At 37.4% G+C, this 72,089-nt stretch overlaps 3 protein-coding genes across 4 annotated transcripts in view; 1 reads left to right on the top strand and 2 right to left on the bottom strand.

The window, feature by feature from the left end:
* Positions 1–5,714, top strand: part of DRAM1 (DNA damage regulated autophagy modulator 1) — a 10,885-nt gene extending 5,171 nt beyond the window's left edge. The window contains exons 4-7 of the mRNA XM_054387077.1: positions 1,082–1,259; positions 2,280–2,338; positions 3,645–3,737; positions 5,667–5,714. Of these exons, the coding sequence (XP_054243052.1) occupies positions 1,082–1,259; positions 2,280–2,338; positions 3,645–3,737; positions 5,667–5,714 (378 nt within the window). The remainder of the gene's footprint in view (positions 1–1,081; positions 1,260–2,279; positions 2,339–3,644; positions 3,738–5,666) is intronic.
* A 25,571-nt stretch (positions 5,715–31,285) lies between these two features.
* On the bottom strand, positions 31,286–44,975 carry WASHC3 (WASH complex subunit 3). Of its 2 annotated transcripts, none has more exons than XM_054386663.1 (7): positions 44,925–44,975; positions 43,193–43,291; positions 40,904–40,969; positions 40,122–40,232; positions 38,995–39,105; positions 35,332–35,396; positions 31,286–32,126 (listed from the first exon to the last, which is right to left on the bottom strand). In XM_054386663.1, the coding sequence occupies exons 1-7, from the start codon at positions 44,973–44,975 to the stop codon at positions 32,042–32,044; spliced, it is 588 nt and encodes a 195-aa protein (XP_054242638.1). In that variant the 3' UTR covers positions 31,286–32,041. The 2 variants fall into 2 exon arrangements, with proteins under 2 accessions (XP_054242638.1, XP_054242639.1); XM_054386664.1 differs by having other exon boundaries at positions 40,125–40,232.
* Positions 44,976–50,194: 5,219 nt separating this feature from the next.
* On the bottom strand, positions 50,195–71,330 carry NUP37 (nucleoporin 37). The gene is made up of 10 exons (XM_054386816.1): positions 71,302–71,330; positions 69,815–70,034; positions 67,533–67,657; positions 66,471–66,543; positions 61,886–61,980; positions 54,015–54,105; positions 52,184–52,365; positions 51,630–51,680; positions 51,146–51,239; positions 50,195–50,334 (listed from the first exon to the last, which is right to left on the bottom strand). The coding sequence occupies exons 2-10, from the start codon at positions 69,968–69,970 to the stop codon at positions 50,221–50,223; spliced, it is 981 nt and encodes a 326-aa protein (XP_054242791.1). The 5' UTR covers positions 69,971–70,034; positions 71,302–71,330; the 3' UTR covers positions 50,195–50,220.
* Positions 71,331–72,089: the final 759 nt, after the last annotated feature.

Below are 72,089 nucleotides of genomic sequence, written 5' to 3'. Positions count from 1 at the left end.
CCTGCCTTTTTTCAGTAGCTTTGGAAAGACAGATTTGCTTTCTCCCTATGTATTAATTTTTCACTTGTACAGTTTTGTCAGTAAGGGTTGGGGTTTTTTGCAAGTGTGCTTGTTTTGTAACACATCTGTGCTAGAAAGTAATACAGATGTTTTTGCTGTAAAATTTTTACTCTGAAAATTTTACCGTAAAAAAGCTTTGCTGTTTGCAGTTTCATTTGCTTACGGTCAGGTAGGGCAGAATAAGTGAGACTAGGAAAAGCACTTGTACTTTGACCTGAATGATGGCATGCACACTAGCATCATCTAGAATCTTGATCTGTTTTGTTACTGGATATTCTACTTGTTTGTGTTTTAAAGGAGAGATTCTTCCATAGGTAGGGTATCACAAAAGTACAGGCCACACATAGTGACACCAGATTTTTATACACAATTCCATCTGTTGTGGAACTTGAATAAAAATGGCTTATGTGGGGAAGAGGAAGAGAGATGAATAACTGAAGGGACTAACAATGTAAGACCTTCATATCAAGTGTTTATTTTGGGTAACACTTTTTCCCTTTTCTCTAATATATAACTAATTTTCTGCTGACTTAGTTCCTGGCCACTGGAGGGTGGGAGGTGAAGCTATTCGTAACAGCTGCCCTGAAATTTACCATTAGTTAGAGTATGGACCCACAAATGCAGATTAGACTTTCAGTGCAAAGGGATGAAAATGTTTGGCAGGGTAAAGGCAGAAAGGAGGTATAGGAACCTCTGAAGAAAAACACAAGCCAGTTTCTGTTAGTGGAGATGTTAATTGGTAATAGACCAACTGTTGAACAGCATTAAAGTTGATCTGCGCTTCTATGTGAACATGGGACAGGCCTTTGACCTGGTGGCTTTAGACATGGTTAGTTTGCTTCTTGTTCTCCATTTTCTTTCATCTTCCCTATGTATGTAGACTGTTGGGAGAAGGGACTGTTTCCCACTGTTTTTACATGCCCAGGATAATGTGGGCACCATCTTCTCAGGGCTCACTGATTCCTACCACTGTACAAACGGTAGCAACTAACCATTGACACTGTGCTGATTCTTTTTCCAGGAACTGTCTGTTCCCAGTGTCCATGACATAGGAGCTTTGGTGGCATTTGGCTCGGGTGTTGTATACATTACACTTCAGTCTGTTATCTCTTACAAGTCCTGTCCCAAATGGAACACCTACTTAGTGTGTCACATAAGGATGGCCATATCTGTAATATCATGCATTGCTTTCATTCCCAGTATCCTTTGTGGTGTATCCTACAGTTTTGCCTTTATGCATTCATGACTTTTCCTTTGAAGTTAAAGTATTGCTGATGAAGGATGAAAATGGGGTTACAATCTTTGCTTAGGGCTCTCTAATATTTCTGCTATAATAATGTATATAGTGTGTCGGGACACCGTAAAGATAAGGTTCAGGGTCTTCTAAGAAGCTGTATCTCTTCTTTCAGTGGTATATTTAAATACAATGCCCAGTGTTCTTTATAGGATCATATGATAAAAAAGCTAGACCAACTTTACAACCTGCTTCCTTTGCAGGAGCGTACAGAGAAAGGTCTGCAAAAGGAGGGCACCACTTCTCAGTGAACCTAACACATGGACATATAAAATACAGTTGACATACACAAGATTTCCTTCATGCCAAAGCAGATGGTTTTGACCATGTTGGTCAGTGCTTGGCTTCCTTTGATGCCTTCTCTTGAGACACACTCAAGACACTAGCTTTTCCCACAGCCTGCTGAAATCGGAGTCATTCCATTGATTTGGGTGGTCTTTAGGTGATCTGCCAGTGTTGAAAAGTGGTTGTAGCACATAATTACATCAGCCAGCCAGCTGCAGCCTGCTTTTGATTTCAGCAGCTGTGAAAGGGCTTTTAAAGAGAGCTCCAGTTCTGAGGGAAGGTTATAAGGTATATCAATGCACCTATTATGGACCAGTGGAAACCAACATGGTTCCCCTTGCAGGACTCTGCTCCCCAGGTTCTTAATCATGAATGTGATCTAGGTCTGGGAGTGTCTCCTCTGTACTTTGGAAGAACTTGCAGAAACCTCTCTTCTTCCAGAAGTGTGTTTTGATTGCTGTTGTTAGTTAGTTTTCAATTATGTATTTCATTCACTTGTTTTTTAATACTTCGGTTCTGTATTCTGATTGTTCAGGTTCTCCTGTGTAACAAAAAGGGAAGATGGGGTCGTTCTTTTGTAAGCAGACATTATCACTATTACTAAACTTTTATAGTTTCCTTTACACTGTGTTTTTTCCAGTGATTGTGTTTGCATCACAAATTTCCATGACAAAAATTGATTGGACTCCAGGAGAAAAGGTAAAATATCATTAAGTAGCAGACTTGCCCTGTATCATATTATTTGGGCTATGCTGTTATGTGTATCTAAAAGTGTGCAGCATTACAAATGCTTTAGAGACTTTAAGTAGTACATTTTCTGTAATAGATTTGTGAAATCTCACCAATTTGTGTAATGCTGGCTTCCAGTTATTTCTTCATTAGGAAACTGCCTTGTCACTTGCGTGAGAAAGCTTGTCAGAAGTGGGTCAATCTTCAGAGTGTTAGACTTTCATTTTAACCAAGCATTCGAAACTTACCCAGGGGAAAAAAAAAAGATATTCTGAAAGTGAGTTGTTCTACTTCCTTTTATAGTCAACATTTCTTGAAAATGAGCTTCATGCATGAAACAGAAGTGGAACAATTTGATACTGAAATGTTTGAGCTTTTTTACAGCACAGGTTTTCTCAGACTTTTCACCATTCTTTGTTAGTCTTTGCTGTTGTGCTAAACATTGGCAGTCTGACTTGAAGTGTACTAAAGTCAGTATCAGGTATTTGAATTGATTTCAGTGTTCTCAGAATGAGAACTGTGAGAGGTAAGTTTTGATTTTGGACACGCTTTGCCACATGGAGCTATTAAAAAACCAGGTTAAGTAATGAAGGGAGTGTATCCTTCTCAAAGAACTTAATAAAGGCAAATTTGGCAAATTACTTCAGTCCAAGAGTGGCAAGGCAGCTGAGATAAATCTTCACGAGTAGATAATCCTAGTAATATTTACCCCTCAAGATGCAAGGAAGAGAAAATGTTTTTTTCTGAAGCAGATGGCATGTTTGTTGATGGCATGTTAAGAAACACTTCACATCTGTTTGTGTCATATTACATAGGTTTTCTATGACAGTCTACTTAAAAGCAAAGGTCTCATCAGGAACTCTTGTACAAGAGTAGCCCTCCGTTTTAAAACATTGTGAGAGTTTACTGTCAGGGCTAGTGCTACTGAACTCAATGTCTCTGAGTAAAGTTTTTTAGTATGGGCATTTGAGTATCCTTCACACTAAGAATGAAATTTTTTTTCAGGTGCAAATTATATTCAAGCTATGTTTTGATCTTGTGCTAAATGTAGCTTCCGTGTACTATTTTTTATGTTATTGCTTAATGGAACATATGCCACCTTGATAAATGTTAAGCATCTGAAAAGAAGAAATTTGAATTGGCTTTTGTACAATAGGGCATTGGGATGATTAGTCATAAGACTTAGAATAATTGTTGAATTTACAGAAATAAATGTCCACAGTTACTTTGTTTAGCTGTTTTATCTCAAAATTTATTTTATGTCTCGTACCATCAGGATTATACTTACCATTTTATGAGTGCAATTTGTGAATGGACAGTAGCCTTTGGTTTTATCTTCTTCTTTTTAACCTTCATCAGAGATTTTCAGGTTGGTATCTGCATATTTTATCAGTGACTAAGAAGTGCTATGAATTGTATAGCAAATAATGCAGTAGAAAATTATCGTTCTTTATCTCAGCTAGATATACCAAAGCTATACAGAAACAAAATATTTGCCCCCTGTTTTCTAAAACATAAAAATCAGGTTTATAGATTGGTTTAATAAGTGTGTGGTGTTGAAAATTATTCAGTAAATGTATACATTCTACTTATTTACCTTTTTTTTATTTTTTTGGTAGAAAGAGGCCCCCTTAAAGGTGACATAATGCTAAAATAAATGATGCAAGTAAAAGTGCATTTATTTCTACCTGAGGGATTTTGTATCCATTGCATTAAAACCAAATATGTTCCCTTGCTTTTAAAGATTACACATATTGATACATATTGTATGATTTGTACAAGAAGGCATGTCTTGAACTTATTTCCCAGTCTTTGCTGCAGTGTTTCAGGGGACTTTCGTTTTGTACAGTGATATAAAATGCTGAAAAAAATGAATGTGTGAGGCTTAACTTTGACAAAAGACCTGCAGAACAATCAATCAAAAAAAAATTGCTCGTGGTCAGTGCCTTCTGGAGATTTGAGGACAAAAACCTCCTGGATATTACTGTAGGTGCTAGGATGATCACAGCCTCCTCACTCTTCTTAGTCTTCAGGATACTTGTTTTCCCTATAAAGTAGTTGCATCTTTGCAAGACTGGAGCAGAGATACTAAGGCAGAAAAGACTGAGTAAAGCTCCTTCATAGTGTAATTAGAAAGATGAACCAAATCAGTTGTAATCACTGTAGATGTCATACACCATATGTAGGTATTTCATACATACCATTGCCTCATGGAAGTCCCAGACTAGATTCAAGCACTTGCATAACTGTAGAACTAGCAGTTGAGATCACATATGTGAGCCAGTTGGTGCTGTGATAAATTTCTGGAAATCATAGTCAGAATTGGTGGTGGTGGGAAGAGAGGAAAAACAGTGAGAATCTTCCAGGTCCTCTGGTATAAAACCCAAAGTTAATTCACTTCTTCACTTACCTGCTTGGTCAGCATAGAAATGGTTAATATTTACATATAATGTGTACACAATCTTCATAACCATATACAAAAATCAACTTTCAACTAAAGACTCAGAATTAACATACATTCTGCTTAAATGATAGCAAACATTTCTACCCAATAGTACTGAATAGACCACAACTGTAGAGCTTTCCCTTATTCCAGTCAAACAATACCCTAGGTTCTGCAGAAAAAGATACTTTTTTAAAAGGCATATAATTGCCTTCTAAACATGGGAAAATACTTAAGTACCATTCAGGAATGTGTGCATCATTAAATTTACCATTTGGGTAGGGAGGAACTTATTGCCAGTTCATCACTCTTTGATGTATGTGTGTGTATATACATACATATATATGTATATATGTATGTATGTATATATATATGATGGTATCTGCTTTATCTGAAGTCAAATTCTTCCATTGGAGATACAATTTCCAGACAATGCTGTAGTCCCTGGAGTAACTAAATTAATTGTTAAGTTTGCTTCAGACACAGATACCAGTGTGTTCAACACTGAAAGTGTGACACTGTGCAAATATTGTGAATATAATAAATAAGAGAAAGTGATGGAATTAAATAGCAATGCAGTAACTTTAAATTACAGGCATGAAATCATTTTTCATGTTTGACAAAGACAAAACATTTTTCTAGATCCTGTCCTCTTTTTGTCCTAATGAGTGCTCACAGAAAGCCAAATCATCAAATCAAAAAAACAGCTGCCAAACTTCATAAGCCTTCCTTTTTGTTTTCTTTGTTTTTTTTTTTTTCCACAGTATGTATTTAACTTAAATACTGTTTTTATCTCTTGTACATTGTATCACAATTAATTTATCTTAAGCTGATCTTGTTTTATTTTTCTTTTAGAGGCTTTCTTTAAGGATATCAACAGAGATACATGAAGACTCCTGGTAGTGGAATAGACTGTATTTTATATATATGAATATTCTAGGTTTTTACTTACAGAAAATGTTGCAGAGCAACAGGGACTTACAAAGTTGTCTGAAGAGCCCATGCCATTAGCTCCACAACATCTATAACAACATCCATTAAAAAAAATTTAAAACTTGCAGCAATGTTCCTGCTACCTTTTTGCAATATTTTGTAATTTTTGTACTGTTTGATATATTAAAAATACTGTAACAGAAGCAGCCTGTAGAAGCACTTGAAAGTTATTCAAAGACTTTTGATCTCCTCAGCTTCTCCCTTTTGGATGCATCCGTACTTCTTCATCTGTTATAGTCTGACTAGTGGCATTAATTTTAAACTTGAGCAAGTACATTTTACAAATAGTTGGGAAAGACAATGGAAAACACTAAGGCTGAATTTCTTCTCTGTTAAGTTGCAAGAATTGTGGAAGAAGGTGAGAGCAGAAGCACACATCTGTATTTCAAGTCTAGAAATTTTCATTTGGCCACACTATGTTGCCTGTTTCTGATGGTATACAAATCCTAGTAGAAGTTTAAACTATATTGCTTGAAAAATCTCTGCAATGCATGTTGTAAATGTCTACATCTTTTTTCCTTTTATGCACTGCTGCTCATAGGAAGCTTGAAACTGAAGTGTGAGTAGAAAGTTTACATTTTTGTACCATCTACTAAAGAGAAAACTTACTGCAATTTGGTTATACAAAGTTTTCCAGCCTGTGCTATAACCAACAGTGATGGAATGAAGAGTGTCTCCAAAAAGCCATTGGAATTGAATGGAAAACAAGAAGAGGCACTGGTGGTTCTCAGGTGTTTTGATATACGTGTGTGAGCATTATATATCTGTAAAACTGAAGGTAAAAATGATCCTGGAGAGCTTCTTTAGTGAAGATACAGCATATTTGCTGCTATAAGCTTACTGCTGTAATGAAAGACTTGGAACAGAACTGAAAAATGAGATGCTACAAGTATATGGAGGGGAATGGGTCTTTTGTGGATTAATTCACTACCTCCATTTTGTGTATTAACTACTTGGCTATCAATCAAGTTGTCTAAAAATTACATTTGCCATGGTCTGTCACAGTCTATGCTGAGCTATTGATGATTCTCAGTTGCTGATTTTGCATGAGAGGTAACAAATGTGCGATGTCTTAAGATTAGTCATCTGTTGGTATTTCCTTTCATGTGTATTTTAAACTGTATTAAATGCAGCTGTTTCACACCTTAAAGTCTACATTTTCTGTGTTTTTCACTCACAGATTCAGTGAAACTTGAAGTTCTGCCCTCACTGATATTAGTGTTTTTATACTGAATGCAAGTACACTTAAAAATGAAAAAAAAAAATATTTGCATTGTTCTGGTTTAGGAAGGAAATCACCATAGTAAGTTTCCCAAGGTTCAAGGCAAGAGAATACTAAGAAAATGTCACTATCCCAATACAAGGCTCCCGAAACAAATTCATATTTATTTAATCTCTCAGTGCTCACTCTCTCCACAGAGAAGAATCATATCTAGCCTGCCAACCTTCACTGTGCTCACAGTCTCTTAAAGAGAAAGAAAACTTTTGGGTTTTTTCCAGAGTAAGTGGCTGAATCAAGATAATCATATTGGCTGAAACCAAGTACTGAAGAACTACTGAATTAAATCCTTCCCATTTTTCTGAGCTTTATCATGATACATTTTCATATGTTACGTTCATGACCAAAAGAATGCATCGCCTTTCATTTAATTTGCTAGGCCAAAAACATTGACGTGCATCAACAGTTTATTGCCTTTTCATTTGTCCAGTGAAGAACTATTGAAAAATAAATAAATTTATTATTCTCTGACTCTAGGCAGCTTTTCAGTCAAGATCCTAATTATTTTTTCATTTGAAATACGAGCTGACAAGCAATTGAAAAAAACCACATTTATCCTAGCAAGATGTATCATTTTAGCTGTGAATGCTGGTAAGTAATCTATTGATTTTTTTACAACCAAGTGGTCTCTGCAGGTTGGTACAGGTAATGTCACAGTATACTCCTGTTGCTTTGCAACAGGCTTTTTTTTTATTCTATATTCTCACATGTCTTAGCAACAAAAAGTAGCTATTTTTCTTGGGAGTTATGCTAGACATATTCAGCATCTCTTTGTGTGATGTTTTCTGTGAGTGGTTGAGAAACTTTTGCATAAAGTACAATAAACCACATCACAGTTCTTGTTATTTTTAGTGATCATGCTAAATAATTTTTCTACCCTTTCCAAAGGTGTAAACCCTCATTTTCCTAGTCTGTGCAGCTTGATCTACTGACCAGATAGTACCATTGTGGTCTTTATCACAGTTCCAAATCACATAAGGATAAATCTCAATCCAACTACCTAACCCCCACTTTTTCTCAGGATTTAACACTGCTTTTTTTCCAATCTGTGCTCAGCCAGTGATCACCATCTATTGCCCCTTTTTTTTCTTCTCATAAGGCAGTCTTAACTTTTATTTCTGATCAGCTTTGTTTCTTTACTTCCTTATATACGTTTGATAGCAGTAAAACAATTCTGATGGCAAAAAGTTGTATGATTTGGCAGTAATACTGGCTGCAAAAGTTTCAAGCAAACTAGAGGGATTATGTATGTATTATCAGTACCTTTTGGACATTTCAGTATGAAGTTTGTAAAGTTGTTCAGGAGCTTGGTATTTTAAACTGCTCTGTGAATACAAAGTCTTGACACCATATTTTCTCAAGCCTTCATGTTTTGGAGAGTCTGCTTGAAGACAGCGTTCGGTGTGGGTGAGCTGATCCTAGTGGTTTACAATGGGCACTACAAATATTCTCTGAAAAAAAAGATGGAAGAGCTGTTCTCCAAGAAATGGTGAAAGGCAGTAGGGTGCTTGAATATTAAGAAGGGGTAATGCTCATTTCCTTGGAAGTTGAGCTAATATCCCTCTATCTGGGAGAAATCTGACATAGTAAGGAAGTTTTTGTGGGTTTTAATGCCTAAGATTTCTATAGCTTTGACAAAAACTGTCACTGTTTGGTCTGTCTTTTGCTGCCCTTGTGTGTGTGTGCCCATGCAGTCCATTATATGCATACACAAACTGTATGATGAAGACTGGCAGTGCTTAGAGTCCTGCATGTTTCAGTAATACATATAAATAATAATATTTGTCGTATTATATAAAACCCAAGTGATTTAACAAGGTTTGGCTATGTTTTTTAATTGGTACTGTAACAGAGAAAGAGTATTTCTCGCATTTTAAGGAGAAAATAGGCTGCTTCTACATTTGGTGTCTTTTTCCCTGTACACAATAGATGGCACTAGTAGACCACACGATCTGGGGTTGTTTTCCACCTTCAGGAAGAAATTACTGCTGCTAGCAAGTACAGTAGCCATAAGTGTTTTTAATAGTCATCTGGAGACCCAGTTAAATGATTTTTTAATTATTCCTTTGTGGGAAAAAGTCAGATCTAAGTTTGCTTGCCATCCCTTCCTGCCTTGCTCTAAGCAGATATGTTTTGCTACTGCAACATGGAGTTTCATAGGAACTTCAGTGTTCACATTAATTTGCCTAAATTAAAGGAGCCACGTGCTGTAGTTAGCTCTGGCACAAGCTGCAATTCAGCTGTCATTATTAAGCCACTTGGGAAGTTTTTCCTACCCTGTTACCAAGAAGGTGCATTTTATTCAGTAGCCTAAAAAGAAACCTGTCAGTTTGCAATGAAGCATCAGCAGACAATACAGAGCTTATATGCACAGCAATATAAAAAGATCAACATTTTAACATTTCAAAATTGAAGCCAAAATCTGAACCCAGGAAAGAATGACATGTCAGGTTGTTTAAAAAATTACACAGGCATCTATATCTGTTTAAATCCCACATTTGTTACATATAATCGTAGAAAGGTTTGGGTTGGAAGTGAATTTAAAGATCATCTAGCTGGAGTCCAGCCTGGCCTTGAATACCTCCAGGGAGGGAGCATCCACAACTTCCTCAGCCAATCCATTCCAATGTCTCACCACCCTCACTATAAAGAATCTCTTCTTGATATCCAGTCTAAATCTACCCTTTTGCAGCTTAAAGCCATTCCCTCTTGTCCTATCACTACAAGCCCCGTACTGGAAGGCTGCAGAGGTCCCTGGAGCTGCCTTTTCTCCAGGCTGAACAGACCCAATTCTCACAACCTGTACCCACAGAGGAGGGGCTCCAAGCCCTCTGATCATGGCCCTCCTCTGGACCTGCTCCAACAGTTTGATGCCCTTCTTGTGCTGGGGGCACCAAAACCTGATGCAGTACTCCAGGTGGGGTCTCATGAGAGCTGAGCAGAGGGGAAGAATCATCTCCTTTGTCCTGTTGGTCACACTTTTGATGCAGCCTAACTAAATGTGTGGATACCAATTTTTTGCATGTCTTCTGTGAACTGTAGCAGTAACCCAGGCCTCTGAACGTCGATTATTTTACCTGGAGTCATACAAGTTCAGTATTCTTAAATAAGCCACACTGAGCATTTTCTTCTAAAAACTCTCATCAAATGCTGCATGGATTTTTTCAAAAATAAGTATAGAAAATGCTTTTACAAAGCAAAAATACTTTGGTTTTGCTAGACTATTGCTTTAAGTAGAACCTTCTTACTCCACAACATGACTTGTCTCCCAATACACACTCACAAAATTCATTGCAAGTGGAAAGTGCAACTCAAAGAAGGTTTATCTGATGTACATCTCAACTTGAATCATGAGATCTATAGGAAATATCTTTGTAGCCCTACTTTTATTAGAGATATTATCAGCTCATGATCTTCCTGCAGAGAGGTATCTTTCCCTCCTCTAGCACTGCACCAAATAAACACATTAAATTGTTTTCATGAACCTTTTTTTATTGTGTTTTGAATTATTCAAGAGTATTTTGACATGTCAATGGGAAGAAGGAGAGTAGTGGCAGCACAGATTAACCTCTTCTTGGTAGGGTGGTCACAGCAGGTGTCACTCAAGTTAGTGTCACACGCAGAGGCAGGTCAGTGTGAGAAGATCATCTGTGAACAACAGAGGTTTTGTCCTGTGTTGTTCTTCATGGCAAAGGCAGAAACTATGCAAAATATAAATAGCTTAAAGTGATTTTTTAAAGTCCTTGTGGAAAACTAGGGAAATTATAACTAGGAAAATGGTTAAAATGGTAATATGCTATAACGTGCCTTAGCTTTTATCTTTGCGCATAAAGTCTCTGTTTTTCTTTGTTCATTTTATCTAGAATTTGAAACTATTTGGGTTTTTCGAGGGGTTATTTTTGTCTGTCTGTGAGTGACTGGGTGATGCAATTCTTGAACAATACTACAATTCAGAGGATTTTTTTTTTGTTCAGATTAACCAGCCCCTTAAACATCCTCTGTATAGATCAAAAACGTGAACTATACTCCAACCAAATGATCTGAAAGAAGGGTTTATTCAGCTAGGCCTTTTGGTATACCAGCATTTCTAGGATGGCTCTGTTTTTCCTAGCCATCTGTGCTAGATTTAATTTGTATAGGTGACCTAGCAAAGTGAAAAGCTATTCTTTTAGAGTTCCCATCAATACCAGTTTATATAATTGCTAGCCTCTTCTCCAGGATAGGTTTTTCTAGTAAAATAATGTGTGGACTTTTTTCCTTTAAGAAGTTATAAATAGAATCTTGCACAGATTCATGGTTTCTCTAGGTTTACACATAAAATCTTGTCTTTACTGCTTAGAATTGATTTTAGACATAGCTCTTGATCTGAAGGCAAAAGCGTAGTGTTCAAAAAATCCTCTCAATGAAATGTCACTCTGTTCTTACAGATAGTTGTTTAATCTTTTAAGATACAAATTCAACAGGAGATAAGAACCTTCACTTGAAGGAAAAGTGATCTTCTTACCTTTAATCAACTGAAAACAGATGACAAGCCTTTTACTGGCTTTACTTGTTAGTGTTTCTTGCTCTCTTCACCAAGTGTGTCTGTTGTTCATAAGGCCTGGGGATGTTTCCTGGTTAGCTTCTGGAGTCAGTAGAATAACTTCAGGGATGAATCTGGAAAATAATTTATTTCTCTGCAAGTAGTTTGAAGGAGACATCAAGCCCTAAGATTCTCTACTTGTTCTGCTCTTGCTCCTTAAACTCAACTCAGTTTCTTATTTAAGAAACAGAAATAGAATGTTCAAATCAAAGTATTTAGACCTGAGGTATCAGAACCTATACCACAGATTGCAAAAGGATGTAGTTTTGATTAAGCATCTAATAATATTTAATTCAAAATTCAGTGCAAAGGCTATTGTGTGTAAAGATGTGCAAGATCTGAGAAGTCCCTAAGTAGCTGTAACAGTCTTAGAAGCAAGCAAGGAATCAGGAGCTAGGCTTCAGCAAACACTCTTTTTCTCAGGAGTGTGGAAGCTTTCCATTGGCATGGCTTCCTCTTGGTTTTGGGGGCACAGAGATGGCGCCATTTCTTATTTCTCCCTTTGTCCTCTGTCCTTCTCTGTTACCTAATACTCAATTCACACAAATTGTGTTGGCAAGCAGCTCTCCTAGTATGTTAGTATTAGGATGTGGTTTCTATGATTCTGTTCCAAAAATCATCTTTCTTCATGACAGTCAACAAATTAGCCTTACTTTCCTCCATTTTGTGGTCTCAAACTGATGTCTGGGGAATATCAATGTATGCAGGTAGTAAGTCATGGGTACTCTCTGACCTGATTGCCAACCAAAATCAACTCTCATCTGACATCTTGCCTACAGCTGGCATGGCTGGTTAGCTTAAAAGTGTTTAAATCAAATATTTGGGGTAATTATAGTATTACAGCAGATTTTAAAGGGTGATTGCCAATGCTGTCAAAAGGTGAAGCTAACATTTTTTCAGTATCCCTCATTGCCAAACAGCTTTAAAATGTGAACGTTATTATTGTAGTAGTATAGCATTTTAGTCATGAGCTGAATTTAAAACATGCTTACTGTTTAGGTAGACAATCCCTGGTGCTACTTTCCTGGAATTTCAACCAAAAGGAATGGTAAAACGTTATATAATCAGATTTTTTTTAAAATCAACTTGCAGTTTTACATGGCATCTTATGTCTGCTTGTGGCAGCCAGAACTGAGCATTGCCATTGAAAACAGAGAGCATGGCAGTGTATTCACTCCAAAAATACCTTCTGGTTGCAAAAATATTTAACAATGTTAGGACTAAAGAGGAGTGAGAGGAAACTAAAGAAAGACAGGGTTGGAAACTGTTCATTGCACTGTCAGATATAAATTCAATACGGAAAAATGCACAAACAGACAAATAAAAAAACAATTTCTGGAGAAAAAAAAAAGTGCAGTCCTACAGATCACTGAGTTTCCTTGAGTAGGGGTTGAAAGATGAATATGGGTTGACTCAAACCACCCAGTTAAATTCAGCAATCAGAAAGCACTGTGCATCAAACATTCAACTTAGGACTGAGGACAGGTAAGTCTCTCCCAGATTTCTAGAAAGAATAGAAACACTGCCTTTGCACATACTTCTGGGGTTTGGAAGAACAGAAATCTCAGACCCCCAAATCCTAGCAAGAGCAGAGATGGGTTATTGAAAGCATCCCATAAATCATGCTAGCAGTTAAATAGCCTGGAAAAACAGGAATTAATGATCTCTCCATTTTCTTCAAGGGAAGCTGGAGATGGTTCATCATTTGGAATACTAAATCATGAAACCTTATGACAGAATCTGCAATTCCCCTACATTTTTGTCAGTTACTCTCAAGACATGCAGACTCAGAAACAGGTCTAAAGCCTAGAAGCTGAGAGAACAGGTAAGTATGAGGAGAGTCCCCAGGAAAGAAAAGAGGGGAAAGAAAGGGTAGGATTACAGGAGTTTGCCTCCAAGTTTGTGGAAATGAATATGCCACTTGTCACTGGCCACAGTGGAAATAAAGAAAAGCATAAAGAACCCTTTGTGATCCTGTAATGAATATGCAATCAATTCCATTAAATGTCATCTCATTACATAGAAGGAGCAGGAAGCATTTTTTCACCAGTTTCCAGATACCATACCTCAGTAGGATTTTTAGGACCAATGTTAGATTGTTAACTGCAGTCACAGGACCTGAAGAAATATCTGCTCACAGATTGCAATGGATCAGTCAGAGCCAGGAGGATTTCTCCCACTTAAGGATTTTCGGTGCAGAATTTGGGATCATGCTTGCTTGTAAAGTTCACGGTGCAGCTGCTGGTGGGAAGATACCAGCTTGTTTGACAGCCAAGTCCCATAGGGAGCACAGGAGAGTTCTTTGCCAGCAAAATGAAAGAACTAGAAGAAGAACAGAACCTCTGGCAGAGGATGCATCAAGGAATCAGCAACACAGTAATGATATTTGTGATGATAGGCTCCAGTCTCTGGTGTCATGTCTGGGAGACTCTGAAAAGTATGTCACTGCAGGCACTGCTTGATTGGGATGGGTTCTCCGCTCCCAGCATCTAAGTGAAGGCTGAAATATATCTCAAGGAGTCCATGCATAGGAACACTTCACATCACAAGATGGGAAAACAGCAGCCTAAGTCAGGAGCCCTATGCTAATCACTGAAAATGTAAACAAAACAAAATAAAATAATTTAAGAAAAATAGTGAAACCAGAAAAAAAATACAGATACAGAACTATAAACCTCTGTTGAGTTTAATGAATCAGCAGTAACCTGATAAGGAGGAAAGGGAAAAGAGCTGTGCTGATGCAGCTAGAAGAGTCACAAGATAAATGGTCATCCATCAAATAATATGTAATAAAATCTTAAGACACATATTGACAATCAGAAGGAGGATAGAGACTCCAGCTGAAAAGGGTGGAGGTGGCTTCTCTTACCTGTGTTTATAGTGGGCTGCATTTGGATCAATCAAATGTACTGTCATACTTCATTCAATCAAACCTATGGAATGAGATTTCATCCTCTAAATACTCTGTTCTGTTAGCTTACTGGTAAACCACTGTTTAACATAAAATATTGGTAATCTGAACTCACTCCTTAGCATTCATTTCTTGCTGCCCCAACCATTTATTTTTGGGCTACTGTGAATTGTCAGTATCATTTTTTTTAAACAAGGGAACAGATTATTCAGAAAGTGCCAAACAACATCTTTATAATTATCATGGAGTCTCCTATAGAGCGTTTCATTGTGTTTTGAAGAAAATTCTTTTGAAGGCTTTTGTAGGCTCTTGTCCAACATATCTGGGGAGTCTGTTTTTTCAACATCTAGTTTTACTCTTTAACATTTTAATTCTTTTTTTCCTAGGATTATAAAATACTTTTTAAACCAACTTACTCATCTCAGATTCATGCAAATTTGAACAGAGACCAGCTAATTCACTGGCAGTTGAAGTGTAATCACAAAATCTGTTCTTAAAATTTCATTTACAGCCTGTGTTCTTCTTTCAAACACTATACACAAGCAGGCTCACAGAGCTAGCTTGGTTTCTGCCACTTACAGCTACACCAGAACAGTGCAGGATGCAAGCAGGAAGCTGTCGAGGCTGAAATTTATAGCAGATACTGTGAACAGGACATGAATTCCAGTGCAAGTTCCTTTCAGGAAACCCAACCATTTTTTTGTCACTTTCCTCCCCTCCCTGAGTATTGTTTAAAATTGTTTTTAAACCTGCTTCTTTTCAAAGTTTACCAATTGGTATCCCCTTCCCCCCAGACAACCCTTATTGGAACTGCAGTTTAAGGTCCTAAAACAAACTGGAATGACAGGCTTGTGTTATTTACTGGCTGCTTATAAAGATCAGAGTGGCTAGCTACTTCTTGCATCTACATTTAGAGTTATGGATGCAAACATTTTTGTAATGAATCCTTGTAGATTTGAAATACAAATCCAACCACAGTCTGAAACACCCATTCTCTTGAGTCATTTCATGTTGTTCATGATAACTCTGCTGGTGCAATGTAAACTGGTTTTCCTCTGCCACTCAACTCCAGGCATGACACACTGCATTGTATAGAGCTCGTTATTTCCTAACATCTACTTCTAAATAGGGATAGTGCTGTTTCAAATAAAGGCAGAAATGACTATGCCTTTTGTACTACTGCCCAGGTAGCCTTCTGACAGCCTGTGTTTCTGCAGATTGTATTGCAGTTGACATCAAGAATGCCACACAGAAAGAGAAGGTCCTTTACCTAATAGCTGAAATACTCTTTATCAGTAAATACTTAAATATAGCTGGAAAGTGGCAGAATATGAGGGGGTCTCCTGTTAAATAGGACATCTGATTGTAGGATATTCCAAAAGCAGGCCCCAGGAAGGAAAATTATGAAGTGTTTGTGTTAAGGCTAAAGTGTTCAAAAACCAAGTATTGTTATTAGATCTGAATTAGCTCCTCTGATGTTACACCAAACCTTATTAGCTTTCTTTTAGCAAAAGGCTGATGCTGCTGCTTAACTTTCTGGAATGAGCCATGAATTCCATTGTTTTTCAGAGGCTGTGGTTTGATTCCCAGAACCAAAATGAATCTGATTCTGGAGCTGGCATATACCCTTAAAGCTCTGAAAAGAGAGGCTTTGGTTTCAAAACCTCTTCCACATTAATGGGTTCCTTATGGGTGTTAATAGTGCAATTATGAGAGATGAAAAACCAGGCTGAGAAAAGGGTTATGCAGCAGTCGCCCTTTTCACAGTCACCAGCAAGCAGGAGTAGAGGCTGGGGGTGCTTAAATTCGGCCTCAGGTGAAAAATGAGATCTAACCACGCTACATTGTAGCTGCTGCGTTAAGAAGGATGTTTACAAGAGGACTCCCTCAACACCACCAAAATCCTGTGGAATCTTTCCACTCTGCTTGGTTTAAATTGCATTCTGTCCCTGTCACGCCTATCTGCTCAGTGTTAACAACCTTGAAAAGGCCTTCAAGAGCCATTTGCAGGAAAAAAACCCAACTGACAGTAACCTATGAGACAGGTAACCAGTAGTGGTCACCAAAGCCATTATTATCTACTGACTTTGACTACTCATTGCCTACATGTTAGTGGTGGGGCTGGTCTGTATACTTGCTGTTTCCTGTTTGTCATCACCTGTCCAGCAGTTCAATGCAGTAATTAAATCATGTCGTCATTTCTACAAACACAGATGTGCTTTGAGTTGAGCCTGGGTAGGTTCAAATGACTGGCCAGGAGTTCTGTGTGATGCTGTGCAACAACAAGTAAAAATGAGCTTCTCTTGAAAAGAATTCACTATCCGTACTATACAATGACATAACATGAAGTGTTTCACAGATATCAGATTGGATAGCACCACATATCCTGGACTATCCAGCTCAACCCACTGGGTTAATTAGCAGATAACAACTGGCATTCCATTTATCATAATGGTGCACCAGAAATGGTGCTCCATGTAAAGCAGGACTGAGAATAATGTATTCATTTGCAAGAGAACCCAGAGCCAAAGTTACCATTAAGATTTGTGCTCATTTACACTCTGCCAAAAATTACAGGCTTCACAAAAGAGCTTGCTGATACCTTTGTGGCAACAGTTTTGAAATGCCCACTGGATTTGGCAGACTCTTTTTAGCATTCATAGGGCTGTAGATGTAGAAGTCTTGTGCAGCTCTCTTTGTCAGTCCAGTCTGTGTGTATGACCTCACCTTTGACCTGGCTGCAGGAATAGTGTCAAAAAACACATCTTACCTCATTAGGTAACAATCAAAATTCTCTAAATGTGATCTGGATCACATATCCAGATTCAACAATAGAATGCTGAATGGAACATTTCAAAGGTATCCTTTGCATAACAGCCTTTTGAATGACTGACACTCCTCCATCTAATAGAATGATTTAATAGTGGTTCTCATGGAGTGATCTCCAAATAGTTATTTTTCTCTTTTTCATCTTCTTCATTTTTTACCATATCAGTCCTGTATTTAAAATAATTCTATGCTAGATGTGAGCATAAAACTAGGAGCAGCCCGAAGTCAAGCATTCATCAGATATGATGGCAAAAATGAACCCCTCAGTCTTATGCTGTGATTATATTAGATTAGGAAAACTCTTTCATGTGCCTGGACCAGAACTGCTATGTCCTAGAGCTATTCAGGGCAGCAAGGCTTCAATATTCATGTGAAAGAAGCCCTGGAAGACTGCTAAGCATGTGGGCTTCTAAGCACTTGCTTTCATCCCTAAACTTACTGATTTCGGTGTTCCCCGGCACATTAACTTTCTTGCAGTCTCAGAACAGAGTACATTTGCTGTGCAGGTTCATAAGGCACAGGACAACGTGTGTGACTAACTCCTTCATCCAGGAGACTGATCTTCCAGTCTTACTGCAGAAGGATGGAAGTAGCACTGAAGAAAATCTTCTTGCATACGTTACATGTGAACTAATACCATTCAGCACCAAATCTTTTGTTCTTGCATTGACTCACAAAGAAGGACAAACTTTTCTTATATAAATCTACACCCTTGGTCACCAGAATTCAATTAGACTAGAATAGAAAAATACTTTATTATTATTATTATTATTATTATTATTATTATTATTATCATCATCATCATCATCATCATCATCATCATCATTTTGTTATTATTATTTTATTGTTGTTATTATTATTGTAATAAAAGCCAAGGAAAGTGTTCCCTGGGAATGAGGGAGTTAGGAGCAATACCACTATCCTTAATTACCAATACACCAGGCTACATCTTATGAGATGAAGTAGGAAAGCTATCTTTACAGGAATTACTCTTGGCTTTTTGAGAAACAAATGGCAGCATTCTGGACAGGAAAGTCCATTCATTCTGAAAGAATACATCTAAACCTAAGAACTCAAAGAAAAAAAGAAAAGAAAAAGAAAAAGAAAGTATGTATTTATTTTCCGGAGGCAGGCCAACCAAATGAAGAAAATTGAATTGTAAACTCCATGAAATCTGTATGATGCTGAGATTTGTTTATTTATAATCAAATGGAGAAAAAAGGAGGCACGAGCACTTATCTTGTAAAATGAACTTTAAAGAATAAAATAAATATCTAAGAAGCAGTCATGCCCAGGAATCCAAAATAAAGTTTGTTCAAAACGTGAACACGGGCACAGCTGTCACAATGCTGACTTAGCATTCTTCAGCTTTCAAAGGGAACTCCCTCAGTATTTCCATATCCAAGTAAATCGATACCCAGCTTCAGCTGCAGACACCACCACTCATTCACACTCCCTGATGAGGGAAACAACCAGAATGTCAGATGTCCTTGGACAGATGCAAAACCCAAACAACATGTGAATAATTGCACAGTGATATTGTGTTTCTGCCTTGGAGTTACAAGTTGTCATAATTTTAGCTGCAGTTTGGAGAAGTGATTCTCAAGCAGGCCACTAGTCATTCACAGCAATCCTTAGAACTACTGATGCTCTGAGCTCCTGGCAGACCAAATCTGAATGGTGGTAATAGTTCATTGTTTTAATTTTTCAAATTATTACTAACCTGGAACAATTTTTCTCTCAATTCTTTTTCAGGAAACCAATTTCTGCAGTCATTTAGGTGTTACACTGAGCTTCATCTACAGCATGAAGTTTAGGAGGTGGGTTTTGGTTTTTTTTTGTCCTTAGTATGTAACTGGCTATTGCAAATTGCATGCAGGAGATTTAGAAATCAAATAAGTTTTTCAGGGGTGCTTTACCTGGAGAAAACAAGACTTATTTTGTACAGTCTACAGGTTAACAGTTGGACTCGATGGTCTTAGAGGTCTTTTCCAACAGAAACAATTCTATGATTCTATGATTTCTTTTTAAAAAATGGGTTAAAGTTTACATAGTGTATTTCCAAAATGTTAATATGTTGGCAGATCAGTAAATATAAAAGCTAAAATCAAATGAGAATGTGAGTAATTCACTCCATTTGACTGGGAAGAGCATTTCCTCTCTGAGTACTTGTCTTTTTGAAGTCAGAGGGCAGTGGGGTTATTTTCCAAAGGACAGGTGTTTCCATGTCTGGCCAGCCTACCAATGGCAGGAAGGATGGAACCACGCTTCATTTACTTGATCTTAGTTCACCAAAACAAGGTTTCAGCTGTGGTTTTAAAGAAGCAGAAAACAGGAACAGCCAACAGCAGCAGCTGATGAGAACCAGAGAAGAGGGCAGCCTGCTGTGAGACAAATGGAGAGCTATGTGGGTTGAGCTCCTACAAAATGGTGGTTGGGACAGATGCCTGGGGGCTCCCACCTGGCAGAAAGGTTCATGCTGTTAGTGAAAGATGAGCAGAAGGGGGACAAAACCCCAAATAGAGGCCATTGTGGTAAGCTACAAAGAAAAAAACAGTCTTCTTTACTGCTGCCCTCATCCTAACTTCAGTTCATCACTACAATAATCTTGGCATGCAGAAGAATATTTCTCCTGTAACCTTCTGTTCTTTTTCCTGTTTGCTGAGTTTTTGGTGCCTTGCTGACAATGCTTAGCTTGGTTAAGTAGCACGGCTCTGCTATAAATCCCAGGTACAGCTCTCTTCTCAGCAAGTTAGACCAAGTGGCAGCTCAAAATCTGGCAACTCCCTGCAGCCTGCCTGCAGGAGGACTCCGAGTTTTCCTGCCTTTGGTGGATCAAAATCAGTGGGAGGCAATTATTGCTATTTTTAGCAGAAAGCAGAGTGCAGGAACCATAAACTGGCTAGAAAGGTCCGAAATGTGGAAAATATTAAATTATCCAAAGGTTTGTTTTCAGTCTTAATTCATTATCACAAAGCAGCAAAACCTCATTCTCTTCCTATCAATAAAAGCCTTCTTACTGACTGGTCTGCTGCCACTTTGCTGTTGGCACCTCTGACCTCAAATATCCTTGATCCAAGGTTTGTATCTGTGATTCAAATAGCAGTGAAGGAATGCAAATTCTGAAGTACTGAATTAGTTTGGATTGAATGTGATTTTTGAGCACTTTCGAATTGTCTGCCTTTAAAAGAAGCAATAAAGAAGAAAAAAAAATTGCTTTCTGCACCAAGGTGATTGAATCTCTTCCATCCCACTCTCCCTGGTCACCCTGGGTTTTTTTTACTATAGTATTTGTATTACCACTTTGAGAATAAGTTCCTTATGATTTTGCTTTGTGGAAAACTATGTGCCTGCTTTAAAGCTTCTACAGTAAGTTTTTATTTATGAGTCATTTGTACCAAAACCAGACACTTTTGGAACTGATTGCTGCCAAGTCAGGACATCTAAGGAAAACAAAACTGAAAAATTGACATTAAATCTTTTAAAGTTCCTTACAGTGATCTGACAGCAGAAACGCTCCTGCCTCTTGTGATATTTAGAATGCAATATTTTGTCCTATATTTGCCTAACTGTATTGAAGCACTCAGATGTGATGATTTCAGTAAAAGTAGCATGTTGGCACTTTGGTGACAGTTTAAGTATTATTATACTTACTATTTTAAAACAGGTGATGCCAAGTAAATATTTGGAGCTTGGCCACATGTACACATATGGTGATGCGGCCAAGCCACTGTTTTCTCAGTGTTAGCTTAAGTTTTCTTCTTATACCCATACCTGTTGGGAATCCTAAGGGACATTTATCATCCTGGACTAAGCTATTCTCTCTTTCTGTCCTGCTGTGATGAATATATGGTCAGAACAAGTTATGTCAAACCCTGGAAAGTTCATACCTGCAAATCACTGTTAACAATAGTCATACTTTTTGCTCAGGTCTTTCTCTCCCATGTGTACAAATCATCTATGTAGACAAGAAAAGGAACAAATGAAGTGTCAATTAGAAATTACTTCTAGTGTGCAATTCAATCCATCCTTGTGCAAGTACAAATCTTTTTACTTCAAGGATGATAGGGAAGTCAATAAGCAGATGTTGCAGGTACTATACTGATGATAATAAAGACTATTAAGATTTCCAGCTTGTCAAATAAGCAAAAATCACATAACGTGGTTTTCCTTTTGCATATTTTAAGTATGAGAAAAAGTATGGACTCTTGATCACTCAATTCCTTATTAGGTAATAAAATGCTCCTGGATTAAGTACAGATGAATCTAAAAAGCTACATATGTAGAATAAACAGGAGTCTGTCCACTCCTGCTTTTAAATTTAAAACAGGATTGGGATGAAAAAGAAAACAAAAACATCTCCCTGTGTAACATAAAAAGAACAAAATACATCGTATCTTCATTAAGATAGTCTTAGAAGCTTTAATACATCGTATCTTCATTAAGATAGTCTTAGAAGCTTTAATACATCGTATCTTCATTAAGATAGTCTTAGAAGCTTTAATACATCGTATCTTCATTAAGATAGTCTTAGAAGCTTTACATAAATGTTTCTGACTGACCACAAAAATTCCAACTGACAAAAATCATGTATCAATTATACCTCCTTCCAACTGCTTTGAAGTCTTTCCAAATCAGAAAACTGGTTAAAATGTGTTCATTCCAGATCTTTCCATGAAATCTTTCAAATACTCTGTCAGATAAATTGAACTCACTTGCCTAACACAAAGTATCTGCAGCAACACAGATGAACATTTTTGCATTTGTGGAATTCAAGCTATTGCCCTCCTAGAGCTCACATGAATGACACAGAGTCCTACTGGCTGTCATTTTACTAGATTGCTTGTTTGGTTGTGTTTGTGTTTGGTTTTTATTAGGGAAAACTGAACTTTTAGTTCCTCTGCGATCCCTTCTAATCAATTACAGAAAACCTGCTCCTGCATGGGACATAAGTCACCACGTCTGTGTTTTATTGTTTGCTACTATCTTTTTTTTTTCCTCATTAGGATTCCAAGTCACTAACCATGTTAGACGGAAAAATACAAATTTACTCAGGGCTGCAACTGAGTTTTCACTCTAAGGAAATGCAGTTCTAACTCATTTTTGCAAGTGCCTGCCTATATAATGGGGATAGCCAAGATACACAATTTATACCATCCAGACATTCAAAGTGGGATGCAATTTTCTTTAATCCTAGATTTGCCCATTTTTCCACTTCTCCAGCCAAAAAATGTGTTTCAAGGATGTTATAGGTGCCTGTGGCAACTGGGTATGTTTATCAGGGCATCTGTTGTTGCACCTTTTTACTGCTCTGTCAGAAAACTATTTCCTTTTATTATAATTGGAGTTTTCAGTTGTCTTTCAAGAAACCCCTCCAATACTCAGAGAGCCTTTCAGTGTGTGACATTAGTGCCAAAACATAAAGTTTTACCAGACCTCTTCCCAATGTTTAATTTATATGCACCACTGCCTATTTTTTATTAGGTGTTATTTGGTATCTTTTCCACACTATCCCTCCCCACACAAGAAGAATGAGTCAATCCTTTTCTCTTAATCTCTGCCTCTTACACATATTAAAATTTCAAGCCAAAACTGGGCTTTGCAACCATCATGCATTTTTCCCCATACACATACAAGATGTAAACTGTCAGGTTTAGAGCTACCTGTGCAGCAGTACGATCTGAGCCTCCTTTGAAAGTGTACTGCCATTTGTGTTTTAATTTTCCAGTTACACTCTGTACTTCCATAGGGAGCCTCTCATTTCATTATCTTTCCTGTGCAGTGGTGCAGGGCAGCCATTAGTGTCACAATTTTGGCATATGGAATTGTGGTGCTTTTAAGCTGAGGGAAGCTCAGCAGAAAAGATAATAGAAATGGTCAAGGAAAGCCAAGTGAGCTGCTGCACAGGTTCTGCATTCTTCCCATTCCAGTGTATTTTGGTGCTGGGCTGGGTGCTACCATGGGCACTGTCCCCACTTGACACAAGGGGGAAAGGGGCAGGCAAAGATGTTACTGTTAGCTGTAAAGTTCTAGTGGGGCCTCACTGGGGGGAAGAGTGGCAATCGAGGAGGCCAGTTACTTGGACTCTTGGTCAACACTGGCTCTTGTCACCAGACCCTCTTCTCCTCACCTTGCACAGGGGCTGTGGGACTGCACTTGTGCTGGCCAGCAATGTGCCCTGCCTCAGCTCCTGTTGTACCCTCCATTAGAGGAAGGAAATCTGTCCTTGCTGCTCCCTGACAAAGGCTTCCCCTCTGATCTAAAAGCAAGGAAAATGAAACTTCTCCTTTTTCTTTTCTTTTTTTTTCCTAAATACAGAAAAAAAAACCCTCTGACTTTTTCTCCTGAACTTTATGAATAAGACATTTCAGAAACAAGTCATCTTGTTAGGGTGAGGGTCGTTAGGGTTATGGTTAGAGTTAGGGTCTTTAGGATTAGGGTTTAGGGTTAAGGTTAGCATTTAAAGTTAGGGGTAACGGTTAGAATTAAGATCAGGGTTACAGTTAGGGTTATGATTAGGGGTTATGGTTAAGAGTTAGGGTTACTGTTAGGATTAGAGTTAGGGTTAATGATAGTGTTTGTGGTTAGTGTTAGGGTTAAGGGTTAGTGTTATGGTTAGGATTAAGGTTTGGTTTAGGATTAGGCCATTAGGTTTAGGATTGAGGATAGGTCATTACTGCTATGCTTAGGCTTTTAGAGATAGGGTTAGACCATTAAAGTTAGGGTTTGTTCACTAATGTTAGGTTTTGGATTTGGGTCAGGTCATTAGCTTTAGGGTTATGCCATTACAGATAGGATTAGGGTTTGGTTTAGGCCACTTGCTTTAAGGTTAGGTTTGTATTTATGCTGGTAGTGTTAGCGTTAGGCACTTAGGGTTAGTGTATGCTGTAGCATTGGCCTAACTCTAACCTAACCTTTCATTCCTTCCATCCTTCTTTTGTAGCACAGACCATTTACAAAGAGAATTACAGGTGGCTTCCTGAGCGTAATGAGCCAGAAGAGGACAGGGACTGCAGCCTTACAGGGTTTTCTGTTTAAAAATCTTAACTAAGATGTTTCTGTTCCCTCTCATGCAATTTTACAAAACTGTCTTGAATACAACTACCAAATCACAAAATTATTCAGCTACTACTTTTCTAACGTTACCATTAAATAATTTAGATATGGCCCACCCTACTGTTTTGGGGTTGGGTTGTTTTTTTCACTTGTGTTTTGTTAAAGAATGACTTTTGTAAGGCTGACCTAATGTATTTGTGATTTCCCTTTGGGACTCTTAAATGGAAGTGCTAGGGAAGAGGCAAGCTTTTATGTGGCTTTCCCTTCCCCATTTCTTCTTTGCTGATCTAGAACCATCTGATCCTGGCTTTTGCTTAAAGGGAAATAAAGGCTGTAACTGCGGTCTAATGGTTTTAATGATTTTACAGAAGGTTTCAGCACAATGTTCCCCCTTCTTCCCAAATCTTGAATAACAAAAACCCATAAACCAAAGAAAAAAACAATTCAGAACAAGGTGAGGAGATGCCAGGAAATGGTTTGTGATGGCAGAAATTAGGGGAATTTAGTTGAAATTAGGGATGGTAATGTGTATTGCTATCAGTCCATGAATTCCAACAAGTCTAAATATTTTTAAGACCCCTTTAGACAGCAGAAAAGAGAATTTCTGATCTCTGAGAACACCAAAGAAGTTTTACTGTTTTTTTTTTCATCAAGTTACCAGCTGCTATGGTTAAAACCAAATTCTGTCATCATCTATTAATTATTTGGTTTTTTTCAGAAAAAGAGTGTAACTTGTAGACCAAAACCTTATGTGGGCCACTAAGGTTGCATACAAAACTGTGTAAATGATGTCATAAAACCAAACAAAGCAAAATTCTGCTGTAAATAACACATGGTTACCATTTGTTTACAATTTGGTCCAGCTATCAAAACAAACTAAACATTTTGATAAATGGTTCACAGTCGTTTTGTAAAGAACACAGATTAGAGGAGGTTTATCCTCTAATCTGCACTTCTAGTGCCAGCAGTACCCCTGAACCTCAGCTGCCTCTGCCTGGGCAATACACAAGGTTCTGGGGTCAAGCTGCATAGGCTAATTGTATGTGCTGCTCACTGCTTTCCACTGATGGGCTGTTCTGTTGAAGCCATCCTAATATTTTAAAAGAAAGAAATGCAATTAATTTCCTCTTAGTTTCATTTAAATTTTTATGCAGAAAATGATTCATAAAGAAGATTGCCATTTGGGGTTGATGAAATGTAATTTTCTTAGTACACAAAGGACTTATGATCAGCAGTTGTAATTTGTCTGAGGGATAAACATGGAAATATTTTGCACTAAGGAGCTGTTGGAAGTGATGTGCAGAGGGGGGAACGTCTGGTTGCCTGTGGAGGCTGAAGGGAGGCCTCCTTCAAAGCTGAGTTTCAAGTATCATCTGTTTTCACTATAACACTATGTAACAAAACAAGCCTTAGTAAAATTTTCATTTAAGTGGGAGAGAATTTAATTGTTTTGCTTTTTCTTTTTTTGCTGTCATGTCTCCTGTAGTTCAGGAAGATGTTTGCAGGAATTTTGACTGCCTAGGTCTTGGACTTAAATAAAGAATGTGAACTGCTCATGAACAGATGAAGTGGTACAAATTAGAGCTAAAAATGTAAACATGTTGGGAAGTTAAGAGCACGTACATGAGAATGTGGACATGTGGATGCATTTTTGTAAAGTGAAAGAGTTTATATAATGAAAACTTTCAAAATCTAAGAATAAAGACTATCCATAATCAAGTTAACCATTAACTAATGCGGTTTTGATCCCCAGTTGACTGTGTTTTCATATGGAGGCTAAAGAGATCAAGCAAACCTGTAAGAGTGGCACAGAAGTGATTCTGCTATGCAAACTTAAGATCAGAAATGCTGTCTGTCTTCTAGCTGAGTATAAAGTGCATGTGTAATTGGAGAAAAGACAAACTGCATCACTGGGCATTTGCTTGAACCCAGGATCTGAAACATGGCAGGTATCAGCAAAATGCTGATAAGTTTCTCTCTCATGGCAGGGTGATAACACGTGGCAGGTGATTCCTGTGTGATAAAAAATCTCAGAGATTTTTTCACACAACTGCATCTCAGCATGCAGATTGAAATCTCAGGATGCAGATTGAAAAACAACCAAAGTATGGCATTCAAAGTTGCATGGCATGCATAGTATCTGGACTGATTGTGACATTAATTGTGGCTATAGCTTGATTGTGTTCAGTGTGTGGATAAAATGGTAGTTGAGATGCCAAACAGAGGCATACTAAAAGCTAACAAAAAAGTATCACAACCTCTTTTAAAGAAGGAAAAAGGAAGTCCTCTTGGAGGAAGACAGGGCTCATGGCTCCTGAAGTGAGGTTATAGGGTCAGCCCACTGTATAGAGTCTTGCAAACCCTCCTACTGACAATACATCCATTACTTATCACACTGCCCTGGCAAAGGCATCTGATGAAAGAATCCAGCATCAAATACTTGGGCAAGATTGAGCAATTTAGTCCCTCCAGGAGAGGTGAATTAGCAACAAGCTGTGCAGCAGGGAGCTTGGGGCCCAACAAACGGTAGCTGTACTTTGTGCTGCTAATGGTGCGTAAGGCCTGGAAATCCTGTGGAGGGCAACAGCATGTAATGGAGCAAAGGGATGGATGCCCAAGAGAGGCAGGTCCTGGAAAAAAACAGCAAGTGGAGTGCATGTTGATGTGTATGACCATATAGACACAACAACTGAAATGGAAAGAACGTCCAGAACAGGACAAAGACAAGTTCAGTTACGCAGCCCACTCTGTTTACATGGTAAAAGTTTGCACTCTCACCTAATTTTTTGAGGACTGCCTTACACAACGCTAGTACAGTGTGGCTCACTTGTGAGCACAACACAACTGGTTCCCAAACAGAACTGCCCTGTTGTTCCTGTCCTCTCTGCCAAAGTTTCAGTCGCCACAAAAGCATGGCGTTTCTCTTCATCCATGTGGGTCACATTTTGGAATGATTTCTGGGAACTGTATACTTACAGCAAGAAGTTCAGGGAAATGAACAGAATTTGATTTCCTAGGGAGCTCGAGCATGAGCCCAAATGGCATTGATTTCCCAAGATCCAGGCTCCACATGTACATTTCCTATAGCAGGGCTGCAGACCACGGCCTTGTACTCATAAAAATCTTTTGAAGGCAACGGAAACCCTGCTTATCGAACCAGAGATTTTAGCTGCTGGGTGGACTGGTTGTCACTGGCAATGAATCAGTATTGTGCTGTTCTGCTGAAAAAAGAAAATCTGGGAAACAACCCTAAAACTGAGTTAGGACTGTAACTACAGAGATCTAAAGGCTTCTGGCTGATGAGAGAGCCTACCTATCCTTACGGGAAAATCATGTGTACTTTATAACACCTCTAACGCTGATCATTTGGGGTCTAAGAACACTTCAGCCAGGGTTTGCAGCCTTTCTTCCTCTCAAATGCTATAACATTAGCTCTCTCTTTTACCCAGTTACTCATTTTCATCAAAACCCTAGGGACCCTGATCTTTGAGATGTCTTCCTGCACCCCCCTACCAAAATGCAATTGAAACTAGCCAATAGATTCTGAAAGCTGAAGAAAACTAAGGAAAGAAACATGTGATGGTGTTTCCATACTGAATCAGGCTGCCACACTTTCCACAACTACAATGTTATGCATAGAGTCATCCTATAAAGTGGAGGAGCTCAGAAGAGAGACTTGCATAGTTTTAAAATATGGGAATAGGTCAACTCAACAACATTGGAAAAGCAAGGATGCTAGGAGGCTGGAAGAACAATAACAAAGCCTAACGTTTACAACAGGAGGCAGACATGAAAGCCAAATTGGAGGCAAAGAGATTGCAGTAGGAAAAATACAAATAATCACCACCCTGCCCATCATGTTTTAAGTGGATTCCGCTGCAAATGTCCTCTCAGTATGTGCTTTTGTGCAGGCAGGCAGGCAGGCAGGCTTTTGACATCAGATCTCCAAACCACACCAAACACACAAAAAAAGCATTATGAACCATTTTATACCTGATCAATTTTTACAAAATTCTGGCTGACGTCTACTTCACTGTTCGCTTTTGATGATGCCAGGCATCATGTTAGGCAAACAAGACAATGTTGTTCAAGGTTTCTTGAAAAAAAAATCTCCATTGTTGTTATTTGGCAGTTGGCTAAAAACACTGTACTGCAGAAAGAGCAAGTGATGAAACTACTGAGAAAAAGCACTGGAAACTGTTTTGTCAAAATGAGTACACGGAGACACATCTTACGCTTAATCTTGTTTCTGTCACTCACTTTCTGTATGATATGGGGTATGTTATTTTCATTTTCTGCTTAGTTTCCCTCATAATGAACTAGCCCATGGAACTCTCTTAAAATAATATTGTTTTAGGAAAGTTAGACAGTCAAATACAAGGCAGGAATATCCAGAGCTACCCAAATTAATGCAAAGGTTTTTGGAAGCACTAACAAACTTGTAATTTAGCACTGAACATCAATCGCCGCTCACAGCTGGAGTAAAATCTTGGTGGCAGGAAAAGGGGCTGCTGGAGCACTGTGGTACTCCTCACATCTTCCGTTGAAGCATTCAGTATTGAATTTTACCAGAGACAGAAGTGCAAGACTAAGCAAGCCACAGGCCTGAGTTAATGTGGCAGTTCCTGTTTTGCCTGTAGGGTGGACTGAATGGAGACACCATCACAAGTAGCGGGAGAGTAACACTTTGGACAGTAGCACAGGCATCTGACCTGTGGCTGCCGCAGACATCAGGTTGCCAGATTTTCTGAGGAGTAAGAAAATAACCACACTGTTTTGCAGACAATTTCTTTGTAACGCTGTAACCTCATATCAGCTTTCTGGAGGTAAAACTGGATGCCCAGAAAGTTTAAGACCATGACAAACTTGTTTCTTGTTACGTAACATTATGCAAAGTAAAATCGACCTGAGCACATGCAACTCCAAGTGCTGATCTTAGCGATACTCTCTTTTTTTCCAAGTCCAGGCTATAGCTTCATGTGACTTTTTTCACAGAATGTCAAACTATACACTTACTCACTGGTGTATATAATGCATGCTGGAAAGAAAAACAAGAGAGGAAGAGACCCAGCTTGGAAAAAGAACCATCAATTTTCTTTTCAAATGTAGCTGAACAGGAGAGTTAAGAGGGAACAGATTAATGAATCGAAGTGCTCAACTAGACTTCAGTATAAAATTATTATCATGTCCAGATGTTTGGTTTGCCTTTGACAGTTGTTTGAGGTTTCACTTACGTAAATACAAATATGCATCTAGTCTTAAGGCACCTACATGCATCTAAATTGCTTTTAAGAAACTGACCTTTACATATTCTACTCTCTAGATCACCTACAAGCTGAGGAAGATGGTGGTGGGGTTTGTTTAAACATTGAATACATTATTTAATAATAATTATTTAATAATAGTACACAATTAATATATATCAGTATTAATAAATGCATTCAACAGTTATTCCAGCAACAAACTGAAGAAGTTCTCAAGCCTACATGTTACAATGTTGTCCTGGATGATGACTTCAAATCCACGTAAAATTCAGGTGTATTAGATGTGCATGACTGACACCTTCAGAAGTTCTTTGCTGTTGGAAGCTTTTTAAAAGCCATTTAAAAATGGACTTCTTCCCTTGAAAGTATTACGTATATCTGATTACTGTGCAGCCAAGCTGAAATGCTCCCTCCATCTTCTGTTCCAAAACAGATGGCAACTACTGAGCAAGCTGGAATATTCTCTGCTTATAGTATTTAGCTTGCGGTTACGGACTTTCCAACATTCTGGGTTAGCACCACCTCACTAGAAAACTGCTGTAGATCAAGGAGGGCTAGCACAGCTGACATAATTCAGTCACAAACCAACCTCCCCATACTTAATAGCTTCTTGTGTCAGCATGTGTCCTAAGCTGAAACATCTCAGATTGAATTTGGCTACAACCTAAGAGTACAAGGATGTGTTTTGCAGATGAGGCTGGCAGGAAGAGAGGAACTTAATGTGGTCAGAGGTTCCAGAGGCAGTGGAAGTACTACAGCTGTTGATGCACTGAAGGTACAAACGAAGGTTTTGTATTTTTCACCCTTTGTTCGTCATGGGTTTGACACCTGGATTTTTACTTTGCAGTGTGCCACCACTCAAGTGGGAGAGGAGGAAAAATGGCAACATTTTCCTTAACATTTCTGCAAGCCTACCAAGACTGTACTATTCCAAAGTAAACAGCTACCCTGAAAACCCACATGTCATAAGCAATTGAATTCACCATGATTAGTAGTGAAATCATTATTCCATAGCATAGTTAATTACCAACAATTCTTCATTTTAACAAGTGACAGTAGGCCAGAGGCTTTCTTTTACATTCCACATAAAAATACGTCTATAGTGGTGTAGAAGGCAACTGATTTTAGACTTCTCAGACTGAAAAAAAAAAAAAAAAAGCTTCTTTAAAATTATAAATGATGGAAATCATACCTCTTTAAATGTGTTTTGGTAACCTTAGTTATTATTTTAAAACTAATCAATTTCTGTGTCTCAAATCGACTCTTCAAATCATGCCACTTGCTTACACAGGTTAGTATCAGTTCAAGAGTATTGAACATAAAACCTTCATTCATTTCAGCCTACCTTAAATTTTCTTGTTAGAAGTGGTTATGGGAAGTTCTAGTTGGGAGTGCTAACATGGTTTTAGGATAAACTCCAAACCCCTGTTTTCAAACCTCTCCCCTTCAGCTAGCAGACTGATGCAACTTCAGTGTAATTAGTTTTGGAGAAATATGAATTACAGAGACGTCTGAATACTTTTCATTATCTTGTTTAAACAACGTATGAATATAAAATAGAATCACAACCTTGGTGTACAGATTGCTTCAATGAGTTTTCAAATACAGACTTAAGAAAAGTCAGCAGTACTTCAATATATGCTTTCTCAAATAACATTTTAACATTTATCTTTGAAAGACTTATTGCTAATATGGTGATATGTTGTCTTTTACCAAGTGTTAACTACTGAGTGTCCAATAATACTGAATTCATCACTGAAATGCCATCTCTGGGCATTCTCTAGGGCATATATGTTTTCGTGGGGATTCAAGCATTAATCTGTTTTACTGGTTATAAAGAGATTAAATAGGTCTACTAGACTCAAACGGAAGCTGTTACAGGAAAAAAACAGCAGTTAACCTACTGATGTAGCATAAATACCTAAGACAATGAAGACTTGGTCATAAAAGCTAACACATTTACATACTTAAGATCTTGTTTCAGTTTTAGTCTTCTCTTGGTCTCAGGAAGAATGTGAAATACCAGAATATGAAAGATTGCCTGGCCGACAGCATTTCAGAAGAATCAGAAAGTAATCTTGAATAATGCAGTAGAAAAATTGCAAGGATCTCATAATTCCTTTTCCTGGTGGAAAAGATTCCAGTTGAAGGACGTTGCCTGTTCAAACCTTCTGGGAGAGAACATGGAGGATCCTAGTTCTTAAAAATGCTGTCAGATAAATCATGTCACTCATGTGACCCATGCAAAATCACAGTATGCTAAAGCTCCAAGCACATTAGCATTTAACAGAGGTTTCTGAAGGTCAAAAAGTCTTGTTAGTCACTAAATGAAGATTCACTGTCAGAACTGTCTTCTGCTTTCCCATCATCTCCCCAGGCAGGCACAGGGGCATTTGGGGTCCTGCAAGCAACAAAAATGTTTTATGTTGTAAATCACAGAAGGTGGCTAAAACACAAGCAACTTAGCAGGTAATGCTAATGTCCTTTTAGTACAACAGCATGCACTCTATTTCCACATTGAGCACATTAACTGCTTATGATTCACGAGCTCACACCTTTATTGGTATTGCTTCACTCACAACCAGAAGATAAACACTAGAAACTCACTGGACATCAAAACTCTAGCTGTGAGTTTGAATGCACACCTTTTAGTGAACTGTCATTATTGCCAACACTCAAAGAGTTGAAAGCAGGCAATACTGATTAATTCAGATTTTTTCAATTTTCTGAAGTTCTAAGGCTGAAAGGAACATCCTGTACACCATTAAGCAGTGTAAATAGTACGTGAAAATAAAAGACAGGATATGAACAATATTGTATCCAACTAAAACTGCAGGGATAATTTAGAGAAGCAAAAAAGAATTACTCAGAGTGGAATTTGGCTAGAACATTGGGTTAAATTTGACATGCAAGAGCAGCCATGGGATTTTTATTGACTATTAATGATCAGACCTCTTGTATTTAGTTTCAAAGAGACTATTTAAGATGGATCTTAACATTGTGTCAAAACATTTTCTCAGGGAATCTACTGGGAGTGAAGGGGAGAGAAGCAAGCCACCTAAAGACTAACCCTACTGACTGAATATGCAGGCTCTCCCTGGAGTCTCCCTCCTAAGTACATAATGAGTTTGACAACATAAGCAAGGCTGAACCTGCTAAATTCTGAAATGCAGGTAGAAAATACACACACAGTTATACTTGAGGAAGGAGAATAATGATCTTCACAGACACTAGCTTCCTGTATGATGGTTAACTGCTCTCTGACAAAATATTTTAAACTAAGGCAGTAATTTTTTTATTTGTCCTGTTGTTATTTTTCTTGGGGCTACCCCCCCTGTGTGTTATGCCACAGAATTTCTCTTCCAGCTTTGGTTCTATTTATTATAACTTCTGTCAGAAATCCCTTAGGTACCTTTAAAATGTTTCCAAACATCGTGGGTACAAAAATGAGAAGTCTATTAAAGAGTTGCAAGAGAGCCTGCCCCCTTACCCCTGCACACCTCTAAAATAAATTAAGAAAGCATTTGCTTTCTCATGCAAATACCACTTCACAATATTATTCCTTGTTGCCATGGTAATGACAAAACAGAAGAGCTGTGCAAAGACATGTGATCTGGAGAGAAAAGTGCAAAAACTCTCCTTCAGTAAGGAGAGGAAGATGGCAACAAATTCCTTTAGTTTGTGAAAGCAGGGCAAACTATCCCTGAAATTGTAGACAGGCAAGAGAGGAAGGATAAGAAACAAAAGCTGAAAATAAATAAATTGAGAGCTTGACAGAATAGGCAGTTTTCAAATTCTGTAAAATGTTGAGAAAGGAGCAACAACAGCTGAAGGAAGAGACTATAAACAGCTCCATACTATTAGAATTAGAAGCTCTGCAGCCACAAAAAACACCCCACGCTCAGTCACTGGCAAGCAGCTGGGAGAGTCTGCAGTAAGCAGCTGAATGTAAGGCAATAAATACATTTTCCTAATTTTCACTGGGATTGAATCAGTAGGCCTAAGGAACCTGAAGACCCAAGAAAAGTGCTGTGAAGGGCAAGATACATATATAAAAAAAACCAACCAAAACCCACAAAACTATGACATTGAGACAAGAAATCAAGAAAACTGAAGAAAAGTCAGTCCTGGCTCCTTAAAATATTATGCACCTTGCCAAATAATTAGGGTTTGTTAACCAGGTGGATTTGCTATACAGTTTTCAAACCACTAACACTTTAAAGAAAATCTGCCTAAGCATTAGTGGTGCACAGAATGTTTGAAGATAGACTTTGAGACCAAAACCCAAATATATTCCATGAGCCCAAATCCACAGTAGTAACATTTCTGTCTTAACCAAAACCAGACAACATAAAAGTAGGTAGGCTTTTAATAAAGCTTTGGAAATGGTAACCTATTATCTTACTTTCATCTACTGTAAAAATACATCCAAAACAGAGACAACAGCAGCACTTATAGAAAATGTATGGACCAGTAATGCAGACTAAAAAATACAGCACATTACACATGCATACAGTAAAACCATGCTAGATAACCCTGTCTAACATTCTTACTTGTGGGTTGTTTGTTTGTTTTTTTTTTTATTTCTATTTATTTCTATTTCTTATTCAATCAGTAAATATATCAAATAAGGAATAACTACTTTAGGTTTATTTAGATACCAGGATGTAGCTGGGAGATACAGCGATTCAACACGTGATTCTACTTCAGTTTTCTTACATTTTGTTTTCTTAAGCAAGTCACTAGTTTCAGAACAAGCCTTTCCAAAACATACAAAGAATTCACTGGAAAGAAGCAGTAGACTTTCACTGACAGTTTCTGAAGAGGATGCAAAAGTGTTTCAAACAGTTTAGTGGCTATAATGGAAGATTGAAAGTTAATATTTTCATCAGTTTAACAAATTCTGTGAAACAGTCAGTAAAACTAAATTGCATGTCAAATGTAAAATAAGCCTAAAATTCATCGTTACGGCCAAATAGCTTTGCAAGAGAGTATCTATTCTTAGTAGTCTTTCACATCTGGTTAGCTCAATCAACAGTCACTATTTCAAACTGCTGACTTCAATTTACACTGAGGGAATCTGGAAGCAACTGTGCTGTCCCTCATGCATCCAGCAAAATAAAATAAAAAGTTTGTTCTTATTACTCTACAATGATGACATTTTGTTGTTAAAATGTTGAAAGAATATATGTGTGAAAAACTTCAGTTTCTAAACAAAACAGTGAAAACAGCTGCTGGGGTATTATTTGAACCCTCATCTCTAAATGTGCACTGTCAAATGTTACCTTGTCATTTCTATATCCTTCAACTGCACCACCTCTGCTTGGTGTGGAAGAAGTCCTTCTGTTTCCTCTCAAGTCTGAAAGGTAAGGCCCTGCAACGTTCTGTTTGTGAAGGTGCAGTAACTACTCATTTATATTCCAGTCTCTATATTTCCTAGGCCTTGGACTAGACAGAACTGAGAAGACAGCTCACTGCTGAGATTGCACCCCTCCTCCCTTGATACTCATGGCTCTCTTCAGACCTATGAAATGCTATAAAATTCTCCTAATTTTTTTAAACACAGGGCTGTGTTCCAGCCCTACTGAAAGTTACAAATTACTTACTCGAGAAGATCTGGATTTAGCCCTTCAGAAATCATTTTGTTTCGTATTGCCATTACAGGAACACCCTGTGTAGGAGGAGAAAGAATAATATGAAGCTACTGGACACAAACAGGTGAACTAAATTCCACACAACTATATGCATTCCACACATTTATTGCTGAACAAGACTGTGGAGTGATAATCTTGCTTGCCATCAGTTCTGAACACAGATGCAAGAAATGACTGAGATTAAAGGCCCTTTCAATCCTCCTTATATTTAAGTCAAAACATGCAGAGAAAGTTGCAGAGAGAGAACTGAAAATTCATGCACACAAAATAAGGAAGCCTGTTATGTATATGGATGAGAATGTGAAGAAAGCACAAAGTAGCACAAAGAGAGCAGAGAGCAGTTGTGCTAGAAAGGTACGGAAGACTCCTTGGAGATGCTGAAATTATGGCCAGAGAGGAAGACCAAGAAAGTGCATCTGCTACAACTCTGGAAAGATACCCTAAGGCAGAGCTAAAAATTGCAAAAGTCTTTAAAAAGGAAGCAGAAAAAAAGGCAAACAGAGCATGAGAACAGAAGCACAACTTAAAAGTGATTCTTCTGAATACAAGTGCTTGTACGGTCAAGCTAGAATCTTCTATGACTTGTGGACAGATTTTAGCCAACTATGTATGCATTTAAAAAATTCCTTCTTTTGACTACAAGTCCTTCCACATCTTCTTCATCTTATTCAGCACCACCTAAACACCCCCTCATCTTGGATCGCATACCCAAGCATGCTGACACACATTGTCTTATGAGAGACACTCCAACAAACTGCTCCCATGTTTCCACTAGCACTGCTCAAACATAACTTGTTGCTTTGCCATCCCCTCTTGCAAACCACCAGAAAAATCACCTGAAGCACGCATGCCATAACAGAAGGAACAATTAAAAAAAAAAAAAAAAAACAACAAACAACAAAATTTCTGATCTCCAAGAGACACAATTACTGGTGGTCTAGGAAATTCAGCACAGACCTCAGAACCTAAATGAAAAGTAGTGCAGGATTATTTTGGCACAGGACAACTACCTTTTATCCAAAATAAGTAAAATAATGATAAAATAAAGGGCAGACATGACTAATGTTCCAGAGAAGCATGTGGTACCAGTGACAGTTGCAATTGCTAACCTGGCCAAGTGAGAGCTAAGCTAGCTGTCTTACTCCTTGTGCAGTTTCACAGTAAGACTCACCATCAATACCTGTGCATGCAGGTTCTGGAACAGCATGCAGACAGGTACATAGTTTTAGCAATCTATTAAGTGTATCAGCAAAAATGTGACTCAAATAGTTGCAAAGTGTCGGCTTGTAATAAAGAATTTCTCAGTAATTCACAACTAAGGTTCGTGACAATTTAAAATATTCTAGTCTAGGTTTGGACACCAGGGATTGTGTGTCTATACATTGTCTTGTACTATCTCATGTTTCTTCCCTCACCTGACGGCTCTTAGAGTTCCTGTCCCCAACTCAGAAGTCACTGATGAAGTGTTTATGCATCAGTTCAAACTATGTGAAAACAAGACTGAGTCAGATCAAGCAAAGAATAATTTGTAGTTTTTCTTTCAATGAAAGGGAGCTTGGTGTATGATCCTCTAAGAATGGGCTGGAAACCGTTACATTTTTGTATCCCCACTTGGAGAAGTGTTTTATTCCAAAATTGTACCTATATCTGTTTATATTACAATTAGGGCATTACAATTGCTTTATCTTTCACACTCCCAAAAGCTTTAATCTGTAAAATCAGACCCTAATGGTGCTGTGTCCCTAAATCTTACTAAAATAAAACCAACAACTATTTTAAACCTAAACAGTAACTACATTGATCATTCAGGTCCACTGAAATGGCACAGGTGTACTTTTCTAACACAGGAGTGAGTACTAAATATCCACTGCATCTGTTCTGCCCAGTTAAGATTTGAAATAATCCAAATCACCACACATACTCCAGCCCTGCTCCCAGCCTGCTCCTGCAGCTTGGGAAATGTGCAGGTCCTGAGGAAGTCACAGTGCAAGTAGCAATCTTGTTGCAAAACAGATTTTGGTTCTCTGTAGTGCAGAAAGTGCTGGCAATTCCTGAAGAACAGTGCGCTCTCCATCTTTAGTTTTTATTTCAGTTCTTTAAAGGAAGTACCAATCTGTATCAGGGCAGTCAGTAATCATGTTAAGAGTATTTGTAATTTAAGTTTATCTGAAATCTTATAGACTGCTCCTCTCACAGTGTCAACAGAAGTGTTCTGAACACTTGCAGTGAGTATAACACTGTTTTTATACGGTTTGCTTGAATATTATTGGTGTATATTTAAAAACCATGAATTTAGTATGCCCAACTTTCCATTGAAATGAGAACGTCACTACTTCACAGAACAGCTCTTTAGTGCAAAAGAAGTATCTCTTCATTGTGCTAATTCTTGAATACTACAAATATTGTAATAAATAAATAACCAATTCAAACAAATCTTCGGCTAGAAATTTAATTTGGGCAAATAATTGACACCAACTGTAATACCTGAGTGGACGGGAAGACAGGTTTGGCAAATACAGGAACACACATTAATTTGTAGTATGTTAGTTTGACTTTCCTACCACACTGTTTACAACTGGCAGAGGAGTCACCAGGAACTGCCAGTACAAAGGATAAATGTGGAAAGTGAGATCTCACTTCTCTAGCAGACACCAAAAAAAAAAAGAAAAGTCAAAATAATTAGCCCATCCAGCACTTTTACATCCACTTTGAAGCCTGGCATCAGATCAATACACTAACATAGTGTTCTCCTCTCTGCTCTTACCCCATTGCTAGGTTTCCAAAATGGTTTGTAATAAGCTACCCATAAAATGACAATTTGTGCCCGAAATAAAAAATAAAGTCTGGAACATCATCAGAAGTACCAAGAACACCAATTATAATAATTGCTCTGAAGAGGGAGTGAAATCATGAAGTTAGTTTTTTGGAGGAAAATTTCCACTGACAGCTTGAAAATGAGGATAGTTTTGCCTTTTTTTTTCCTCTTTGTTTCCAATCTCATTTTTTAGTTTGTGAATGTGAAAGAAATCTGCTCTTGGAGCTCCAGGACTCACTGAGAGCCTCCCATTGTCCTTTTTGCTCCTTCATTAGTTTTAACACACGTAAATATTGAAATTACATTCACTTATTTCCTATTTATCTGTATAACAACCCACAGATAAGAGGCAAATAAAGCCTACATCATGAATAACAGGAAACTGAAGTGGAACCAAGTAGCAAATGCAATACTTGCATCTCTATTTTGAACCCTACACAAGTATCAAATACTCCTGGCTCTGGACTATACTAGCAAAGTTGTATTTTGCACCCTACAGCAAAACCAAAATATAATCATATCTGTGTGTATGGAATGACACCAATCCTATTGGAGCAGCTACACTTTCAGTGGCATCTTCTGTGACTCCAGCTACTATCACTCTGTATTTACACATCTTCACACCCTCAGTTCAAGCATATTGGCAGAATACATTACATCAGCTTATTTATTAGAAATGTCCTAGAAATATTTGTATATAATCCTAGCTTAAAGATTACTGTTGCAACATGTGTCTTCAGACATTTAATGTTCACTTACTGTATGTGCCATTCCACATAAGAATAAGGGAAATGACTCACCACTTGTACCATTTTGAGATATCTGGCATATCTTGGATCCTTGGACACAGTTATGACATTTTCTGTTACTGCCTCCGTTTTCTGTAAGCCTTCTTCATGCATACTGTTCTGCTGTACAGAAAGAAGGTAACATTTTTTTCATAAGGTATGCTAACCAGAAGCATGCAGAGATTTCAATCCATGAAGTTTGTGATTTGAGGGTAAAGTGCAACTTTCTTTTATCAAGATCATTCTGATCTACGCTCATAGCATCAGAAATTTCCAAGATGTATGAATACACAAACCACAGCTTGATCATTATTGACTGTTACAAGTGTGACTTTCTACTTTCAGTCACCATTTTAAATTATGACACACCTGAGGGGAAAAAAAAGCCTATAACTGCCCTGTTAAGTTTGTTGTATTTAATGAATAAAACAGAACTATATTTAAATATTCACAACTTTTTTTTAAAGTTTGTATCTCTATATCTCCTCTAGCAGTCCATTACAATTTTTCCTCAAAATATTTGATTCCCTGGCAAGTGCTTCATACAGAAACATATTTTTATAAAAAATGGACAACATCACCAAAAAGTAATTAAAAGAAGCTATAGTACTCCTCAAAGGACAACATATTTGATGTTAAACTAACCCGCTGAAAGTAGCCCTGGAAATCTCCTTTCAGGAACAGCCATTCAAGAGACACATTTCAAAGAAAACGAGTTAACTGGGAGTCGTTTTGTGGCATGACTGAAACATGCAATGCTAATTGTCCATTCTGTCTCCCATGTTGTTACAACCTTCAACAGGCAGGGAAAAGCAGCAGAGTACTCCAGCTGCTGCTGCTCCACAGCAACCTCCACCAAATAGGAGGGTTCATTCACTTTTCATTCAGTCCCTTGATGTAATTAGCATTCACGTTCTAGTGTGAAGAAGGAGGCATTTAAGCATTAGATTTGAGTTAGTTCTAATTATTTAAGCCACATATTGAAGAAACAGTATACTTTACTTTGATTTAAGACACTTAAACCAGTTCTGTTAGTAAAAAAATGTAGTTTTAGATCTTTACAGTCGATTGATATAGAAAGGTACATTCCTTCAGTGTATCAGTTATGCTTCATTACTTACTGCAGACTGAGGTGATACAGCTGGCTGTTGATCCGTAGTAGCTTCTGCCACAGGACCATTTGTAACACTATTTATATTTGTACTGGATACTTCAAATTTGACATCCTCTAGGCCAGGAATAGAGGATAACTGTATGAATAAAACATCATCAAAAAAGCATTAAGCATATCATAATTGCACACATACAATAAAAACTGCTTACCATACACTCCCCAGATAGGTTTCACATTAGTAACATTGTAAACTTTTGTCACTAGTTTTGGTATATTGATTGACAAAAAAAAAGATTCTTCTATTCAGGTGGCTTCTACAACAAAAAATCCCAAGTCTCTCCATGAGCGTTTTCACTGTTAGCCCAAGCGTGCAGCGCAGGAAAGGCCTCAACACATCCCCAGCATTTTGCTACTACACTTACCAACCAGGCAAGAGCCATAACATCTTCTCTACTTCCTCTGCAGTGGAAGAAATCATGACAAGAACAGCTCTACTACCTAACAGATCGATTACTAGTTACAGATTTTGCAATTTTCTACATCTTTTTTCCCGTTCAGTGTTTAACAGAGACAAACTCAACACTTCTAGCATGGTTACTTCCTTTCCTCTGTGTCAGCTACATGCACAATGTTGAACAATGTCAGTGTCAAGGCATGCAAAGAGAGAAATTGCCATGCAAGCATTTTGTATTAGCTCCTTCAAATCAATGAGAACTTATTTGCTCAATCCAGACTATGAAAAGGAAGCTAGTTCAGGCAATCTAAGAGGCTGTCACTGTTAAAAGACAAAGCTGTGCATATACAAACCTTTGCATCCAAAATATTGAGTGTCGTTTCAATTTGCTGGATACGGAGAGAGAGTGCCGACAATTTCTAGAACAGAAAACAATTAGGAAGGGGAAACACCCTCCTGGGCCACTTACACGTGTAAGTCAGTTCACATCTAGCTGAACAAAATCACTTTCATCCTCTGTCTGCTAAAGGCAAAGTATAAATGTGATGACAACATTATCAAACAATGAAGCAATGACATCCACTTTTATTACAGTGGTTCAAATTTTAAGTATTTGACTGGGCAGTTAGCTTTCCCAAATGATGACTGACAGAAATGAGGACAGACTATCTACAAAAGAAAGCCAAAGTAAACAGGGTATTACTTTAGACAACTGGAGAACAGTGGTAGACATATTGTACTCTTGCAGGTATCAAAACATCCTTCTTCAAAATTTTTCCAAACATGGAAGACAAAAAGATGGGATGTGTGTGTATGTAACTGAGCAAATAGAAAGTATTTATAAAAGTGATTAAAAGTCCTATACATTCAAAATGCACAGTGAACCAGAACTACCCAGAAGCTTTTTATCCTCCAGGTGCACCTCAATCAAATTTTGACACTTTTTTTTTTCTAAATTAGTCTAGTAGAACTGTCACTCTTTTAACTAATTGCTACCATACTCCACCAGACCTGTCCAAGTCAAGTTGGCTAGCATACTGGCTGGCAGATATATACCACTCTGACAGCTTTCTGGCATACTGGCAAGATTCTGCCTGGCTCTGAAGCAGAACTTTAACACCCTAAGAAAATGCTGTTTCTGCCAATATGCTAGAAGAAGTAAAAAGAGACTGACAGCAGTTAGTCTTTTTGGATAGTGCCCTGACTTGTTTACAGATGGTTCTTTGTTCATGAAGAGCAATTTTTTCCTACTGAATGGTACTATGTGCCCTATATGTAGCTGGTGAAACAGGAAGAAAGATGTACAAAAGTTTTATAGCTTTATAGGCAAGTTTAACTAGACAAGAGCAAAGAAATTTAGAGTTAAGCATGGCATGAGCCATGATTTTGAACTTCTGTTGATTCAGACTAGGACTTTTCACATTAAAACCACTTTTGTACTTCATAAATAAAAATATTTTTTCCGAGGAGTTTATAAAGCAAGTATTTAGTCTCTTGGGTAACAACACAGTTAGGTTAAGTAATAATTTTTATTAAAATTACTTCACAGAGTTGCTGCATGATGAAGATGGCTTTAAATATATGTGTTCTGATTTCCATAGTGCCTATGCAAGAGGTAATCTTGAGATAATGTGACAACTGAGTTTTGGACAATTGACAACAGCATCACTAGGCTTCTACACTGTCCCATGCATCAAGTTACACTAAGTTTAAAAATCTAGAAAAAAAATAATCTTTTTTCCCCCCTCTGAAGCTCCATATGTTGATGCGGTAAACAAATTTTATACTTGTCATGGGTCTGGCTCTAAACTTTACTAAAAAATAACAGAATTTCTCAGATGACAAGGCTTAGTCTAATTGGATTTGACTGCTGCCCTAGCTCTGCTGGCTAGGGCTATATAATAGTCTTTGTTGAATAAACCGGGTAACAGTTACAAAAAAAACCTGCTAATGACAAAAAGGTTAAGCTCAAAGTCACATCAGAAAAACATACTTTCTACAAAGTAGGAAGCTCTCTTGCCCTGTTCAGGGGATATTGTCCTGTCAGTCTGGTAGATTTCCACTGACACTAAGGTGACCATAAAAATGCTTACACGAAATATTTTTATTTTTCTTTTTTTACATGACATTAAAACAAATTGCTTTATGTTACAATTGCCAAAAATGTCCTTTCTTCCTGCATCAAAATTATTTACATTCAGAGCTCAGTGTATAACCCTTTTAAATTAAAGCAGTAAAATCTAGAAGCAAGTTTTAATGCAATATGCTGGGACACAAATGAGAAGGTACTGATTGTCAAAATGGATTCAGCACCACAGGAATATGGCATCCTTCTTCCTAAATAAGACATTGTCTTTAGATGGGGCTGCTCAGAACAACTCACATGTATCAAAAAGTTCAAAGACTGTGCCAAGTACAAAAGTTTATGGAAACAGGATTAAGTGTGGTATAATCAGCAGTTCATGTGAATATATTGGTGAAAAAAAAATCTCTTAAGCACTTACTCAAGATAAACCTCAAACAGAAAAAAATAAATTCTAAGCTACCAGTATTATTGCATCAAAGACATTGAAGTGAATGGTTCTTATTTCTATGATATTTTACTGTATAAATTGAAAGATAGAAAATAATAATCAACATACCTCTTCACATACCGTAGAAAAGCGGTTGAGAAACTGCACCGTGTGAACCACAAACTGGTTTAGAAATGCTACAGTTCTTTTCTGCTGTATAGCAGGAACCTGCATTAAATAAGAAAACTAGATTAGATGCCAATTCTTACATTTGGATTCAAATGCCTGTTAAAAAAAGCAAATGTTTTAGGAGAAGCTATTTCAGAATCTGCTCTATGTACATTTGCTATGAATGCATACATATACTAACATTTTTTTCATGCATGTATGCATACATATATAAAGCCTTTTTCACTAAAAAGCTACTAACATGATAGCTGAAAAGTTGCAGGATACATAGAAGAGCCAACATGATCCACATAAATGAAAGACTGTTACCTTAATTTAAGAAAATAATTTCAGATTAGATTGGGAACAGTCCCGAAATCAGTGTTGTTGTTGTTTTTTTTTAAAACACAGAGGAAATCAGAATCTTTCCTTCCAAAGCTCAAGAAGGAAAAGAAAACTTGGTCATTCATACACTCAGTTATAACCAACAACATAACCAAGGAGTAGTGAAATTACTGTCTTGGTCTTCAATGGCTACCAATACCTTTTCTTATTTGCAAGCCCAGACTATCATGAAATTACACTTCAGTGCCAGTCGTCCAAGCCAGATCTGATGCATGTATACTTTTCAGACTAAAAGGTAGAATACATTTGTTAAAAAAAATGTCTGGTACTTATAATGTAACAGACAGTTGGCATTTTTATTTGAACTGCTATCTAAGACTGGAATTGGAAACATTCACACATTTATGCATAAAATTACAGTGCCTCAGGTTTAATTACCTTGGACAACTGTTTAAGTCTTAAACAACACACAGGAAATTAGTCTATGGAATTGTAATTGGTTAAAGTGAATGATTTACAAGTGAAAACAACTGCAGTCAGGCTTCAGCTGTCCTGAGCAAGTCTGTGAACACAGTGACTCTCTGGGTCTTCACCTCCTCTTTAAGTCTTCCATTTGTCAGTGTAGCCATTCACTACACTTTGCCTGCCTTAAAAAGTCCTCCTTTTTGGTGAGACTTCTGTTGATGTTCTCTCAAGTTTTCAGTCTGGGGACCTGTATGGCAGGCTTTCCTCAACTTCAATTGTGTAGTTCTAACACTGTTAAACAGGGTTTACGACCTGATGACAAGCTTATGGAGTAGCAACCAGGATCGATGGGTCATTGGGGCATCTGGGACTGCTCTATCATTATGTCCATATTTGAGACATAAAACTAAAACATGTTTGTGCGTGATTACAATCCAGGAATAAGCAGCTTTGAACGGAATTTACCTCACCGTTTTATGACAGAAACGTTTTAACATTTAATTCTAATACTGCCACGAACATTGTAGCAAAACATCCCTGGCAAACAGTAACACCGCGCTCCTGGAGACACAGCTCAAGATAAAACCCCGCTGTGGGAACTCGGCCGCTGGTACAAAGACCGCAGGTGCTGACGATATTGTCTCCGTAGCCCCCAGCATGTCACCCTAGGACCAGCTGTCCTGGCCGAGGCCGCCCGGGGGTCCGGCGAGGGAGCGACCGGGCTCAGAGGCGAGCGCCACGGCCAGGCCAGGTCGGGCCGGGAAGCGGAGGGGGTGGGGGAGGGGGGGGGAGAGATACGGCTCGCCCAGCACCAGGGCCAGCGCAGCCGTCGCCTGGGTGGAAATGGGACAGCTCCGGACCCCTAGGCGACCACAGCCCATACCTTCGTGAGGTCAATGCCGGAGCCCACTATAGGCAGCCCGTCCTCGTCCATCCCCGCGCGTCTGAGGCCGCGGAACACAAAGCGACCCCACGCCCAGCGGCCACCTCCCGCCGCACCCCGGAAGCCTCAGCGACTCCGCGCGTGACTTCTTGACCTCGGCCCGGAAACAAAACGCGCGCTACGGCGAGCGCGCGGCTCTGGCGCTGCGCAGGCTCCGGCTCCGCTCGCGGGGCAAAGCACCATGGGAAGCGCAGTCCGAGGGAGAGAGGAAGGTAGGAGCCGCTTCGGTGAGCTACGGTGCCGCATGTTCTTACCGCACCTCCTACCGCCTCAGCCCGTCTCTTTATAACCCACCTCTGTGGCAGGGCGCTCTGCAGACCAGTCCGTCTGTTCCTGAGGTATAAATGCGCAGCTTCCCCCAAAACCTGTGTGGTTTCATGTGTAAATCGTCTCGGCCGGGCTGGGGGAGTTGTGGGAGAGTTAGGGAGTGGCGAAGGGGTACCCGTGGCGAGAGGGGGATTCTGAGCGTAGCTCTGCTTCAGGTCACACTGACTGTCCACTGGGGTGTACTTCACAGGTTCAAGGCCCTGGATAACGCAGGTCGTGAAGGTGAAACTGTCTTCCCCAGTAGCCAGATGTCAAAGTAATAATGAAAAAAGTCAGTGACAAACTGTTTCTGTGCTTTTATGCATAGAGTAGGGAAGGGCCATACTTTGAATACTGAAAATAAGCAAGCACTGAATGACATAGGGATCTTCCGAAAAAGACAAAGGCGTGGCTGCAATCGAGTTTGGAAAGATTGCCGTACTTCAATGCTTACACAAAAGCAAAAAAGTAAAGGTAAACCTAGCTGTGGACTAATTTTTGGTTTACTCAGCAATACCTATCACTACTTCCACTTGATTTCTAAGCTTAGGGTATAAGTAGGGCTATTCCTTTTCAGCCAAGGAACCTCAGTAGTACCTCCAAGAAAAAAGGGGTAACAGTCTAGGTTTGCAAGTGTTCCTCAGGAAAAAAATCCTAACTGGAAAATAACCAACCTGTTGCTTGCTTGGTTTTTGTTGTTGTTATTTGTTTGCATACTGGAGTAGTGGCTTGCATTATTTTTCTCTAGGACAGTTTCAAAGGACTGATCAGACCATTTAGATGTATTTAGGCTGTTTAGTCTTGAGAAGACTGAGAGGGGATCTGATCAATATCTAAATATGTGAGGGGTGGGTGTCAGGAGGAGGGGGCCAGGCTCTTTTCAGTGGTACACAGTGATAGGACAAGGAATAGTGGGTTCAAACTAGAACATAGATTTCACCTCAACATGAGGAGAAACTTTACAGGGAGGATGACAGAGCCCTGGAACAGGCTCCCCAGGGGGGTTGTGGAGTCTCCTTCTCTAGAGACTTTCAAAACCCACCTGGATGCGTTCCTGTGTGGACTATCGTAGGTGATCCTGCTTTGGCAGGGGGGTTGGACCTGATGATCTCTTGAGGTCCCTTCCAGCCTCTGATATACTGTGATGTGGGGTCTGAATACAAAGATAGGTTGAACCACTCTGATGGGTTGTATCATCAAAAAGGGTTTCCCATCTCTATCACTGCCCATTTGTCACTTATAGCACACAGTGATCCCTTCCTTAAGACGGTACAAAGAGCCACCTTGGCAGAGAACTAGCTTTAGAGGATGATCTGGTTTTGCTTTGTTCATGCATTGAATCAAATTGGACAGAGTGTGTGTCAAACAGCAGAATCTGGTGAGCAGACTTAGTAAGAATTTGTGTGCTTCTGTGGCAAGTGATAGGACAAGAAGAAATGGCCTCAAATTGCACCAGGGGAGCTTTAGATTGGATATGTAAAGAAGCTTCTTTACTGAAAGGGTTATCGCCCTTCCAGGTGTTTAGAAGATGCAGAGATGTGGTAATGAGGGACATGGCGTAATACCTGACTTCACAGAGTTAGTTCATGATTAGACTGGACGATCTTTTAAGGTTTTTTTCCAACCAAAACAATTCTGTTTACTAACTTCTGGTTGTACATACATTGTTTTTACTTGTTTGCTAAAATACTACAGCAAAGTCGTTTTGCTCATACTCTTTGACTGAGCAACCTGTGTGTCATACTCTGTTTTTGAGTAAGGACATGTAACTTGGCAACTTCCCCCATCTCCAAAGGAAGGACTGGATGTTAGCACATGAAATGCAGTTGGTTGAAACTACCTTGTCGAAGTTCTCTAGTTTAATCTGTTTAAGTTATCCAAGCAAATTATAATACCACCTTTATTACCTAAAAGCCCCCAGCTAATTTATATTCAAGAATTGATCTTATGTACCATTGACTGTCCATAATACAAGTTTTGCCGGCCATACCACAGAAATTTAATAATGCAAATGCTCCATCAAATCTTAACTGAAGCTCCTCATCTGTTAAGCTGGGCAAGAAAGCTCACAAAAATATGCTCTTCAGTGAACTTTTTGGTACTTCCCGCTTTTAATTTGGCAAAAAAATATTACATAGAAAAGGGAAACACAGCACTTTCTCTCCCAACTGGAATTAGGAAATGTAGGATGTGAAAAACACAAGTAAAAATGTGTGAACTGAACTAGTTTGTTAAACTGGAACTATTTATGACTGAACACCCAGTGAAAGGATATATAAAAATTGAGTGATACCCAGATTTAGAGAGTGTATGGTTTGAAAATGTATTTTGTACCAGCCCATCCTGGATGACAAATGTCAAATAAAGGAATAAATACTGTACAGTCTGTAACTTACATAGGGTATAAACTGACAGAAGGTATGTGTACATTTATATGCAGGTATTTAAAAACACAAACATGGAAGTGCAGCTTTCAGTGAAAGGAACACTGTTTAATAGTTACTGAAACGTGGTTCAGTTGAACATTTTGAAGATGTTAATTGATCAAAGTTTTATCTTCACTAGTAAAAAACACTGTCTTGCAATCACAAGGTTTTTAGTGTCATTAAAAAAGTAGGGGCAACAGCACTGAAACTGATCTGCTCTGTAAGTTCTATATTGCACAAAATCAGAGCCTCTAGTCAGTTGCAAAAGAAAACTGCGCAAGCTGAAAAGAAACTGGCAAGTGCTACTGTAACTTAGAGTGTTCTTAGGCATTTTGTAATGCTTATATACTATTACAGGTCCCAAGATGCAATATTCTGTTAGAATCAGCACAGAACTCAAATAGCTATACAACTGAGAGGGAAGTTAAAGAAACAAAAAGCTGATCCCCAAAATTTTCCAGACATAGTGTTACCTGATCCTCCATAGGGGCAACAGTTGTTTTTAGTAAGGTGGTCCAATGAACAGCTGAAAAGGTCAGAGTGTGGATTAACATTTTTTTGATTTCCCATGGAGTCTTCTAAATCCATGCTTGCAATGAGTATTCTGGCAAAGCTTTCTATATGAAATTGATATTGCCTCAATGATATTTCCCTCCACTGAATTACAAAAGAAAAAAATAAACCAAAACAAAAAATTCCCCTCAATAACATAGGAATGTCAGAATATGCAGAAATTTAGCAAACAGGTTCAAGAGAATTATCAATTCTTGACAGTTAATAGACTGAGAAATACAAATGTCAGGTGTTATATAGGTTTATTTAAAAAAAATAAACAAATGAATTGATAAATGGTTTGTAGTTCTCTGAAAACAGTTTTTCAAGTTTCAATTTTCCAAGTACTGTGGTAAGGCAGTGTCAGAGGATTAACTAATTATTTTGTTCTGTACAGAACATGCTAAAAACATTAGCTGCCTTTTTTTTTTTTTTAATAATTCTTAAATACACATTTTATGCTGGAAAAAGAAGTAATACGAAGAGCCTTGAACTGGGCATGATTGTTCCAATCCTTGGTAAATAGTTTTAAGCAGTTAAAAAGAGAGTATTAAAAATCAGCATCCTGGCTTCTGAAGTAACTATGGGACAAAGTAATTTCTGCTCTCTTCCCCCCAGAATTTTAAGCAATTCTAAATAAAAATGTCTTAATCAAAATGCACCTGCACATACCTAATGCAAATTCCTTTTATCAGTATGGATACTAAGTGCAGTGTATAATGTTCTGCATAGCTAAGTATATGGAAAGCTTTGCTTTGAGAGCTGACAGAGAAAAAAAATTAAAAATCTGTTTCAGGATATCCCCAAAGATAATAGTGCCCCTATCCAAACCTTTCTCTCAGACCCACATAGAATTTTAGTTGTGTTAACCATGGATAAAAGGTGAACGAAGTGCTGTATCTTGAACCATCCTCCAGTTTGCTTTTTTTACAGTTTAAGCACACACAAGTCAAGATTGGAACCTATGAGGAACTTTGTATCCTCCTTTTAGCTGAATTTTGTTGGCAGTTGAAAAGCATAATTTTTCAAGAATAAAAAATTATGAGTAATAAAATATGCTTTACTTTTTAAGAGGTGGCTGTAATCTCATTTTTGCAGTCCTAATTCTAAACTGGTTTTGTGTGTCCAGCATAAGTAGAGGCAAAAGATTACTTTAAAAATCAATTTACTACTAATAAGGATGGCTACAATGCTGTAAGGAGCTGTTAACGCTAGCTGAACATCATGATATTGAAAAAACATACAAAATTGATACTGCAGAAATGAATTACCTCTTTTTCATCCTTTAATTCATTTCTGGATCTTGTATGTCAGGGACAAGAAAAACACACTTCTAGAAAGCAGAATGTCTTTGATTGTCCTGTAAAAGGCTGGAAGTAAAAGACTAAACAAATTCTACACACTGTTTGGCACATTTCAAGTAAATCCCTCCTATCATTGTAAGAGAAATAATACTTCTTAAAATTATCATTCTGATTATACCATTGGCTTCTTACTAGTTTATTCAGCAAATACATTCACAGATAACATTTTATGACAGTATATAATTAAATTTAATTTCTTACAAAACTGTAATGGTCTAGAAAGTTTGTAGAGACAGGTGTTCTTTCTGTACATACTTTGGACAACTTTGAAGTATTTGAGGTGTGTTAACCGTATGACGTTGCCAGACTCAAATTGCTAGATACAAAAGTCTCTTAAACACTTAAACCCCCCCTAATTTCACACCCAATACTGTATTAAAAAGTGTGTTTTATTTTAAGTGAAATAACCAAGTATGAGATGTATGAAAACCCATTTTACAAAAGCTCTTGTATTTGCAAGCTAACAATCAAACATAAATGTTTCATATTTGACTTATTACTTGTCTGTAAATACAAAGACTGAATTAGTTCGTTTTACTTGAAGAGACACTATGCTGTGCAATTTCATATTGAAAGAAAATACTTATTTTACATTTCAGATACCCAGAAGAAAATTTTATGATCTCCTCCAACTGCACATAAAGGAAGCGTTCTATGCCACGTCAAACCAGAACCTACAGCTGCAGTACCAGTAAGAATGGGCTTTAAAAAACAAACAAAAAATAAAAAAAAAAGAGGGAGAAATATCAATACAATGTACCACATAAATAATTTCTATATACCAAGTTGCATAGCCAAATAAACACCACACTAAGTTTAGTACCCCTTAACAAATACAGGTAAAATACAACAGAAATCCAACTGAAAAAGAATTATTATCTGTTATTTAGTTCCAATAGCTACTTAGTACATTTAAGTAAGATGAAGCAAAATATTCCATGACAACAAAATGTTTCAACTATATTCATTATTGACATTATTATTACTTTAAGGCATACTTTCAAACTTGGAAACTTTTTTTAATGAAAGTACCTCCTGTTTTTTTAAGCATAATCATAACTACTAAGTTTGGAGGTAATAATTTTACTGTAAGCATTAAAAATGTAGACTAACTCCAGGACACCCAAAATATCTCCTATGCTGTGTGTTCATTGTCTTGTGATATATTTTTATCAATTATTTAATAAAATAATTGGTTCAAACCTGTAACCAGCTGGTTTTAGCCTCTTTAGAATTAGAGAAAGGTTAAATGTGTTTTTCTTCCCCTTTGCAACAATAGGGCAAAGCAAAATAAAACATACATATCAAAGCAGCTTTTAAAATTGCAGGTTAAGCACAGTATGATTTTTTTTTCCTTAACATGGATGACAGATACCAAAATAAAATTGGTAGATCAAGCAGCATTACTAGATGGTTTGGGTTAGTTCTTTTAATTGTAGCTTTTAACTATTTATGATCCTGATTTTAAGAGAAGAGATGCAATTTCAGTTAAAAGCTGAGCTCCAAAGTTTACCTGGGCATGTCCTAAATGATGAACAAGCAATTGACTAGATGTCTTTCCTGGATATCCAGTGGTTGCAAACAGATTTTCATTCACTCGAGACCACCTATGAATAAAATTAATGTACTTTTTAAATACACCTATCAAACTATCAGAAGTGCACACAAAGTAGAGTTCTCTCCCTTGGGGTTAATTGTGTGAAACTGTCAGATACTTCACTGACACTAATTCAGAGAAATGGCTTGTAAATTATGCACCACCCACAACCCTGTATGCACATCATTGTAAAACAGAAAAAAATCAGGGATATGCGACACATACATACTAAACAAAGGTCATTCACTGATTTCAAATGGAGGAGGTCTCCCTCCAAATTATTTTAAGTGTAGACACCACCACATCCCTAAACTCCCAACTGTTGTATTGTGCAGTTGTGATAGAAATCTGTGTTAGATTTTTATAGACAAAATCCACAGAATAGAGAAAATGCTTATACCTGAATAATCTGGCTCGATCAACATGGACAGGTCTCTTATCCTGTGGATAACTACGAGAGACATTCAGGGTAAAAAAAAACTGTTCTGCAAACACCCACAGTTTGTACCGTAAGTACCAAAAGCACGTATCATTTAAGCAGCGAAGGGGATTACTCTGTGAAGAAGCTGAGGACAAACAAGAGCAGTCCTGCAGCTTACATCTCAATATGGAGTAGGAAAACTAAAGAAGGTGTGCAGTTTACTATGGTTCAGTAATTATCTGTTAGTGACTTACAATGAATTATTAATAAACAAAATACAAGCAGCAAGAAGTAAACAGCAGTGAGAAGCTGTCTCCAATGTACAAAAAACCAAGGTTATTTTTAACAGAAAATACTGATAAAGATGAAACAAAGAATAACACGGAATGATGTGTATTGATTTCATAACTTCTGGTGAATGTTAATTTGTTTACTGATATAATATGCACGCATTTAAGTGCTCTATTAGCCAAAAAAAAAAAAAAAAAGGCACTGCATAAGAGGAGAAGAAACCTATCCTGCATTCAAAATACCTGGAGCGAGTGATATCCCAAATTAACCAATCACTTCCAGCAACTGCTCCAATTTTAAGAGTATTTTTTAAACACCAGTCTGCTGACATCAGCGGCGTTTGTTCACACTCTAGGGAAAGAATGGCCTGCTGTGTAATTAGATCATAGAATCGTATTATCCCGTTCTTCTCTGCCACCATCAGCTGTGAAGATAAATTATTAGAATGTTGTAAACTTAGCATGAACTTTAGTATCTTTTCTAAAGTCTACAGCAAAGCTAGCAAACTTTCAAGCAAAAATTAATACTAAAATACGTACAATTGTCACTTTGTACCAGAAAATATATCCTAAACACTCTTCCATGAGTAAAGAAAAATCACTTCAATCTATATTAATGTCACACTGTTGTATATGATGATTATTTTAGCTCTATATATATATCTTTAGATATGTATATAATAATTTTGGTGCTTAGAGGCACCAGTTCTTAACCACCAATACGCTGTGCCTTTAGAAGTGTAAAGCAAAAAGTTACTCTTCTAAAAAGTTCCTGTTCTGAGTACAAAAAACTGACATCATTCTGTACAAGGAAACCATAGTATTAATCAGTGTAACTGCAGAATCTAGGTTCATCCTTACAGATTTTATATAACATCTCTTACTTCATCGTATGACTCTGCAACAGATTCTATCTAAAGGTTTTTTGTTAATGTAATGTATTCTATCAGTTGTTTATTAAACATCATAGAGAGCTTCCTAATGAAAGCAATTTTCTCCATAAGGAGCAAATGATTCTCAGTCATGAACAATTATTAAGGCAGGCAAAGAAGCATTAAAACCAATGCTTCAAAAACTTCGAAGTGTGTTTGGAAAAAAGAGAGCTGTCAACCAAAATGTGCTGTTCTACAAACCAAAGGATGTGGTGCAGTAAGCATTTTGACCTGCAATTAGCTTTTCAGCAACCACAAAGTTATACTTTTACTAGCTTTTTCTTTAAAAAAAAAACATAAACTTGTCCCTACACTTTGATAAGAGTCAAAGAAAATATATGAGCTAATATGTAAGACTGGTGCAATATTGCAATTTTTTGGTCAAATATAGTAATTTTGTGCTAACAAAGCTGTACACTCAATTATGGTATCTCCTGAATCAACAGTTTTCTTAGTAAGGCCTCAATATTGATATTGGTGGAAAGTGTAATGGGAAGAGAGACCCTTCTTCCCTATTTCTATGTAAATATTTTGATACCTTATTTGACTGCTTTTCTCTGGTTTAAGTGTGTGTTTTTGTGGTAATCTGAACACCTATTTGTAGCCGCCTTAACTGGCGCAACAGGAATAATAAATCCAAGACTGCAAGCCAGACCACTAGTGAAGCTGAATATTTTGGTATGTATCAGCTGATTAATCTTCCCTAGTACAATAAACAGGTGAGTATAAGATCACAACTTATTTTTTTCAGCACATAGTATATATATTCTAAGTAAGAATGACACCAACAACAACAACAAAAAAAAAAAAAAACAAACCCTTGACATGCTTGTAAGAGTTATGGTGATTTGTGTTACTACAGCTGAGAAAAACTTGGCCATCAACAACAATTAATGTATGTAATCCAGAAGGAATATTTCTGATAGGAGGATTGAAGAACTGAGAACTGAGTGATGAGAATGGGAATGAGAATTCATTTACAGTGACCTCACATTAGCAAATAAAACCAATAACCAGTTGCTATTTATACTAACTACCTCACCAAACTTCAATCTTATTGTGAATATCAGAGTCATGGTTTAGATAAGTCCACCCTCCTGTTATTTTAAAGGTGACAAGCGTGAAGAGCTGAAAACCACAACCTTAAAAGCCTCCTCAGGATGCCAGCAAACACTCATTCCAGGAGAACGTAAAACAAAATGGGCCTTCTCATTTCCTTCCAAATCCCAGACCCTAAGGAAAAGATAAAATAAAATCCAGCAAAGTATTAAACTATTTATTTTCATTTGACTGCAAATATGTTAACTTTCAGTGCCTCAATAATAACACATTTTATTCTTTGCAAAGCAAAGCAAAAATTAAAAAAAAAAAAATCACCAAAGTATTAAACTATTCCCATTTGACTGCAGATATGTTAACTTTCAGTGCCTCAATACATTCACAAAGTGACCAAGTGAAATACAGTTTGCACTTTATCACTTCAAGAAGTCAGTACTGGCAGTCAGTACTGAAGACAATGCACTTTAACACTGATGAACTAGGCAGAGCATCTGTTTAAAAAGGGCAATATCCAAATAATTTGGCAAGTATAGTTGCCTAGACATGAATATAGATGATACTTCCCCACTATATTCAGAAGTCAACACTACAGCCTTTGTATTATACCATAAATAACAGTGAGACAATACCAAACAGGAAGGTCACTATTCATCTAGCTGAAACCAGCAACCTGGAGTGAAACACCAAGCACCTTAAATCATCCATTTTACCATATAAAGGCTAAGAACATGCACTAAGGTGTATTTCTTGTCTATTTTTTTTTTTGCCTGGCAAGACAAGATTGAGTAATGGAAATAAAGAAACTAAAAATTAAGCTAAAGCAAACAAAAGTATCTAAGGCAGAGGTAATAGTAGCCCACAAAGGCAAGCTTTCAGCAAATAAATCACCTGGTCATTTTAATCCTATCCTATCCTACAGAAGCACCTACATACCAAGCAGTTAATTAAAAAAAAAAAAAAATTAAAACCCAGCAATATTTGGTCAATATGGACTGATCAGAAGCGTATGCTTAAATGCCAAAACTAGGCTGGGTGACAAATGAATTTCCATTGGATGCATTCAATGTAAGTGTTAAAGAGCTATGAAACGACTTCTTTTATAAAATGCAACAAAACCAAAACTGTGACTGTTACCTCACAGCCACTGCTCAACTGCCTCTTTTCCTACCAAATCAGTAGCTTAGTCGTAGGACAAAGACATCACAGTTGTGACCATCAGTCCAAGCCACAATGCTGCATACTATTTATACACATTTGCACACCAAAACATAGACATACGTCCTTCCACTCTGACACACAAAACTTTAGAAACAGACAATTTTTAAAGTAGAGTTCTGCCTAGTCTTTTGAATTAGATGAGTGGCTATGGACTATTATTGTTTATTCTAGAGGATTTTTGCAGACTTCCTCCAGACTGTTTCAGTTTGCATCTCACCAGGGTGCTTAGAGGTTTATATTTAAGATATTTCAAAAAACTCTTAAATAATACATCATAAGTCTAGACAAAATATATGGGAATAAAATAAATATAGGTAATGAACAACGTTGTTTTCTTGTGCCAAACCACAACAGATCAAATATTTGTTCTCCCTGTCGAAAACAGGGGGGCTCTCATCTTGACAAATCAGTGTCCCAACTAAAAAAAGTCAAAACAAAAACCTGACAACTGCTTAAAAAATGAAATATCTACTTGATTAGGTAATTTAGAAACATACAATACTTTCTTCTACTGCCAAAAATTTTGCCTTGTAGATTTGTCCAAGTCAAATCAACACTTTCCATGTGTATTTACTGTGCAGGGAGAAAATTATGATATAACAGATGATGGTGAATCATTTTGGCCAAAGGAGCATACCATCATATTTCCTTCCCTGAAGTGAGTGGGGTTATTAGGTGTTGACACAGAAATTTATGCTTTCTACCTCCCTAACTTTGTTATTTATAAAATGCCAAAATCTATCTGGTACTTTGTAAAAATGGTAAGATTGTTAGTAACAAACAATGTAGGAGAGGGGAAAAAAGGAGAAATGCCTCTTAGATTTTCTTTTGTATTTATTGATAACAAAGATGGTATCATTTAGCATTGGGAAAACAAAACAAACCAAAACCAACAAACCAAAACCAACCCAGGAAATTCTTACCAATCTTGTCTGAATGCATCAAGTTCATGCTAGTATGGCAGTTAACAACAACATATGTGTTCAATTAACTCTTTACAGTATTTCTTCATGACTATCTCAAATAAAAAACCTTCAAGTGCCAAAAATTAAGCCGAACCGAATTTTAGTTGCTGTTACTCAGTAATCATGACCAAATCAGCTACAGATGCTAAAAAACCCCACCCTCCATTTTTCTGTATGTTCCTATCATATACATCAATCCACAAAGATTGAGCATTTTGTCTCCCATTTAAAAGTCTTGGAAACTACTAACACTACCATGATTTTATACCAAATTAGTGTCTCCTTTTTGCCAAACACTGTTATTTTTGGAACTTTGAAATGTGTATTACTATTCCTCTCCTCACTAGCCATTGTTGTATAGATTTGTTACTGGGATTGAGGCTTTTTAAATTTTTTGACACTTAAGAAAAGCTTCCACAAGAAATTTTAAAAGGAGAAAACTGTCAACAACCACAGTTTAAATACAGGCCAATAATAGCCTCAAAAATATGTAATCTGCTCAGTAAATTCATTATATTTTAAGTAACTATGGACTGAGAAATTACATGCTGCAGTGCTCAAAATATGAAGTAACACAAAATACAGATAGTTGCAAATGCCATTAGAGAAACTTCTGGAGATATTAGTACATTTCTCTTGTCACTCATATCCTGTGATTAAACAAATAAATGACAACTACAGTCATCTCAAAGTGCAGCTATCCAAGCTATGTTGTATTCTATGTCATCTATACAAATATTGATAATGACCATACATGCAGTAATCTTATGCAGTTGACTTTTATTAGAGCTGGAAAGGTGTTCATAAGAACGTCAGAAAACCTCTCTTGTGGCAATGGAGATGATCATCTTATATTCTAACTTTCTGAATTCTGAATAATTCTGACTAGAGAACAAAATCAAACCCTAACTTAAAAAAAAACAACCCCACAACAAAATCTTCATTTGCAATCATAGAAGAACAAATCTGTATTTCAACTCTCAGGCATTTCTCCAATCCCCAGAAGATGGAAGTAAAAAAAGGGAATTCTTTCAACAGAAGCTTTCCCTCAATTTTATGGAGTGGTGTGAGAGCTAGAACAAACCTTGATGTCTTATGTTATGCCCAACCACAAACCATGATCAACAATACTTGACCCATTACTCACTGTCTGACCTACTCTTGAAAATGCCCAACATGTTTGTGTTGTTAATATCTAACTTAAATACCCCTTGCTGTTATTTATTTGTATCTCCATCAGGTGTAGTCCATGTGCAAGGAAAATTTTTATCACCCTTGAAAAGCCTAGAGGACTATGGAGCCAGGACAGATTCCTGTTACAGAGACTGGCTGACAAAGGTGAAGAGTGAAGTTGTTTCTCATTGCGTAGAAGGACTGAGGGGTGGAAGGCCTCAGAAAAAGTGAATTACAGATACCACTTAACAGTGTGGAGAATACAACCAACAGTGGCCTTGTCTTGTTATCAAAGAGCTGAAGAAGATACTAAGGAGGACATGAAATAACAGAAGGCTGAAGTGGAAGTGTAGAAATCTCATCTTGCTCTCAGAAGAAGAAAAAGGTGTAATAAAGATAATTTCTGGTAATTTATTTTATTTTAACTGACAAAATTTAAAAAATGCAAAGCTTCAGTTGTATCCTTTCAGTCAAGAAAAAATTGCCATTAAGAGTTATCAGCTTATTGTTTCCAATGTAGGTATAAAACTAAATGCTTCTGTGGTATGACTGTTAGTGAGAAACTCAACTACAATCCTGCCACTAACATTCTATAATACAAGATACCTGATAAATCTAATGCAATGATTTCTATTTAAAACAACTTATAAGACAGACTACATTTTAGGGCTCTGTGACCCTTTGACCTAAGTCACTCAGGAATAGCTACCATTTTATCCCTGTATTTTGAAGACTTCCTAACTAAAGGCTTATTCATCCAGACCTAAGAATAGACTGAAATAATGTTCCCAATATTTGATTTGTAAAGCTATTTTTCCCCCCTGACTAGATACTGTTAACAGGAGACCCATTAATAGTCTTATGGCAATTGTGAAGTACAAACCACAGTTGTTGGTTAATGCTTGCATCATGGCTGTAAAGCATAACACAAATTGTGTAAGGGGGACATACAGAAATGTACACAAAAATTCTGTAAAGTCAAACATGAGACTCTTAAAAATAATTGAAAACTATTTTCATCAATTATAATGCATGAGTAGCTTGGTAATTCTAGTCAGCATACCTCTAAAGGATAAACATTTTGCTATGACATTTCTTACATGAAGAGACACTGGGGAATTCTATCACAAACAGATGGAGACAGAACAACATGAAATAAGATGCCTTTTTAAAAATCCATAGTTGAGTGCACTAAGAATGAAAAACTACCAATGAAATAAAATTTTGGATGCAGGAGTAAGTGAGAATGGAAAACCTTCAATATAGCCAAGAACTGAAGTATTTACTGAATTAACAAGTTAAGTGCAACAAACACTCACAACACATTAAAAAACGCAAGACAAAAAAAAATTCCAAACAAGAGTCACCATTGACTTTTCTTCATATTGTCTTTCTAGAGAAGATGTTTCTCTCTGGAAACACCTACACAAAATAACTAAGAGTACCATCTAAACAAATACACTACAGATTAAAATTCCCTTAAACCAAACAAAATGCTACAATGAATTTCAAGACTCTAATTTAGTTTCCAGTGATACCAAACCTTTCCCCTGAAACTCTGTTCACACAGCAAAACTAAGCTTCTGATGGACTGGCATTTGTGGAACACGCAACAGAAGAGGCCAAACTTGACAGAGATTGATACATAAATTCACAAAGTCCTTTTCTGTGGAGCAGCATCAGCCATGGCATATGTAACTGAATTGAGAGAGAAATCAAAGAGCAAGTACATTCACAGGTAAAGTAGAAGATAAGTCAACTGTACACACACACACAAAAAGAGTAGACAATGATGTAGTTTATGGAATAGTAAGAAAAAAAAGAGGGATGGATGAATTCTTTTCAGCTTTTAAAAATACAAGCCAAACCACCACTTGCTGACCATAAGAATTTGCCATGCTGCCATTATTAAGGGCCTGATACTGTCATCTTTCTTTCAGTTCAATATGAAGAAGCAATAGAAAGTTAGTATCAGACTAAAGTAACATTTTAACAGACAGAGGTTATTTTTAACCAAGCAGATGAGACTTGTGGATTTTACCTGGATGGCATTTTGCGTGAAATAATTCAAGATACAGCAGATAGTATCAAAAGTTACCAATAGCAGAGGGGTGTCTGTTACCATTATGCTGTTTCCCAAACATTTCCTATGTTCTTTTTGCAGAGACTTGCATTAAGTATCAGAACAAAATCATTTGTGCATCTGAATTTCTATGTCTTCCAAATTATAGCAAAAAAGCAGAATGACACCCAAACATTCTTGTTCTGATTAGTCTAGAACTTTATTCCAAAGTTATTACCAGATGATGTATCCTAAGAACAATTTCAGGGTAGACACTCAGTACAGACAGAATTGCTCCTCTTCTTACATGACTGCTCAAACAAATTACACAGCAAGTAAGGAATTGTTTTGGTAAGTTCCAAGGAATGTATTTTCCATTAGTTTTTGAAAGTGTAACCTTTAAATTCAATAAAACAGTCTTCATGCTCTGCATGCGTGAATGGAAAAAATAAGAACTCAAGCAGCCAAAATAAAAAAATCCTACTTATTTCCCATGCCTGTTAACCAAATACTTCATGGTTTACTGCATAAAAATGTCATTAGGAGTTACCAAGTTGAAATCTTGGTAGTATACATCAATTGTGTATTTTTTATTTCCTTTCAATTTAGTATCAGTTAGAACACTGTTTTTAAATCAATTGTCTTACATCACATGAACACTGAGAATTTCATAAAAGAAACAAAAAATTGCACACATTCAAACAGCTCTTTGCTGAATAAGCCCAATATTAATCTAGAACTGATGGAGAAATGAAGGAAAGGAAATAAATCAGAAGAAGCTACAAATAAGTCATACATTTTTACTACTCATTCTTAATGATTTTGTTTGGAATATGGAAATGGTGTCTATAGAAAATCTGCCTGCTGGTCAAAGTAGTATTTGAGTTCCCTAGGAGTGTTAAAAATCACAGGCCTTTTAAATTTTTTGTTAATATAGCAGAGTAGCTCAACTAAAGCTACTAAATTGTAAAATAGAATGCTAGGGGTTGGAAGGGACCTTCAGAGATCGAGTCCAACCCCCCTGCAAAGCAGGACTACTTAGGACAGGAACACATCCAGGTGGGTTTTGAAGATCTCTAGAGAAAGAGACTATGCAACCTCTCTGGGCAGCCTGTTCCAGTGCTCCATCACAGCTGTGATTTATATCAATTATGATCTATCCTTTCCAAAATACCATACACAGACTAATCATTCTAAGAGCTATTCCCTCCTCTCTTAGCAGGTAGAAGATGGTTTAAATGAAAAATTATTTTTTTCCTCCCCTCTGAATACTGCCTGGTCATTTATACTAGAATTCACAGATTATTTACACTAGAATTCACAGATTGCATCAGGTTGTAAGGGACCCTCAATGGTCATCCTGTCCAGCTCCCTTGCAGTGAGCAGGGACACCTCCAACTAGATCAGGCTGACAAGGGCGACATCTGTTCTGATCTTGAATGTCTCCAGGGATGGGGCCTCAACCACATCCCTGGGCAACCTGTTCCAGTATTTTTCCATTATCACTGTAAAGAACCTCCTCCTTATGTCCAAACTAAATCTACCCTGCTCAAGTTTAAAATTATCACCCCTTGTCCTATTGCTAGAAAGCCCTTCCCAGCCTTCCTGTAGGTCCCCCTTCAGCTATCAAAATGTAGCTATAAAGTCTCCCCAGAATCTTCTCTAGGCTAACAGCCCCAGTTCTTTCAGCCTGTCTCCATACGAGAGGTGCTCCAGCCCTTTGATCGTCTTGGGGGTCCTCCTCTGGACCTGCTCCAGCAGGTCCATGTGTCTCTTGTGTTGGGAGGCCCATAGCTGTTCACAGTACTCCAGGTGAGTATTGATATGATTTGATACCATCTCAAATCATATTTGATATTGAATTGTTATGGTGGTAACTGCAAAGAGCAAATATATAATTAATTATCTCAGTTCCTTAATGGTTTGAATTAGCATAGCTACTACAAAGAAAAGTCAAAGATAATACTTTCTCAAGTCTCTTGCTGTTACTGCAATGACTTGCAAAGCCTGCATAGCTGCCCACCTGATTTCTCCAACTGTGATCTGCATTGGTTAAGAATAAGAACAAACATCGCTATAGATTCACGAGCATTGCTAGAAAAGGAGGATGGGGACCTTTTGACAAGGAAAAGCTCCTGTACTACAAAATTTTAACCAGTGGCTTTCAAAGTATATAGCTGTGTTTCCCTTTTACTTCTACTAAACACATGATTGAAGCAGCTATAATGCTGGTATTATGAGCTGCCAGTACCACCCTATTGGTATGATACTGTCCTTAGGCTATGTCATCCCACCTCCCTAGTAAGGTTAATAAATTTTAGTAAGCGGACAAGTTCATATATGTTGATTTTAAACTCCACTCATCTAATGGTAGAATGCATAGAGAGAGTTTGCACAGTTGGGCTGAGCTATGCATGTCTTCTCTCTCCTACAAAGGCCCACTAAAAATGAAATAACTTATTCATTTGAGCAAGCATATAAAGCATACACAGTGAAAAAGCTTCTACTTCAATAATGTTTTGAACAAAATGCATACCTGCAGGTGTGATCGTCACTTACACTTGCAACTTCTTGGCCATCTTTGGGAGCAAACACCAGATCATTAATGTAATCTGAGTGGCCATCAAATGTCTGTCAATCAGAAAAAAGAAATACTTTTACTTAGAGCTGACTGTTCCATCAGTCACAACATATTTAATACATACTAGAGGGAAGATGTATGACTGTTAAGATAAAGCTATCATTATACATGAAAGGTAAAAAAGGTAATTACCAGTAACTTGAGTTCTTCAATTCACATCTGAATTCATACTATAGGTGAAAAAGCCCTTTGTTAGAAAAAAGCCCTTTGTTATTCCTTGTAGTTACCACAGAGTCAGCTTGATGTTCTTGCCTGACAGAGATCAGTCAATCACAAGGCACCTTTCTCTTCTCAATTCTATTATGTGTTTTGTACTTGTTTACAGATATCAGTAATCTTTTGAGGTTTACAGTATCCTCAAAAACTTAAGCTAAAGAATTCATACAAATTTAGCATTAAGCAAGCATACAAAACTCATCCAGTCAAAGTTTAAAAGTACATTCAAATTCATTCACATGGGTGCTAGGCATGAGTAAATCATTTCTGGTCTCATTAGGAAATTTATACCTAGTTAAGATAGCAGTTTATTCCATCTGAGGATTTACATGTATTTTCTCTCATTAACTACATCTATGGTATTTTTGACAGAAATATCACTTAAAATTTTAAGTCAGGCACTTGTCTACTTGTAGATGATGTATCTGTTACTGTTCAATCCTTTACAGTACCACTGATTAAGTCTAAAAGCATAGCTGTTCCTGTTTTGCCCAGCAAGGTACCACAAAATTGAACTTAAAATATTCTTCAGATAATAGCATGACACAGAGAGACTGTAGAGGAAAACAAAGTCAAATGAAAACTAGTTCCACGATTTTCCAAATGGAAAACACACTATTTGTTCTCTAAATGTAGCTATCCTGAGGAACAAATTCAGAACTGATAAACAAATTAAAAATAACAAAAATAAAATCTCAAGCATGTGCAATAACTGAATCCCGCTCTCTAACAATTTTATGAATGCCTTGTCAATTCAATATAGAAACATTTATAGTAGCCAACTTATTTTTTTCCAATAGCTCATAATTTTATTGAAACTTAGCGAATTTACTAGAATTAATATATTCTAAGATGATGCTAAACTATTTAGACAGAAATGCCAAGTCTTTTAAAAATTTTCAGCATTCTGAATTCAAATATCCTGCCTCATTTTACTTCTAGAGTTCTGATGAAGTATGCTTTTCATTAAATAAAGCTTGAAGCAGGAGAAGAAGCCAAAATTTATTTCCAAATGAAAACCTCAGAAGAAAAAAAAATTCATGAAGATCCATCAGTCACATTTTACCTTTTCTTTGTTGTTCTGGGCTTGATCCAAGCCATAAATTTTATATTAGTCTTGTTGACAAAGTAATGGAAAACTGGAAAATGCAGTGTGCTTCAAGATCCTTGTTGATAATTACATCAAGACAGTTTTGCTACTGGGAAAACAGGGTAAGATTACTCTATTCCTCCAGAAGCGACACATGCTAATTGTTTACTATGAAAGACAAAATGTTCAGAGATTACATTTTAGCTGTAATCACATACTTCCTTCACCTTTCTTTGTACATTTTGTACCTTTCCTAAAAGTCCCGTGTGTGAAGTGTGCACTGTGCAACGGATCTAAGTCTTCCACATATTCGAGTTCAACCTCAGGTTTAGCCATCAATCGACTATTACTAAGAAACCACTGCATGAAAAACTTCATTGAAAGCCAGCTCACTATAACTCAACAAGTATTTCTCAACATCTGAGATTCTGCGAATACTTCAAAACGGAGTTAGGTGTTAATTGTTTCTTGACAAGAAGTATGTAGGTACAGTGATTGCCCAGGTATAAGAAAGTAAGATGGAAATCAAGATGATTACCCAGAGAAAGTATTTTCCACACTTCTGGTCAAAAAAAAAACAACCAGAAGATAGTCTCAACAATAACACTTTTATCAGTATAAACACATTAGTCCACATTCTTTCTTTTCATTAATAGGTTCTACAGTATTAGGTAAAAATATGTGTTTTTAGCTGTTTTCTGAATACTTTTAACATTAGAACAAGCCTGACCTAGTACTAATATGGTGATTTTTTTTCCTTCATCTCCAGTATATCCTTAAATTAACTTAGACTGTTAAATCCAGTGATGGAGTTGGTATAAACAAAGCTACTATCTTTACTGCTAAATTCAAGCCAACACTTCTCCTTTATACTGTGTAAGTACCAAACATCTTTAGTAGTCTCTAGTGTCAAAAATGCAGAAACATCCATGATGTCTTCAGCTGACAAAAATCAACTTACATGATCCTTCTGTATGCATTAGGCACTGCAGGAAATTACTCATATCAACCAGTGGTGAATAATTAAGATACTATAATCGGTTTGCTCCTTCTAGGGCAAAATCCCCTCTCCACTTTCTAGTACTTAGGCTGAACAGACACAAGTCTAAGTATCATATTATGATGTCCAACATTTGTTGTCTCTCCCTATCAAAAAATTATTCTGATGTGTTATGCAATGAACACAGTTTTGCAATAGAATTTTATAACTGCAAGTCAGAGCATTCTGTGTGGAAGACCTAGGGGTAGATGAATTGGTTTCTCTAACAAGCATTTTTGCATGAAAAAATAATTGCTATCTTAATGGAAATGTAAATATGGCATTTCAAATTTATTTCTAGGCATCAAGTCAAAGCTACTTCCCCTAAATTAGAAGTGCATGTTTTAAAGTGTCATTTGTGTTGGTTGGACACCAGGAAAAAACAAATCTTGTCAGAACTGGGAAAACAATAACCCATCACAGAAATCCTATTATTTAAAAACAGTACTCAGCAGACTGTGCTACTGAATTACTCCCTTTGCTTCTCTGGTAGTAATACAGATCGTGCATTGACAATAACTTAGAAAAGAATCATATCATTGTGTATGTAAAAAAATAGTTGGTTTTCATTTGTTTTTTAAAGCATGTTGGTAATCTTATTCTAATTCAGTAATAAACAGCTTACTAGATTTCTTCATTAATTTGCTTATTTGAACTTGCATGTTAAAAATTGAAGCTCAGAGATTAATTATCAAAGGTGTGTTTGTGTGAAGTTATAATACTGAATATTTCTTGAGAAGCAATTAGTTCCTAATGAGCACAATGGCATATCCCCCTGGTAGTTCCTAGTGTTAAACCTCTGTATCCCACATCAGTATGAAGAGTCTACACCCACTTTCAGACAAGTCTGCTCTGGATGGCACAGAGGAGTACCTATTTCTAAGAACCAGATGATGTAGTTCTGAACCATCACAGCTGTCACATTCAATTTTTGGCAAAAACACATGTAATTGTTGATCAGTAATTGACCCTAACAAAAATAATTAACAGCTTTCACATTTTTTAAATGTGGGCAAAACCTCTCACCCATGGCTTGAACCAGTGTCCACTTATGTCAAGGGATTTTTCATTGATTTAAGCAGACATAAAAATAATACAACGTATTTTCTTTAAAGAAAAGACGTTCTGTTAGTAGCATCTATCTTTACTTTATATGCCATTCCATTATTAGCATGGTCACATTAGTTCTCATTTATACTTAATACACTCACACCAAGAACTCTCACCAAAAGAGGTATTATCATATTCCAAAGCATTAAAAAAAGGAACCCTCTCCCCTGATTTTTTAGTATTAATTAGCCTTGCTTATTCTTCACTGAGGACTCAAAAAAAAAAAGTGGTAAGCACAAATATGTAATTAATATTAGTACTTGGATTAGGATATTGTTTCAAAGGCAGAATTTTGAACAGTATGTAAACATCTAAGTGACATAGACACATTTTAGGGAAAAAAAAAATCTCCAGAAAACCAATCTTCATCTTATGAGGTGAAGACAGTACTTAGACCTGGTTTAAGAACACTATCATCTACATTGAAAGAAGTGTAATTGAAATTTCCCTTGTTTCTATCTTAGAAATAAAGAAGTGACAGCTGATGGACATGTTTAGTATGCCTGTCTGCAGTTATGTGCTAAATTGTGTATTCTTTCTTTGTATTTTCTGCTGTTTGAAAGAGTTGAATTGCAACTTCCACTTCCTTATGAAAGAGAAAACTACTCAACTTGCTCTTCTTATAGAGGAATCCAATAAACAACATCACAAAAAATTTATAGGTCTCTATACAAATGAAACTTATCCAACATGGTACTTGAAATTCACCTGTAGAACTTTCTGTTTACATTTCAGATGTTCCAGAAATCTCTACCTGCTTTTCTTCAATTTGATGAATCCAATTTGATGAAACTTGTTACATAAATATGTTTACATCAAAAGATGATGTATGTGATCATTACAGTTATTCCCACTTTAAAGACAGAAAGGTATATACAGTAAAATTATTTTCCCTAGAAATGATGGATATAGGACTTGTCACAGTTCTGTGTGCTATCGCACAGAGCAAACAAAACGGAACAGAAGAACAGTTAAACTAGTCATTACTAAATATTTTTTTTTTAAATCAGCTTAGCTGCCCTTACCTTAAATTCATTCCTGTCCTGCAGGTCTGAAGTAAACAGCCTTATCTTCCTATCAGAAGCTGCAGTACAAAACCTACACACAACAAAAAAAAGCCCTTTGGTCAGCTAACACTGCAAAAGTTGATTTTTCATCAGTTTCCCTTCAGTTTAAACCTGCAAAGTGACATGCATAGGAACATTTGGATTTTGAAAAATAGAAAACAAAACCAAAAGCTTGTATCATAGAATTCTGCTTTGGCAACAAGCAGAGTTGTAATCAGAACTGAGGTATAAAACGGTGTGCCAAGAATACTATTCCATGGAACGAAATGCAAAACATTTTACAAAATTCAATCTGGACCAAATACGAATTACCTGTAATATCTCTCATAGCTTCCTCCAAGGGAAGTTTCAATGGCAGTTAAGTGGCAGAACACAGAAAAGAACACTCATGCTTTAAAACACCCAACACAAATTTGGAAATCGATTTCTAACATTTTAAATGAAAGACTGCACAAAAATACAGCAGTAAGAAACCATCATAACTCTGAAAAGGCTTACAAGCTATTGAGAACATTTTAATTCTTAAGTGTCTATTTTGTCTATTTAATAGTTAACTGTCTTTCTAGACTTACACTTCAATGGGTCTCACAAATAGCATCTGACTCACTCCTGAAGAGAGCCCCTATTATGCAGACCATTACAAAGAGCGTTATAAAGCAGACCATTGCCACAGTCTCATCCTTAGAAGAGTTCATAAAAGAATTCCTCCTTCTCAGACATACAAAGTCAGAAGTAACTACATTTTAGGTCCATTGAAAAAACGATTAAGAAAAAAACCAAAACAAGGAATTAATTGCTAGTTCATTTAGAGGAGGGCCAAGGGACACAAGTAGAACGAAAACAAACTCACAAAATAAAAAAGGAAAGACTCTAAGAATGAAAATGTTGTACTGAAGCGTTCAGAGACTTCGTCAGTAATTTCTAAAAAGTTAGATTTCAGTCATAAGCTTTAAATTTAGTCCAATATCAAGGAAAACATATAAGAGACAGGGATTCATTGTACTAATTTATTATAAATACCTTATCTGGGGAGGTAAAGCATCAAGTCTAGTCTCTGGACTCCATGCTATGGCATCAACTCGGATTCCATGATGAAATGTCCTTAGTGTCTTAAATTGGATACCTTCCACTTCTGCATCCTCCTCCTATAGAAATATTGTAGTTAGTTAATTGAGAATGTCTTGATGTCCCCTAACAATTCAGATCAATATAAAACTGAAAGGCTTGCAAAATTACATGCATCTGGGGTATTTTTAGATTCTGACACCCTCACAGTGAAAAACTGGAATTTAAAGGGAGTATACCTTGAAATGTGTAAGTACTTAAAAACATATGACATGAAAGCAGTCTCAAGTCAGAGGCCAACACAGAGAACAAAAAAATCAGAACTGAGCTACAAAGACGCTGTGCCCATTCTTTGGACAAGTAGTTATCTTCACAGATAAAACTAAAACCACTTCAAACAGCAAGCTAAGTACACGCTGCAATGAGAAGAAACAAAGGGAACAAGAACGAGCATGGAATTGAAGCTATCTTCTCTCTGAGTTCTTTTTTTTACACTATCAAAAAATGCTAGCACTTCACAAACAACATTTTTCAAAAATCAGGAGCTAAAAAGGTACCTCTGTCATCTCCCATGATCAAAATTACTAACTTGTCTAATGGTGAGCATGCTGGATGGTGGGAAAGATGGAACAAGAGTTGTGGTTGTGGACTCAGTTAATCAGCTGACCTGTACAAAACTTAAAATAAGTTTCCAAAACTTCCAATGGCCACCTCAAAGGATATTTCTACAAGATTCACAAATTTGCTTTAAAGAGCCTTTCTCTATACCCACTGCATAATGTAGAGCCTAGGAAGGACCTAGCCAGGAAGCATGAAATTATCCAGAGTTTTTCAAAGCTTTTTCAAACTTGGAGCAAGGATAGTGTTTTCTTCCCCTTCTCTGAAATAAACAATGTGGAAAGGAAGGGAGGAGATGAAAATTATAGAAAAAACACCTTGTACTAGTGGCTGTCAAAATTCTAACTGGATTCTTTCCACAGCATAAACCAGAAACAAGATACAGGGCAATACAGATAACAACAGGTTTGTGATTAGCACTCGGTGCATTTCAGAAGATTTTCTACAGTAAGACTTTGAGGAATAATCATAAAAAGACCAGTTATGTTGTTATTCATAGTGGATAAATTACAAAAATAATACTGTGTAATAGAAAAGTAAGCTGAAGAAAAAAAATAAAAAAAGCTTAAAAGTAGATTCCAAAGGTAACAGCTGTCCACTACTGATTTTCAAGCATCTAGGGGAAAAAAGCTCTAATTAAAAAAGATCTTGTATCATATAAAAATATACAGCACATAGTACTTTACATTTAAAAAACCTTCTTAATGTGTTGACTATAAAATAATTTCAAGGTAAGAAAACATTTTACTGTTTCTAGCAGACTGTGAGAGAAATCCAATAAAAACAATTTGGAAATAAAAGCATTAGGTAATTATTTTTACAGTACTTCCTTAAATATCTATAAAATTAACACAGACACTTCAGTTGTAAAGTGGAAAGTAGCTAGGAAAGTAGTAAGACAGACTAGCTGAAAGCTTTAAAATTTAATCTAAATCGCAAATACACACAAAACAAGATATAACTGTGCAAAAAAGGACCCAAGCACCCTGTGATAATACAGAACAATGTACAGCAAATGCTGGCACATATTTCCAAAGCCGCACACGTAAGTTCTCAGATAGTAGTCACCAATAAGAAGCAAGAAAATTAGATTACTCTTGCAACAGAACACTCTTGTTTTCTTTGCAGTCTATGCAGGGAGTGCAAGGGGTAATGATTTTTAACTGAAATAAGGTATATTTGGATCATGTAGTAGGAAGATACTCTTTACTGTGAAGAGTGGTGAGACACTGGAACAGATTGCCCAGAGAAGATGTGAACACTCCATCCCTGGAAGCATTCAAGGCCTAGTTGGATGTGATTTTGATATTCCTGCCTGCAGCAGGGAGGTGGGACTAGATGACCTTTAAGTTCCCTTCCAACCCAAATTTTCTGTTTCCATGCAAAAGGAACTTTATAACAGCAGGATGGTGATTTATATCAATGTGTATTTTATACACATATATATATATACACACACACACTTTTTTTTTCCCTTGAAGAACAAACATCCCAAACTTGTTAATATAGTAAACAATTTAAAATTTCACCTCAGTACATGAGGATGAGCAGAAAGGGACCAGGGACACTGAGATGCTAGCAAAATTTCAGGAATAAAATCAACAATAACATAAACGAACCTGGAATCTGCAGGTTGCAACTACTACGCAATTATTGCCGCCATATGCAATGAGGGAACACGCATTTCCACTATCAAACGGACTGAATTTTACCACGTGCACATAATCTTCACAATCCACAGTATAAGCAATGTTTCTAGTAGAATCTTGCTTCATTTTCAGTGGGCTAAATCAAGCTGTCACAGAACTGGTATCTTCTCTAAAATGAACATCCACATTCCTATGTAAGAAGTTTCAACAAGTATGCATTAGTCATTTGCATGAAGAAAAACTGCAAAAGATTACTTGTGGCAAATCAAAATTTCCTGTCGCCTCATATTTAAGTATTTTTAGATGCAGCTTGTAGTTTCATCAATCAAAAGATTAACTAATTTAACATACATTCTATACAGACTTCAGCAGTAACTGCAGATTTTGTGCTGCTGTTGGCAACCCAACATCAAAACAAGAAACTAAGTAACTGTACATACCATGAAAGTCACATACACAATTTAAAAATTTTCAACCAAACATCAAGGAAAGATAAATTACTACTTTAAATTCTTTTTGCTTGGGTATCTCTTTAAAGACTGCATGTCTAACTAAAAGCAGGGTTAATCAAGGCTGCAAAACTGTAAATGAGAATATTGTCATGCATAATATTTAAACCTGGTTTCCATAACTTAAGCCACCCCAGCTACAGAGAAAGCAACTATACCTCTGTGTACAAAAGTAGTTATATCATATTCAACCAATTTTAAAGAAAATCAGCTTCCTGTACTAGAACACAAGAGGCTGAGCTACACAACTAAATTCAGAACTCCTTTTAGTTCCAGTACAGATTGTACAATAATTTAAATTTTGGGAAACCAGACCTTTAATTACATGCCACGTGGAAAACCAGTTTTAAATCTCAGGCTTTTGAGAGATGTTGCTGTTACAATCTTAAGATCTCAGCATCCCAGAATAAATATTTTACTTGAGAGTCACCCAGGCTTGACACAGGTATCACTGAAATGCAAGGAAGCTCTCCAGAGTTGCAATGTTAATTTATTAAATATACAAACGACAGACCACCACACTAATATAAATACCGTAGCTATACAGCTTGTATAGCTACGTCCCTACGGCCAAATACAAATTTTAGTCCTATCCGTACTTTACTTCTGCAAAGTCTTCCCACAGAGGCCGCCAGACTAGTTTTAAGTGAAAATACCAGGAATGCTTTTAGCTTCATTCCTTTAGGAGATTTCGAGCAACTAAGCCGCGTGGGGGCCCGTTACCTCCTCTCCCCCCCCCCCATCCTTAACTTCCTACTTCCTCCTTTTCCCTCAGGGCCGAGAGACCACTCACAAGCACGTCTGCCTGAAACCGTGCCAGTCCCACAGCGCTATCGGTCCTCAGGACAGGGCCCAGACCCGTCCGCACAGCAGCTAGGCCAGCCTGGCTCCTGATCTCCCTTTTACCCTGGCACAGCACACCCCCAGCTCCCCCCGTCTCATGCGGACCTCTGCGGCGCCAAGCTCCCCACCAGCACAGCCACCGCTCCCGCCAAGAGCTATCAGCACCTCCCTCCTTAGCAGCAACAGTTCTCTGCTTCCGGGTCAGCGGCTGTCGCTCTCTAATTGGGCAGCTGCGGAGGATTTAAATTTAAACCGCCGGGCATGCCGGTACGTGATCTTACAGCCGCCTGATCACGCAGCTGACTCTGCTAGAAACGCAGAGTTTCCTCAGCCGTTGCGTGGTTGGGGTGCGCGGCTTCTGGTTTCCTCTGGGAGAGGTGGGGGTGCTGCGGCTTCGTGTTTTGCCTGAGACGAGGGAGCTGTGCAAGGTGGGACCGTGGTGAGGGGGTGCCTGGGGCAGCTCTCACCTGAGAGAGCGGCATAGGGGTGGCGTTAATGCTAATGTTCTCAGTCGTAATAGTAGTTGTTGGGGTGTGAGGCTTATTTTGTGGGTTTGGGGGCTCGTTCGTCGCTCTCTGAGTGATAAGCCCTTGGAACCGCCCGGAGGTTAGAGGAGAGAGAAACGCCTGCGGAGAATTTTTTGTCTGCTCTGCATTGACTTACCAACCTGTTTCATCCTCAGTGGTCCACGTGTTTCGTTCATGTCAGTGTGAAATAATAAAGTAGGTTGTCCCCTTCAAGCATGTTGGAGAATAAGTAATTGGTAGTTGATCTTCCGGTCTTACTTGTTACCCCATGTTTCTTGTTTTCCTTGCCTCTTTTCCAAGCTTGATATTTTTTCCTGATTCTACCAATCACCGAAGCTCTTGCTGTGGACTGTGCCCTAGCTAGGT

This window comes from Indicator indicator, chromosome 14 (assembly GCF_027791375.1).
Source record: "Indicator indicator isolate 239-I01 chromosome 14, UM_Iind_1.1, whole genome shotgun sequence".
NCBI lineage: Eukaryota > Metazoa > Chordata > Aves > Piciformes > Indicatoridae > Indicator > Indicator indicator.
This window is presented reverse-complemented; position numbering and strand designations above follow the sequence as displayed.

What these genes read in the sequence shown, in the direction of transcription:
- NUP37 (XM_054386816.1), bottom strand. Translation starts at nt 69,970, where the DNA reads ATGAAGCAAGATTCTACTAGAAACATTGCTTATACTGTGGATTGTGAA. An exon ending in GATCGAGCCAGATTATTCAG is followed by an intron (nt 51,240 to 51,629) that starts GTATAAGCATTT and finishes TTTTATTCATAG; the next exon opens with GTGGTCTCGAGTGAATGAAA. An exon ending in ATCATTTAGGACATGCCCAG is followed by an intron (nt 50,335 to 51,145) that starts GTAAACTTTGGA and finishes TGTTTTTTAAAG; the next exon opens with CCCATTCTTACTGGTACTGC.
- WASHC3 (XM_054386663.1), bottom strand. Translation starts at nt 44,975, where the DNA reads ATGGACGAGGACGGGCTGCCTATAGTGGGCTCCGGCATTGACCTCACG. An exon ending in CTACGGATCAACAGCCAGCT is followed by an intron (nt 39,106 to 40,121) that starts GTATCACCTCAG and finishes CTTTCTGTACAG; the next exon opens with CAGAACAGTATGCATGAAGA. An exon ending in CTAAATCCAGATCTTCTCGA is followed by an intron (nt 32,127 to 35,331) that starts GTAAGTAATTTG and finishes TGTTGCTTGCAG; the next exon opens with GACCCCAAATGCCCCTGTGC.